Here is a 62,761-nt window from a genome sequence, read left to right as displayed (position 1 = left end):
TACAGCCGTTGCGTTGACAACCTTAAATTTAAATTCGACGAATTTAATTAAAATTTAATCGCGGGCATACTTTATTTAAAGTATTTTGAATAATTTATAAAGTGATTTTGGAAAATATGTTATTAAAATTACCTTTGTTACATGAATAATCTGCGTTTAAAACTTAGTGCTGTATTAAAAAGAATTTTTTCAAGAACTAAACACTGTCCTTGCCATTATCATAACTTCCACAGTTATACTTGAAATCTTGTTAAACTTTGTAAAATTGTTTTTCAATGTTAACAAAACGACCCATTTAAACAAAATTTGTATATATCATGTACTTAAAAAGTTATGGTCTTTTTAAAACTACCTTTTTTACGTAAATGATCTGCTATTAAACTTAGCGCTGTAACAAAAAGCATATATTTAAGAACTTAACACTTTGTTTCTAGGGTTCATAACTTCTATGTTTTTACTTGAAATGTTGTCAAACTTTGTAAAATTGTTTTTAAATGTTAACAAAACGACCCATTTAAACAAAATTTCTATATATCATGTACTTAAAAAGTTATGGTCTTTTTAAAATTACCTTTTTTACGTGAATGATCTGCTATTAAACTTAGCGCTGTAACAAAAAGCATATATTTAAGAACTTAACACTTTGTTTCTAGGGTTCATAACTTCTATGTTTTTACTTGAAATGTTGTCAAACTTTGTAAAATTGTTTTTAAATGTTAACAAAACGACCCATTTAAACAAAATTTGTATATATCATGTACTTAAAAAGTTATGGTCTTTTTAAAATTACCTTTTTTACGTGAATGATCTGCTATTAAACTTAGCGCTGTAACAAAAAGCATATATTTAAGAACTTAACACTTTGTTTCTAGGGTTCATAACTTCTATGTTTTTACTTGAAATGTTGTCAAACTTTGTAAAATCGTTGTTCAATGTTAACAAAACGACCCATTTAAACAAAATTTGTATATATCATGTACTTAAAAAGTTATGGTCTTTTTAAAATTACCTTTTTTACGTGAATGATCTGCTATTAAACTTAGCGCTGTAACAAAAAGCATATATTTAAGAACTTAACACTTTGTTTCTAGGGTTCATAACTTCTATGTTTTTACTTGAAATGTTGTCAAACTTTGTAAAATTGTTTTTCAATGTTAACAAAACGACCCATTTAAACAAAATTTGTATATATCATGTATTTTAAAAGTTATGGTCTTTTTAAAATTACCTTTTTTACGTGAATGATCTGCTATTAAACTTAGCGCTGTAACAAAAAGCATATATTTAAGAACTTAACACTTTGTTTCTAGGGTTCATAACTTCCACAGTTATACTTGAAATGTTGTCAAACTTTGTAAAATTGTTTTTAAATGTTAACAAAACGACCCATTTAAACAAAATTTGTATATATCATGTATTTTAAAAGTTATGGTCTTTTTAAAATTACCTTTTTTACGTGAATGATCTGCTATTAAACTTAGCGCTGTAACAAAAAGCATATATTTAAGAACTTAACACTTTGTTTCTAGGGTTCATAACTTCTATGTTTTTACTTGAAATGTTGTCAAACTTTGTAAAATCGTTGTTCAATGTTAACAAAACGACCCATTTAAACAAAATTTGTATATATCATGTACTTAAAAAGTTATGGTCTTTTTAAAATTACCTTTTTTACGTGAATGATCTGCTATTAAACTTAGCGCTGTAACAAAAAGCATATATTTAAGAACTTAACACTTTGTTTCTAGGGTTCATAACTTCTATGTTTTTACTTGAAATGTTGTCAAACTTTGTAAAATTGTTTTTAAATGTTAACAAAACGACCCATTTAAACAAAATTTGTATATATCATGTACTTAAAAAGTTATGGTCTTTTTAAAATTACCTTTTTTACGTGAATGATCTGCTATTAAACTTTGCGCTGTAACAAAAAGCATATACTTTTGAACTTAACACTTTGTTTCTAGGGTTCATAACTTCTATGTTTTTACTTGAAATCCTGTCAAACTTTGTAAAATCCTTTTTAAATGTTAACAACCTTTTTCACATGAATGATCTGCGTTTAAAACTTAGCTCTGTTTGCATAAATAGTAGTTTTAGAACTTTAATTTTTTGTATATCATGTAACTTTTTTGATTATTTTGAAAAACCTTTGTATTTTTATCTAGCTTTGCAAAGTCTTTCATTAATAAAATAATACTTTTATAGAACACTCTTTGAGAAGTTTTTTTTTTTCATTTAAAACACAAAACTAAAAACACAAAATTGCAAAAAACTCTTGTTCATCAATCAAATGTACATAGATTACTATACAAACTTTAAGTTATAATTTATGCTATTTAAACGAAATAAAAAACAGAAAAATGTTTAAAAATAGTACTTTCTTCTCGTTTTGTACATATTGCAAATCTTCTTTTTAGTCTTAGGTGGGTTCTTTCTTAAACCTAAGCATTCAAAATGAAACCAACGCGTACATTCTTTTCTTTCGCAGAAGATCTTAATGTAATTTCAATATTAAATAACCAAAGTATATTGTATACATTTATTTATAATACCAAAAAATAACTTATCGGTATGTTTACTGCAGTTTTAAAGTGTTGAACAAATAATCAAAACAATAAGGTTGATTATTAGCAAGCTTTTAAGCAAAATAAAATTACACATTTTGAATATCAAGTTAAGTTGAATAAACTTAGGGACCTCCTTTAAAAAACAACTTCTGTGTAAGCTAACTTTTTTAGCAAGAAAACAACAGCAGTAGATATTTGTTGAACCGCAGTAAACGTATCGTAAGGTTATTGATATTTTTTAATTAAATATTATTCTATGCTTTTCATAGACAACTTTTATACTTGTCAAAAAATTATCAATTTCTATATTTTAATAATAAAGCTTAACAAAAATTACCCAAGTGTCTGTTTTTGTACTTTTTAACTTTTTGCTTTCTGCGACAGTTTTTCTTCCACAATCAAAACAAACATTTCTGTCCTCTAGAGAGTTTGACGGTCCACCGCATAATAAAATATCAAAGGCGACTTCTTGTCTGTACTCTCTAGAGTTTTCGAAAACTTGCAATTGGCCAGCCTCTTCATTTTTCATAAGTTGCTGGGCGTACTAAGTATAATAATTGAAATCGTTTTAGTATATATAATACTTTTTTGTCACGTTTAATTTATGTAGAAGACTCACTTTCAATATAGCTAATTCAGAGTCATTAACTCTATCCTTAGGCAAGTATTCTTGATGAAACGTTTTTCTGATTATGTTTTTGATGCCAACTAAGTCTCCTATATACTTTCTTCTTTCCTCGTTTGGTTCTTCGTTAGCAAAAGGATTGAGAATGGTTAAAGACTTCAGGTTTTTGTTGACATACTGTAAAATTTTGCAAAACTATTAGCGTAAATAAAGTTTTTAATTTAAAATACAAATTATTAGCTGAAAAACAAAAGTTTCTTAATTTGAATAAGTGTCAAAATACTTACAATTATTCTTGGTATTCTGCTTCTTACAAGAATGATTATTTTTTTGGCCTTGAGCATTTGTTCTATTTGTTTTACATTTAGACTACTAAGTACAGTTTTCTTTTCAATTTGTTTTTCATGAACCACTATCACACATGTATCTAAAAAATTATTTTTTAAGGTTAATTTTAGATAAAATTTTTGTAGTTTGTTTAAGTTATTTCGAAATCATAGTTAACCTGGACTTTTATAGTTTTTCAAAAAATATTCTGTAACAATAGGTGATACTTTGTTTGGGTTCTTTATAGATAAAAAGTCGTAATGCCTAAGAATTGTGTCACAATTAACATTGCGCTAAGTTTAATAGCAGATCATTTACGTAAAATAGGTAGTTTTAAAAAGACCATAACTTTTTAAGTACATGATATATACAAATTTTGTTTAAATGGGTCGTTTTGTTAACATTGAACAACGATTTTACAAAGTTTGACAAGATTTCAAGTAAAAACATAGAAGTTATGAACCCTAGAAACAAAGTGTTAAGTTCTTAAATATATGCTTTTTGTTACAGCGCTAAGTTTAATAGCAGATCATTCATGTAAAAAAGGTAATTTTAAAAAGATCATAACTTTTTAAGTACATGATATATACAAATTTTGTTTAAATGGGTCGTTTTGTTAACATTTAAAAACAATTTTACAAAGTTTGACAACATTTCAAGTAAAAACATAGAAGTTATGAACCCTAGAAACAAAGTGTTAAGTTCTTAATGTATGCTTTTTGTTACAGCGCTAAGTTTAAAAGCAGATCATTCACGTAAAAAAGGTAATATTAAAAAGACCATAACTTTTTAAGTACATGATATATACAAATTTTGTTTAAATGGGTCGTTTTGTTAACATTTAAAAACAATTTTACAAAGTTTGACAACATTTCAAGTAAAAACATAGAAGTTATGAACCCTAGAAACAAAATGTTAAGTTCTTAAATATATGCTTTTTGTTACAGCGCTAAGTTTAATAGCAGATCATTCACGTAAAAAAGGTAATTTTAAAAAGACCATAACTTTTAAAATACATGATATATACAAATTTTGTTTAAATGGGTCGTTTTGTTAACATTTAAAAACAATTTTACAAAGTTTGACAACATTTCAAGTAAAAACATAGAAGTTATGAACCCTAGAAACAAAGTGTTAAGTTCTTAAATATATGCTTTTTGTTACAGCGCTAAGTTTAATAGCAGATCATTCACGTAAAAAAGGTAATTTTAAAAAGACCATAACTTTTAAAGTACATGACATATACAAATTTTGTTTAAATGGGTCGTTTTGTTAACATTTAAAAACAATTTTACAAAGTTTGACAACATTTCAAGTAAAAACATAGAAGTTATGAACCCTAGAAACAAAGTGTTAAGTTCTTAAATATATGCTTTTTGTTACAGCGCTAAGTTTAATAGCAGATCATTCACGTAAAAAAGGTAATATTAAAAAGACCATAACTTTTTAAGTACATGATATATATAAATTTTGTTTAAATGGGTCATTTTGTTAACATTTAAAAACAATTTTACAAAGTTTGACAACATTTCAAGTAAAAACATAGAAGTTATGAACCCTAGAAACAAAGTGTTAAGTTCTTAAATATATGCTTTTTGTTACAGCGCAAAGTTTAATAGCAGATCATTCACGTAAAAAAGGTAATTTTAAAAAGACCATAACTTTTTAAGTACATGATATATAGAAATTTTGTTTAAATGGGTCGTTTTGTTAACATTGAAAAACAATTTTACAAAGTTTGACAACATTTCAAGTATAACTGTGGAAGTTATGAACCCTAGAAACAAAGTGTTAAGTTCTTAAATATATGCTTTTTGTTACAGCGCTAAGTTTAATAGCAGATCATTCACGTAAAAAAGGTAATTTTAAAAAGACCATAACTTTTAAAATACATGATATATACAAATTTTGTTTAAATGGGTCGTTTTGTTAACATTTAAAAACAATTTTACAAAGTTTGACAACATTTCAAGTAAAAACATAGAAGTTATGAACCCTAGAAACAAAGTGTTAAGTTCTTAAATATATGCTTTTTGTTACAGCGCAAAGTTTAATAGCAGATCATTCACGTAAAAAAGGTAATTTTAAAAAGACCATAACTTTTTAAGTACATGATATATACAAATTTTGTTTAAATGGGTCGTTTTGTTAACATTGAACAACAATTTTACAAAGTTTGACAACATTTCAAGTATAACTGTGGAAGTTATGAACCCTAGAAACAAAATGTTAAGTTCTTAAATATATGCTTTTTGTTACAGCGCTAAGTTTAATAGCAGATCATTCACGTAAAAAAGGTAATTTTAAAAAGACCATAACTTTTAAAATACATGATATATACAAATTTTGTTTAAATGGGTCGTTTTGTTAACATTTAAAAACAATTTTACAAAGTTTGACAACATTTCAAGTAAAAACATAGAAGTTATGAACCCTAGAAACAAAGTGTTAAGTTCTTAAATATATGCTTTTTGTTACAGCGCTAAGTTTAATAGCAGATCATTCACGTAAAAAAGGTAATTTTAAAAAGACCATAACTTTTAAAATACATGATATATACAAATTTTGTTTAAATGGGTCGTTTTGTTAACATTTAAAAACAATTTTACAAAGTTTGACAACATTTCAAGTATAACTGTGGAAGTTATGAACCCTAGAAACAAAGTGTTAAGTTCTTAAATATATGCTTTTTGTTACAGCGCTAAGTTTAATAGCAGATCATTCACGTAAAAAAGGTAATTTTAAAAAGACCATAACTTTTAAAATACATGATATATACAAATTTTGTTTAAATGGGTCGTTTTGTTAACATTTAAAAACAATTTTACAAAGTTTGACAACATTTCAAGTAAAAACATAGAAGTTATGAACCCTAGAAACAAAGTGTTAAGTTCTTAAATATATGCTTTTTGTTACAGCGCTAAGTTTAATAGCAGATCATTCACGTAAAAAAGGTAATTTTAAAAAGACCATAACTTTTTAAGTACATGATATATACAAATTTTGTTTAAATGGGTCGTTTTGTTAACATTTAAAAACAATTTTACAAAGTTTGACAACATTTCAAGTAAAAACATAGAAGTTATGAACCCTAGAAACAAAGTGTTAAGTTCTTAAATATATGCTTTTTGTTACAGCGCTAAGTTTAAAAGCAGATCATTCACGTAAAAAAGGTTATATTAAAAAGACCATAACTTTTTAAGTACATGATATATACAAATTTTGTTTAAATGGGTCGTTTTGTTAACATTTAAAAACAATTTTACAAAGTTTGACAACATTTCAAGTAAAAACATAGAAGTTATGAACCCTAGAAACAAAGTGTTAAGTTCTTAAATATATGCTTTTTGTTACAGCGCAAAGTTTAATAGCAGATCATTCACGTAAAAAAGGTAATTTTAAAAAGACCATAACTTTTAAAGTACATGATATATACAAATTTTGTTTAAATGGGTCGTTTTGTTAACATTGAAAAACAATTTTACAAAGTTTGACAACATTTCAAGTAAAAACAAAGAAGTTATGAACCCTAGAAACAAAGTGTTAAGTTCTTAATGTATGCTTTTTGTTACAGCGCTAAGTTTAATAGCAGATCATTCACGTAAAAAAGGTAATTTTAAAAAGATCATAACTTTTTAAGTACATAATATATACAAATTTTGTTTAAATGGGTCGTTTTGTTAACATTTAAAAACAATTTTACAAAGTTTGACAACATTTCAAGTAAAAACATAGAAGTTATGAACCCTAGAAACAAAGTGTTAAGTTCTTAAATATATGCTTTTTGTTACAGCGCTAAGTTTAATAGCAGATCATTCACGTAAAAAAGGTAATTTTAAAAAGACCATAACTTTTTAAGTACATGATATATAGAAATTTTGTTTAAATGGGTCGTTTTGTTAACATTTAAAAACAATTTTACAAAGTTTGACAACATTTCAAGTAAAAACATAGAAGTTATGAACCCTAGAAACAAAGTGTTAAGTTCTTAAATATATGCTTTTTGTTACAGCGCTAAGTTTAATAGCAGATCATTTACGTAAAAAAGGTAGTTTTAAAAAGACCATAACTTTTCAAGTACATGATATATACAAATTTTGTTTAAATGGGTCGTTTTGTTAACATTGAAAAACAATTTTACAAAGTTTAACAAGATTTCAAGTATAACTGTGGAAGTTATGATAATGGCAAGGACAGTGTTTAGTTCTTGAAAAAATTCTTTTTAATACAGCACTAAGTTTTAAACGCAGATTATTCATGTAACAAAGGTAATTTTAATAACATATTTTCCAAAATCACTTTATAAATTATTCAAAATACTTTAAATAAAGTATGCCCGCGATTAAATTTTAATTAAATTCGTCGAATTTAAATTTAAGGTTGTCAACGCAACGGCTGTACTGATTAGATAATGTAATTTAAGTTTATGTAACAGTTATATATATATTTTTAAAAGTTTTAATGTTTACTTAAAATAGTTGTTAAGTTGTTTAGAAACTAAATTATGTGTTTAGTTATACAAGATATAAAGAGATTTAAAACCTTAACTTATAAAAGTTAGGTAATAAACGTTTATATCAAACAAAGGATAAAAGTATATGTAGCTTAATTTATAATAAATGGCGTATGGAAATTATTATTATTATTAAGTTTATTGTCCAACAAATTAAATTATATTATTTTTATTATTTTTACTTTGATATAACTAACCTAATAAATTTTAGAATTTTTTTTTTTTATTATCTTAAAATAGTAATTTGTATAAAGTTCTTACTTTTTAAACTCTACATGCAATAACAGTTTTATGCTCTAAAACATTTACTTTTACAGATATCGCGAAGTTTTAATGTTAGATTTTTCATGTATAAGAGATACTTTGTAAAATACTTTACTTTTTTTAATACTATTTTTAAATTCATCAATAGTGTATGACTCGATTGCCTCATATGCAAGGTTCTTAAAACAATTACTCGCGAAGTTTTAATAATAGAAATTTAATGTATAAAAGGTACTTCGTAAAATACTTTACTTTTTTTATTACTATTTTTAAAATCGTCAATAGTGATATGACTTTTCTCAAAGCTTTTTTTAGTTTAATAAATAATAACCATCAACAGTATTTTTTTTTAGTAAGGTTTAAAAACTTAAGTTTTTTTGTTTAGATTTTTTTTTAATTGTTATGATTTAATATTTTTAGTTCGAGTTTTAAATTAGTTAAAACTGAGTTTTTTTATTTATGTTTTTTGTTTTTATTTTTTCATCAGTTTGTAAGCCTTTTTATTGTTACTTTAGCTTTTTATTAATATTTTTGAATCTTAGCCAGAAAAAAATCTTAGCCAAGTTTTTACTTTAGATAACTTTTACTTTAGCCTACATTAGCCAGTTTTTACTTTAGCCAACATTAGCCGCGATGAAGTTATTCAAGCAGAACGTTTTCAGTCTTTTTTTGAATCTTAGCCAGAAAAAAATCTTAGCCAATTAAGATCTCAATGGCCATAAGGGGTCTAACATATTTTTAACAAAAAAATAACATCTCAGAGTTTCCACTTTACACAGAAAAACCTGGAATTTGACAATTTAGGCAAAAAAACATGGAGTTTGAGAAACTTTGAAAAAAACCTGGAATTTTGAACAAACATAACTAAAAAACCTGGGATTTTTAACAATTTTTATAAGTTATGTGAAAATTTTTTATTTGATACAAATAATTTACCATAAAGATAATTTTTTTTGTCATTAATATTTTTTTTAAATTTAAAAGCACATTTAAAGAAGCAATACAGTATCTTTTTAATGATTTCATACCATTAAAACAGTTTTTTACCTCAAACTTAACTTCAAACTAAAAATAGACCCAAAAATAAGTACTATTAAATACCTGGAGGAAATTTTGAAAACCTGGAAAAATTTGAAAAAAAGAGTGGCAACCCTGTCATTTGATATTATCTAAAATTTTAAACAAAGAAGTTTCAATAAGTATTGTGATTTTACTACAGTTCTATATATCAATTGAATAAAACAATAAGCAACAGAAAATTTTCGGGGTACAATTTCTCAGAATTTATTATTTTTGTTTAGAAATTCTTCTTTCTTTAATTTAAAAGGAATGTACTTGAAAATTTATGAATAATTTTTTTCATATTTCAAACAAATAAATTTATTGAAAAAAGAAAAAGAAAAAAGAAATTATTATGTAAATAATCAATGATCACAGTAAGAAAGTTTAAAAACACTTGATCAAAAAATCAAGGAGAAAATAAATTTTTAGTTACTTATTATATTTTTGCCTTTTCAGTTTATGTCCCCTTAAATAACCTATTGAACACTCCATTTTTGAGCGCTTATATCTCATTAGTTACATTAATGTTTTTTAAATGTAAAAAACAACTGGTATTTAAGTAATTATTGTAAAAAATAAGATACAATTTCACAGAAAAAGATTTATCCCCAATGGCTTTAAATGTTTTATTCACTATAATTATTCTATAATGTTATTTCAATTTTTTCTAAACCTAATTTTACACTAATTAAAGATATTTATATAAACTTTGAATTAAGATACTTTAATCTAATTTATGAGACTAAAATAATAATGTTAGATATCTAAAATTTATCATGATTTTTAGTTAATATTTTATAAATTAAATTGTTATTTAAGGACAAAGGGAGGTAAATGATTTTTTTGAATTTTAGTAGCTTACTTTACATAAATGACTAAGCTACCAGTTGTTTTTTACTATTAAAAAAATTCAAAGTAACTATTCAGATATAAGCAATCAAAGATAGAAAGTTAAAAAGGTTTTTAATAGGATGAGCAAACTATAAACACAAAAGTAGATTCACTAAAAATTAATCTCCTTCAGTTTTTAAGCAATTATCTTAAATCTTTTTCAGTCAAATCTTTAAAAAAAGGCAACTAGTAGAAAGCATAATTTTTAATTATCTTTAAAAAAAAGTTAATCATTTTATTAATTTAACCGCTTCAAACAAATTGTTCAATATTTTAAAATAAACTTTTTCTATAAGTTTCAAGTAAATTTGTTTAAAATTAAAGGAGATGGATTTTTAAATGATTTCTAAAAATTCTGAGAAAATTGGACCTGTTAATTTTTTCTCATAAGAATGTAGTGGTTTACTTTTTAAAAAACTGTTTATGTTTAAAAACAGGGTTACCAAAAAACCTGGAAACACCTGGAATTTGAAAAGTTAGGCTAAGAAACATAAAAAACCTAGAATACTGAACAAAAATCACTAAAAATACCTATAAAAAGCTGGAGTTTTAACAATTTTTACATTTTAAGTAGTAATATTTTAACTTGACACAAAAATTCTATCATATAGATAAAAGTTTTTAAAATGTAATCAACATTTTTTAATTAAAAAACACATTTAAAGTAGCTTTACAGTATCTTTTTAATGTTGTTATACTATTTAAACCAATTTCTTATCTTAAACTTGACTTTAAACTTAACATAAATTCAAAAATGTGTACTTTAAAAAACCAAGATAAAATTTGTCAAAATTATTTGACAACCCTATAATGAGAGGGAGGTGAATTTTAAGCTTTACGCAAAAATGGGGCGAAAGTATTAAGACTGCAAAAACTCTTCTACGTTAGATATTCCGGGATTTCTAATAAAAAAGAAGATTTAGAACTTCAGTAGATAATAAAGGATTTGTACTGAAAAGTAAGAAAATAAAAAACCTTGAGATCATAATTATAATTTGACAACATGTAACATACATTAGATACTCTTGGGTTATATTTTTATTTATTTATGGGGTTTGTAAAATGTGGGGACAATCATTTTAAGGGCACCAAGTCCAACATTGTATTTTTAATAAATATAAAATTGGTTTTTAATTTAAAGCTATTAAATTTTACTATAAATAATTTTTGTTCAGAAGGTAAAAATACTGATTAGTTTTTGAGGTATAGATAGTTTTGTAAAAAATTTCCTATAGAAATGTATAGACCCCAATTTGTTCATTGTCAGTTTTCTCAGAAATTTAAAAATTTACTATAAGTCTACCTTTTCTTTTATTTTTCGAGCTAGAAACTTGTCTCAAGAAACACTCCTCATATAGTTTAAAAGAATTTGAATGGTAAATGAAAAAAAAAGATAATAAAAACTAAAAATAGAAGGTTTATTTTTGATGAGTTTAATATTAAAATAAATCCTGAATTCAATTATTTTAAGAATTAGTAATGTATTTTCTGTGCAAGTTTGAAGAAGATTGGTTAAAAAATTACTGATTAGATATGTATTTAGTGATAAAACAATTTTTTGTTTTTAGTTTACCCCTACCATAAAGAACCTATTGAACACATTGACTTTAAATACTACTCAAAAAACTTATCTCAAAAGCTACTTAATTTTTTTTAAGCAATTACAAATATCTGATAGTTCAAGTAGAACCCTACAAAATAAGATCAACTTGTAAAAAACAAGGTTGACCCCTCCATGCCCTTAATTTTCTAAAAAGTGGTGGGTGATTGGTACTTTAAGAGACTTTGAACTAATTTTCTAATTTCTAAACTTTTTGATTGCAAAAGTTTAATTCAAAATTCCCACCCTTTTAGATATTGCTTTCCTTTTTTAGTTAAATTACTTTTTTATTTCCTTACTAAATATAAATGGTAATTAAAAAAAATATAAGCTAAAAATTTAAAAGCTTGTTTACAGAGACAACTTAAATAACTTTGAGTTGTCTGAGTAGTATTTCTGTAAATGATGTTCTATTAAAATAACGATTTAAGTTCATTTTTATAAATGTTCTATTTTCTCTATTATCTTGCAAATAATTTTTTTTTGTAATGGGTTTAATTAAATTAAAGTAAAATTAAAAATTTCATTATATTTTTATGTTTTATTAATTTTATTTATTTAAGGTATTCCTACTTCTCACTTCCTCAGTTTTAAATCTGTTGTTGTTTTCAATTAACAAAAAAATGTATACTTTGATGGATAAAATCAGAGTTTCCACTTCCCTATAAATCCCTAGAAATTTGCAATATTTGCAATAGGCTGTTGCAACAAGAGTATTTTACCATCACTTTTTTTGTATGACTTTATGAGTGGAAAAGTACTGATAAAACAAGAGAGTTATGTTTTTTTTTACACTCTCTTGCTTTGTTGAGATAAAATTTATGAAATGTGCTCAACATTTTTTCATGAAAATTGTTTAGTGATGTAACTTAGATGATAAAAGTGAAGTAATATTAACATATAAAATGATATTAAAATTTAAGAAGAGTATGGATAGTAGATCAAAATTGTTCTTCTCTTACAGTAATTGTCAAGCAATTTTTTTTGATAACTGCCCTATAAACTTGCTATATTTATGGATTTCCCTATAAATTCTTTTTGGAATTTTAGTTGGAACCTTGTAAAATTGAGAAAATAATTTAAAAAATGAAATAATTAAATTGAAATTGTTAATTGGTGAAGAAAATAATTAGTTAAAGATTTAAAATTGATTTTTTTACCAAAACCTGGATATTGTTTTAGAATTTCAGTAGAACCCTGTGAAAATTATGTGAAGTCAACTATAAAAAGACCCCATCTGATTAATGTCCAAATTTAAATTTGTAAGATTTTTCATAAGTAATTTTACTAGTTAGTTTGTGTAAAGTAATGTTTTTCAAAAAAATATTAAAACTAATGCATACTGAAATAATTGTATACTTGGGTAAAAGGTATGTAAAGTTAAGGGTAAAAGTTATTTTGGTTGTTTTTATTACCTAAAAAACTCAATTAGTTCAGATACAAACTTTCTGAGAGATTAATCCTTTATAAATATATTTGATTAATTTTTGATGAGTACTTCAGCTGAATAGCTATAATTTTTTAAGATTTGAAAGTTTTTTTGACTTTGCAGTTTTAGACAAAAAAATAATTTCCAAACTTAGAATAACAATTGATTTCTCAATTCGTTCAAGCTTTTTATTTTCATCTTATAAACACAGTTTTTTTTAAAACTTGGCTAACATACTATTACCATTTTTGTTAAAAGCTTGTCTTCCTTAAAGATTCAAAAATATGTTCAAGTTACTTTAACATTTGTAAAAGTATGCCATAACAAGGACAAATAGGGTCAACCTTGTTTTTACAAGTTTATCTTAATTTGTAGTGTTTTATGTAGCTTTGAAACACTTTTTATTATTAGAAAATTTAAGGTAGCATTTTTGAAATCTAATTAATCAAATTGGGCAAGTTCAATAGGCTACTTACAGAAGACAAAAACTAAAATTTAAATAAGACAATTTTATTTAAAATCAATCTTTTGTTTTTTTTTTGCCAAGGGGGTGAACCATTTTTTTTTGCAACTTGAACTTAATGTAAAACTTAAACTAAGCTACGAATTGCAAATTTTTAATTTACTAACTAATTTATACATATAACTAGTTAAAGTCTGAAATTACAATAGATTGTTTCATTGAGAAGAAAGCTTAAAATTCAAAAATAATTTCTATCTCTTCCTACATTATCAAGATAATTATTTCAAGTTTTCATGGAATTTTTTTTGCAATATTTAGAAAAAAAAAATTGTGAAGAACATTAAAATAATTATTTTTTTGTATTTTTGGTGATTTTTTTTTTTCAGTATTAAAAAAATTGACATTACAATTTTTATAATTATGTCAAATACATTTCTAACAAAAATTTGATATATTTATCTCAAAAACATGAATATATACTTTTAATGACTTCTATTTATTTATTGTTTTAGTTTTTTTCTCCCATAATTAACCTATTCTCAGATATTTAAAAATTTAATTTGATTATTAACACCTGTAATATGTAAATTTTAGCATAGATAAAACTTTATTAAATAAGATCAAGTTGTTTAATAATTTATTTACCCCTATGGTCTTAATTGATCTCTAAATTTTCACAGTAAATCCTTAACTAATATTTAAACTGTTTAAAGAAAGGATTGTTTTAGTTTAAAAAAAAACAAGTTTTTGTAACTACTATTTTGTTTGTGGGTTTTTTGTTTTTCATTAAAAAAACTATAACATTAAAAATATTTTAAAACATTTAAAAACTGTTTTTAAAAGTTCAAGGTTTTCAGATCAAAAAATTTAAAATAATTTTTATAAATATTTGAGAAATTTTAAAAATAAAAACAATCAGTTCTATTAGAACTTTTTACAACAATGATCATATCTTAAAAGTTAATTAATTTCTTAATTCCAAAAAAAAACTTATAGTTTTAGTTGTTAACTTGAGTTTTTCATGACAAAATGTTAGTTTTTGTTGATATAAATAATGATAATAATAAAATATATAATAAAATAAATAATTTGTTTATATAATGTATAAATAAATAAATGAACCTACCCCATGTGATTTTATATTAAAAAGACCTAATTCTGAGTTATTAAAGTTATTTTTAAATAGTTAGTTGTGTTATTAGCTGGTTGTAGCTTATATTTCAAAAATCTGTTATTAGCATTTGTAGAAAAATATTTAAGTACATATCTAAGATTATATATGTAAGTAAGAACTGCTACCAAGGTAGCAACAGTAACTTGATGTTTAAGCATAAAATAAAATAATCTGCTTTTTAGAGATTTACTTTCAACGCATAATAACCCATAATAAATCCAAAATATTTTAAAATTTATAATGCAAAAGTCTACTTGATCAAATTTTTTGCTAACTGAAAAATTTTCTATTTTCAGATTTTATTTAATTTATAAATCTCTACTATGTCTCGAAGAAGAGGTTAGTTTCAATTGTATTTTCCTAGATGTTGCTCAACTTGTTTCTAGTTATAAATTTAATGCCTAATAAGTTGTAAAAAAATATATTTTATTTATTTATTTTTTAACATCACTGTTACTCCTAAGCGGTACAACAATTCAAATTCTAACAATTAAAGTTTTGACAATTCAAGTTCTTTTAAAAAATTAAACTGAACAACAACTCACAAAAATATATATAATAATAATGATAATAATATATATTTTATTATTTTTACAGTTGTCAAAAGATTTAATATAGTACATCAATAAAGTAGCTACAACAACTAGTTTAGTTACAACAACTAAATTTACTTTTAATCTACCCAACAGGTCATTACTCACCCGACCACACGGTCAAAATCAAAAAAGAGCCTGAAATCAAGAAGGAAAAGTACTGGGACAGGGACGTGGACAGGAGGCAACACGCGCCCAGGAGAGACGATTTCGTAGTCAAGCAAGAGCGCAGGTCGCCCGGCAGGGGGCACAGGAGCAGGAGCCCTTGCAGGTCGCGGTACAGGCGAAGTCCGTCCGGTGAGAGGTACCGGAGGTCGGACGATAGGTACAGGAGGTCCCCTGTCGAAGAAAAGTACAGGCCGCCACAACAGGATTACAGCAGGAGGAACAGGCAGTCGAGGGGCGGTCCAGTGGTCAAGACTGAACCGGGTGTCCCTGGTATAAAAGTTTGTTTTTCTTATAATTGTTCTGATAAAACTTCAACCTTAAAAAGATATTAGAATTTAATGAATAAGTTATGAAATTTTGAAATTACATTTTTGTCGGGTTTAAGTAAATACTGTATAAATACTGTTTAACCATCAAAATTTATAGAAAGTGAAGGCAATTGAGATCAAGTCGTTCTTGTACTCTTGGTGCGGAATGAGAAAGATGAAACCAGTTTATGATGTGGAAGCGCATGGCGAACAACCAGACACCTATTTTTCTTGTGAGGTTAAAATTTTCATTAGATAACAAATAAGTTATTTTAAACAGGTGTCTCATTGAAGTGAAATGCCTAGTGCCATTTGTTAAAAAAAAGTAATATGAATTTTCAATCTTCTAAAATAACTATCAGTTTACTGGTTAAGTATTTTTCATAGCTATTATGAGTTGTAAGTTTCAATGATCTGATTTTATAAGTTTAATCTTTTTCGCTTACTTTATTATTTTTAAGATCATAACAAGTTTTAAAAAAAAAATCAAGAATTAGTTTTTTCTTAGATTATTTATAAAAAGTGCTCATTGAAAAACTATGAAACAGTAAATAAAATATCAATATTCTACTCTACAGAAGGTTTACTCTAATTATAATTTTAGTAGATATATTTTTTTTACATTTATGCTGTCTTGTGTTTACTCTTAACAAATTATTCAAAAATAAATTAGAAGCTCTAGACTCGAAATAGTTTTATTTACTAAAATCTTGCTTTAAAAAAACACTGCTTTAAATGTATATGCTGATAATGTTAAATATGCTCTCAAAAATGTCAACTGCATTTTGTGATTTTTTTTGAATAGAAAATATACTCAATACTTTTAATTACTTTGTAAGCAGAAAGTTAACCATAAACAATTTAGCGTTATTTCTTATATTTAAAATGTTATAAAGTATCAGTCTAAAATATTTATTATAATATTAACATCAATAAAATGTTGAGTTCCTATTCTTATAAGTCTTAACAAGTTATTTAATTACTTCTGTAAGTAAAATACAAAGCTGAAAAAGACTGCTATAAAATTTCAATTATAAGTTTATACAGATTTTTTTTACAAAACTGATAACATCTTAAACATATGTTCTAATTACTTGGTCAAAAAACAAATTATAATGGCTTTATAAACAACTTAAAACTTTGTTTTAACAATTCGTTCAAAACTCTCCGTTCGAACAGTTTCTAAAACTCAGCTTATATGTTATAAATGAACTTGTTGTTTTAACTATTCATTCACTTAAATTTGTCAAAAAGTTGCGGATAACGCCGGGCATCAGCATACCGTACGTGGCCGAGGACACGGCCTTGAGTAAGAAGGAGGCGCAGAGCAAGGCGGCGTGGAAGATGGCCGACTACATGATAAAAAACAAGCTGGTAGTCGAGCAGGAACTTCCGCCACGACCCGATGTATGTTTCGTTGTGTAAAATATATACAGTAAGATAAGTAAGTATAATAGTAGGATTATAGTATAAAACAGAGATTATTTCCAATTAGTAGCTAGTCAAAAGTAAGATTTTAAAGTCAATGTTATAAAAAAAAAATTTTAATTAAAAAAAAATGACTATCACATATCTTTCTAGATTTTTTAAATAAGCACTTACGAGGTCTTTGACAGAAACTTTTAACATTAAAAAATCTTGAAAGAATTAAACAAATATAATTTCTCCTCTAGAAGTTGACATCTTTTTAGTAGTTTTCGAAAAATCAAAACATATAATAAAATAGAATGTTAACTATGAGAATCATGATAACACACTTGTTTGTTTTATTCCTGATTTAACCATGTTTTAAAAACTTACTTGGGTTTTTAAAGTCTTTTTATAAACATTGTAAAAAGTTGATCTGAGGTAAGTTTGTTGTGCCTAAATTTAAAAAGTTTTTGCTTGGCTAACTATATGATAAAATATACAATAAAAAAAGACATTTGTCGCAAGAAGTTAAGTCGATTTAGTTTAACAATTATATAAGTTTACAACTAATAAAAAGTGTTTATGTTTCACAAAATACCTATTTGATTTGTTTTAATTTTAAAAATTCAAAAAAGTAAACAGTTTATCTGAAAATTCAGTTTTTGCAAAGTGGAGGATAAAAACTAACAAAAAAATAACTTACAGAGTGCTATTAAACAACTTCATTAAAATTAAAGAACATTAGTGATATTACAAAGCTGATAAATAAAGACCTTGAAAAAAAGAATCTTGGTACCAATAACTAAAATTTAGCTAAACAATTTCTTTTGTTAAAAAAACTTTTTTTGATGTATTGAAAAAATGCATACAATCATAAAAATACTTATTTATAATAGTTAGAAAAAAATTACTAGCTAGAATATATAAATATTTTTAATACAAAAACCACATCATAATGTCATGTATATGCCTTCAAGTAGTTGATTGTTTTAAAATATTTAAAAATATTATATCCAAATTTTTGTTTAGATATATAGTATATTAGTCACACACAAAGTTATTTCTCTGGTAGACCATAGTTTTTAAAAAGTCTATGTCATTTCAAGCTCAGTAATTTTTTATTAAAAAGAGAGTTAATTCTATTTAAATAAGAAAAACAATAACAAACGGTCTCAAATGAGGAGAAACATAGTGTTGCAATGAGCTTCTGGTTGGTATAATTTTCAGAGATTAAAAGTTTATATATAAAGTTGAATACTTTCAAATTTAAAATAAAGGGTGTGACTTTGTTGGTGAATATAGTTTGAAATATTTTTTTACAATAATAAGCTGATATTGTTTAGTAACAAAAATTATAAAAATTTAAAAATTCTTAAGTTTTATAAACCTTACTACAAAAAAACTGGTTGTCAAAAGATCATTGAGCATAATTGTACTAAACCAAAAAAAAAAGTTTACCATAAATATTTTAGAAAATGTTTTATTAGTTTAAGTTTTTTGAAGCTATTTTTGTTTGAATTAGTTTTTGAATGGATATTTGTTTCTTTGTTATAGAAGTTTTTAGTTTATGTATTGTAGTTTTACCTGATTAAAGTTGTAGATAATAGTTTCAGGTAAAGTAATTAAAAGTAAAAATAAAAAATCTGACTTGTGTTGTTTTATTTATTTTAAGTTTGTAGCGTGTTGGTTTTGATGAGATAAAAATTTTATTTTGTTAAAGTTTATTTAGTTTCGAAAATGCCTCAAAGAGTGGTGTATATAAATAGTTTAAATAAGTTAGATTTTCAACCCCTAACTTATAAAAAAAATATTGTAAAAAATATAGTTCTATCGACGGAACAACTAATATTGAATTTAAACGTTTACAACAGTATCCTGAATATTTCTAAAGATTTAAAATTATCAAATTCCGTCTTTAAATGAAAGTGATTTTTATGAAACAATCACTTACCATTTTTTCTAATGCATGAATATTGTTTTAATTAGTAAAAAATCTATTACTTATAGTTAATTAAATGAATGCAGAAAATGTGACAGACGTTTTTTTAAAACTGATAAACACCCCGACTATTGCAAAAATAAAACAGACATTTTTTAATGCATACGAAAATTCTGAGGAATATAGTCGAATGTCGCTCCATAGCAAAATTTATTCTTACTTCGTATTTTAAGAGAAACATCTTTATACAGCGTAGAATCTTTAAGCAGAGTTGCGATATTAATTAAATTTTTATAACTTGTTTTCGTTAATCAGGTAAAAAAACATTTTGATTAATGATTAAAATAACTAGAACTTTTATAGAAACAAATGGAAATTGAGATTTAATATTAGTTTCCATTAAATTAATTTCTACTCAATTTTTTCTAATCATAACTAGTTTAATCCAAACAATTATTATTCAAATAAATTTCATATGAATTGTTACCAATTAGATTTATTAAGCCTTAAATCAGTTTTATCCAATCATAACTGTTTTAACTAAAATTTTCCAGTCTCATTTTTATAATCCCATGGCAAAAATATAATATTTGGTCGCCTAATTTTTTAGATAAATTCCTATTTATTTTATTCGCTACCTGATTATTTTTTTTTTCCTAATAGCCGAAATCGCCTACCTTAGGACACCCTGGTCTAAACTGACAACAGTTAAATTTTTTTTTTATAAAATGTTTCAATAATATTTTTAAAGTAAAATACTTTTTACATATTACGACTTTTTTCTTATATTTTAAACATCATTTTTTGAAATCTAAGTTTATTTTATATTTGAAAATATATTGCTTGAAAATATTCTCGTGCAGTATTTATTAAATGTTTATCATATGAGCTGAGTAAACAAGATACAGGGTTGCAAAAAAATCTGGAATTCCTGAATTTGACAATTTAGCCCAAAATTACTTGGAAAACTCATGAATTTTGAACAAAATTACTAAAAACCTGGAATTTTTCGCAACTTTTACAGGTAAATTACAAAATTTTGATTTGACACAAAAAATGTTTCATATGGATGATTTTTTTTTGTTACCATTGTTATCATATTTTTTTTTGCTATCATTTGTTATCGTTATCATTTTTATTAAAAAAAACGTATTTAAAGTAGCTTTACAGTATCTTTTCGATGTTGTTATACTATTTAAGATTAAATTTTATACTAACTTAGTTTTATACTAATTGAGACTTAGTTTTATACTAAAAATAGACCTAAAAACTTGTACTTTCAAAAACCCGGAAGAATTTAAGAAAAGCTGTAAATATTTTTAAAACCGTTGCAACCCTGAAGATACTTGGAATATAATGTATGGTATCTGACAGCCATAAATAATATATTTAAAATCCAATAAATGTAAAATAACAAGTCCTAAGTTTTAAGCATGTAATAATAAATTACAACTATATATTACATTGATATTTAATTTTGAACATAAATTGAACATAAATTAACTTTACAGCGGTTCATATGAGTCTCAGCAAGATATGATTTAAATGGTTTCGAAATATTTGATATAATAATTGATCTCATAGAAATTGAAAAACAATATTTTTGATGAAAATTAATTGGACATAAATTTAACCCCTTGAATAATAAATATATCTAACTGCTGTAAATTTTGAAGAATCCCTTAAAATATTAGATTAAATAGTTCATTAAATAAGAATGCAAACAGTTTAGCCAACCTACTCAGTGTTTATTTTTACATGTAAAATTTATTTATATGTATTTACATTACTTAATATGTGAACTTATTTTCTATGTATTTACATATTTTTACATGGATTTTTATCATGTAAAAGCAGGGTGTAAATAACAGGGCTGAATGTCATAAAATATCAAGTATAAAACATCTGATTTAGTTATTTTTTGACAGAGTTACAAATTAAACCTTTTTTTTGAACTATTCGGATAGAGAATGCTGATTAAAATATTTTGGGAAATTAGTGTTCTAGAAATGATAGTATTTGCGAATAAATATTTGAATTTAGTTTTCATGATTAAGTAAATATTTTATGAATTAACTATTAATTATTTCTATACTATGCTTTCTAATACGTTTAAAGTTGTTTCCAATAGTACCTAACGAAAGAGCAATAAAGTATACTTAAGAAGTTAATGAATTAAAATGAGTTTATGTTTTTTATATTAACCATTTATCTACCGCATTTCAGTCATATTGCTCATTAAAAAACTTCTTTCTACGCATATTTAACCAGTATTTATATCGGCCATCATCAACAAAGTTGAGAAGTTTTATGCCATCGATGTTAAACATTGAACTTCACCGCAAGATCTACAACAACAGCATCCGAGACAATCCTACGACCGGTTTCGTCCTTATTAGGACTCATCACGCAGGAATGTTTTTGTAGATCTTGCGGTGAAGTTCATTGTTTATTATACACATATTTAAGTGATGACTTTTTGTAAACTAGTTTAGAAAAATGTATTTTTGTAATCAAAAAAAAAACTTGAAATTAATTTCAGAACTTGAACAAGCCGCTGACACTTGAAGATTTGGGTCTCGGACAAAACAAAGTGATCAAGTCAACCGAAGAATCTGCAGAGGAGGTTAGTTTTATTTAATATTTAAAAAAAGGTGCGTAAAAGTTGTTCTATAGCTGTTTTTCAAAACAATGTGTTGTTTGGTTTCGACTATTTCTTCATTACAATGAGAATAATGTAATTAGTTTTTTTTCTTTAGTAAGAATTAAAGGGGTAAATTTCGGATAAACTGATAAAAATTTCAAAATAAGTTTGAAAGTTCATTTTGTCTTGAATATTATAATTACTTTTTAAAATAGATAAATGTTTTATTTTTAAATTTAGAACTTGGTTCTTTCATAAAAAAAACTATTGATTTATTGTTATGTTAAAAACCAAAAAGAGAAAAGTACAAGTTAAATTATTACGAGATTATGTAGTTTGTAAGCAAAATAAGTAATATTTTAAATAGAAGTAATTTTCACCTAAATATGGTTATCGTGTACTCCATTGTAACTGAAAGAATAAATGTTAAATATCCTTATAACTTTTTTTTTATTTTAAGAGTATGCCTTGAAATAACAGAAAAATATTTAACATTAATACTTTTAGAAAAATCATTAAATTTTTTCCATTCAATTTGTTTTAAAATGAAGAGCATTGAGGTTTAGTTTAAAAGAAATAACAGTTAAACAAAATATGTTTCTACTCTTAATTTTAAGAAAATAAAACTTTGAGCTAATGTTTTTAACGTTGTACAATTTTTTTATAATATATAAGGTATTTTCAGGGTAGCGAATTGTTATTCATACCCTTTTTAACTCTTGAAATGTTTAAATACACCTTCAGAATAAAATTGCAAAATTAGCTCTAATTGTTACCAATTAAAAAAAGTTATCGTTACCAATGTAACAAATATTATCATTTTGAAACTTAAAAGTCTTGATTAATAACAGATTCACAATTTCGGCGGTTGGATTCCGCAGAACTCGAGGCAACGGCTGAACCAGTTTTGCCAGCGGGAGCACACCAACGTGAATTACGAGTATTTCAACAGTGGCGAGGAACACGCCAGATCCTTCATTTGCAAGATCGACCTTGAAGTTTATTCCGTGCAGAGAGGTTAGACATCTTGTAGTTTACATATATTTGGTACTCTTAAATATATTTATTTTAAAATACAACAAGTAAATAGTAAAAGATAATAACTTATACTGTATTATAACTGAGTAATACCAGTTTTTATTTTTCTTCAATTGAAAAATTGATCTCGAAGTTTATTCGGTGCAAAGAGGTTGTCAGAAAGCCATTAAGTTTTAAATAAATAACTATTTTTATAACTAAGTGATGCTAGAGCTTTTTTTATTACCAAGAACTAAATGTATTTTTTTAAATAACAACACAAATTTACTAGGGTCTGATATCGTTAAAAATATTTTATTTGATATATACATTAAATCTGAAAGTTACAATAAGAATACACATGAAATAAAGTACAACTTACAAGTTGAGTTCATACAAAAATAATGCTTAGCTCACTTAACACCACCCTGAGGCGGTTATTAAAATTGAAAAATAAGTACAATACTTCAACAAGTACACATTTTCACTCAAAATCTTCTTTTTTCTTGTTTAAGTAACAAACAAGAACTTGAAATATTTAAATCACTGCACAGAGTTCCACTCGACGTTATAATATAAAGTTATAACAAGAACGTACATGTGATAAAGTACAACTTACAAGTTGAGTTCATACAAAAATAATGCTTAGCTATTTTAATGCCACCTTTAGATGTAACATAGCATTCAAGTAGCATAGCATGTACATTTATGTTCACTCGAAAGTCTTTTTTTTTTTTGTTTAAATAATGAGAACTTATAAATTTCTACACAGAGTTCCACTCAACACAGCGGGGATCGAGCAAGAAGCAGGCGACGGCATTAGCAGCGATGCAGATGGTGAGAATATTGTACAAGGCCGGAATGATAGAGTACTTCGGCGAAGACGTCGTCAGTTGCGAAGACAGGTTTGAAATTAATCTGTGTTTTATTAAACTTCAAAACCTGTTGTATTTACTATCACAGTCAATAAAATAGTTGAGAAAATATCCAAATGAAAAACTTATGTTATGTTAACAAATTTTTATTAAAAAGCTTTATAAACCTGCAAACTTTACGCCTTAGTCAATAAAATAGTTAAAACAGTAACCAGTAAATACAATGTTTTGTACACAGTAAACAGAATGTACGACTGAGCAATTTAAAGTAAATACATTTTTCTTACTAACCCTAAATTGAAGACCTAAACTTTTCATTTTAGTTGGTAAATATTGTTAAAAGCACACAATTTATCAGAGTGCGCGACTTATAGATTTTTGCTCTATAAAGTCAAATTCAAATCTATTAAATTTTAAGTTTACTCAACTAGTTTATACAACTAAAAATGTTTGAAATAACAGAATGTACGATTGGGCGAATCCGAGCTGTAATCCAATAACTATTGATTGCACTAAAGATGATGTTAAACCGGAGTTGTTACTACCAGAAGATATTAACAACAAAAGAAAATTCAATGTTTGAATTAATTATTGTTTTTTTTTAAGGTTCTGTAAACGTCCAACTGTTTTTACAAATCAACATTGGCTCTTACATGAAGGCTTAAAGTATAATCTACCAGAAAGTTATAAGTTGATAAAATCTAGAATTTAATTTTATTTTCAGGAGGAAGTCGAAGAAATAATATGCAAAAAGAAAAAAGTTGAAATTTTATCAGTTGGTACAGTTTGCTATATAATTTGTATATAATCATTTTTCTTACAAATATAATTATTCTAAAATTCGTTGTTGCAAACTTTCACCAATTTTTCAAAACTTAACTAAAAAAACAAAAAACAGAAAGACGAGAAGAACTCGGTGAAGATAGCGAACGGGTACATGCGTAAGAAGTACGGGAAGCTGCAGCAGACGCCGACGGAGGAAGACTCGTTCAAAGCGGTCGTGCACAGGTTGACCCACGCTTTAAAGCAGGCCAACCAGGAGCTGAAGGAGGACGACGCCACGTTAGAATTATATTGTTAAAAAGTTTTTATAAAATAATTAAAGTTTGAAGAATGATGACGCAAAGTTAGAATGATTGAAATTGTCTTCTTTGTTAAAAAGTTTTTATAAAATAATTAAAGTTTGAATGACGACGCCATGTTAGAATTAATGTTTTGTTTGTTGAAAAGTTTTTATAAAATAATTAAAGTTTGAATGACGGCGCCACGTTAGATAATATTGAAATACATGTTGTTTCATTAAAAATCTTTTTGTGCAAAAAAATAATAAAAATCGGTGAAAAAATACGCTACGTCGGTTGCTGTATAAAGAGATTTAATACTGATATAATATTGTCTACTTTATTTGAAAATATTACATCAACTAAAGTTATTTAAACCTATTTTTGAATTTTTTTTGCATTTCTGAAGCATATCTAACAGTGAGGTAAATAAACTTCACAATATTCTATAACATGAAATTTTCAGGAAATTAATGGAAATAGCTAATATTTAATACATGTAAATAGAAATTTCAGAAATTACAAAGCTATTTAAAAAATTTCAGGAAATTGATGGGGTTCAAGTTTGTGGGGAGCTACGGATGCGGATGGGTGATGAAAGGAGAAAACGAGTTGGAAATGAGCCTCATCACATTCGCATTGCCCAAACTCACCTTGTACGAGGCGATCACCAATGTTCTCAAGAAGAACTTCAAGGTTTGAGTATAAATAAGTTTTGAATTATTATAAGGAGTTTGTTGTTTTTACTCTCGTAGAAGATAACATAATTAAGGATTCAAAAATGCTTCTGAATTAAAGAGTTTGTTTTGGTTGTGTTGATCAGTTTTTACTTCATATTTATTATTTTTTTCAAATAGGTTTTTAAATAGATACTAAAACACAGTACAACATGTAGGACACACATAGTAAATAAATAATATAGCTTTAAATTGTGGTTATTAACTGTAAAGTATTAACTATTTTATTTTCATTGGCTTTCATGTGCTACTTATGTGTGTTTATTTCACTTGGGACACTTGTAGAATATTTTTAAACCTTACTAAATATCATAATTATGTACAAATAACAGAATCTGGCACCAGTGTTCACTTGTAAGCCGAACGAGGCGTGCATTCAAATAACTTTCAACAAAGACGAGTCCAAAGACGAGAACGGGATGCAGAACAAGTTGCAAGTGAAAGTTTCAATTCACATCACCTCCAAAGAAGTTGAGAAAGTCAATGGTACGTTTGCTAATTTAAAATTTTAAAATTAAATTTAAGTTTTTCGTTTAGTTGTTGTGTAACAACTGCATTCTTGAACTAAAATTCATATGAAAGTTTTTAAACAAATTTTGAAATTTTTAACTTTTTTTTACAACATTTTGAGTTTTTTTATAAATTTATTAAGTTAATATTAAATCGAAAACTGCAGCTGTGAGATAGAAATACTAAATTAAACCAATAATCAGCTTTTATAATAAACTTCAAACGCACAAAAAGATAACACATCTGCGCTTTCTGATGTGAGTAATTTTATTGTAACTTTTTTTTACAATCAGTTTATTAAGTTGATAACTCGCTGTGTTTAAAGCTTTAAAAATTTAATTTTTTCAAATTGTAAAAAGTGCTTGCTAAAAACCAAAACTATAGATAATGACAAAAAACTAGTTAAAGACACATGTACAAAGTAACTGATGTGTACATTACAACTGAAAGTATAAGTTTTAAAACTTATTAAAAACACATTTTGTTATAAATTTAATATTGCTTTCTTTTCCACAAGTATTTCTCAAGCAAACCTACATAGGTTTACCCTTACTGAGTTTTTGATTATCCATCGCGTTTTACCACATTAACGTTTTTGTGATAAGTCTGCACTAGTTAAGTAATATTTTAAGAATTTTAACGTAAATTAAAGTCTATAACTGAACCTTTTTATGTTAAATAGTAAAAGCTGATGTAGTTTTTATTATAGAATGCTGGGAAGGTCGCATACAGCTCGACATTGAGTCAAAATTTTTTAATAATAGCATGCTATTTTATAAATAAAAATTTGTCAAAGTAACATGAGGTTATTATAACTTATTTTGTGAAAACTCGGTCGGTTAAAAAACGGTAAGTTTTTAAAAAAGGTAAAAAAGGTGCTACTAATCTTAGATTCCTTTAAAAATAACATATAAAAGGGTTTGCTATTAATGAAAATAGCAATAATTTAAACATCATATTAGTTTTTATAACGTTACTTGCTTTTTAAAAGTGTAATTGGTATCGCAGGGGTTAAAATTTAACGCTTAAAAATGTGTTTAAACAAATTTCAATATCTAATTTCCTCTACTTTCCTGCACTAAATAAGTAGTTCGACTAATTACTGTAGTTCTAAAGTGCTTCTAATTTCTTTAATGAACTTAAGAAGTAATTAGAGAAAAACTAATTATACTAGTTAACATTTATTATTTGTTTAAATGTAAAACTTTTTATAGCTGTTTAGTATTGACTTTTTTATCATGACAACTATTACTAACTACTTCAGTATTCAAAAAATAATACATTTTATATAATGTTTCAAATAATGTATGTTTCAAAGATTGATTAACTAATCAATCTGATTAAAATTAATACACTAATAATAATATTCAAATTTATAATTGAATTAATCTATTGAAATAATGCACTATTGCAATGAGGCCAATCACAAAAATACAGAGGTTAAAAAAGTATCAAGCATCCATTTGTAAATTAAGTTGAATGTTATTATACTAAAATGCTATAAATGACTAAAAAATATATGTTGTAGTCAATGTAATAAAGCAAAAAGTAAACTGCAGTCATTAAAGTCACACCCACTCAAATTAATTAAACTTTGTTGTAAAATTAAAAGTATTCGGTTATCATACTTAAAATAAGTAAAACAAGTTATTGAACCAATCAGTCAGAGCAACACTTAAACGACTTGAAGTAATCATTTAAAACTTAAGTAATCATGTGACATGACTACTTTTAAGAAAAAAAACACTTTAAGTTACTTTATCGCGTTTTTATCTTTTTTGATGGTTTATTTAACTTAATTGACATCCAAAATATGTACTTTTTTTTTGCTTACATTGCTATGAAAATGTTCCTTTGATGTTTGCAGAAATAAAATCTAATCTGTCAAGTAGTCGTGTGTAAATATTAAATTAAAATTTACAAGTTTTTTGAAGGTTTTTATTTATTTTGTACTCAACGAACTCATTATTTGCAACATTGTAAAGTTTTAACGAATTAACATTTAGTTTTGTGAAATTTGTTTAGTAACATTTGTAGTTTTGAGTCTTTTTTTTTTCCAGCTTGAATAGCAGAGGGAGCTAAAAAAGTAAAACTTACGTACTTAAAAAAAGGTATCTTTTTGTAATAAAGTTTAGTTTTATACATTTCTATACTTTATATGTATGTATACCGTTATGTATTACTGAAACAGTTATTAATAACTATTTAATCTTTGCTCGCTCATAAATTCTTTTTATATTTGCTTTGAACATTGAGCACTAAATAAACTTGTTTCGTTTTCCCTTTTAAAACCAAACGTTACCATTTTTAAAATTCAAGTTAGCCATCACATCTTAACTTTTATTTTGAATTTTTTTGTTTACACCTTGGCTTCAAGTACTCTTTTTAACCACTAGTAACTTCAAAGTTCTAATACAAACAGATGATAGCGTAGAAGTTGGTGATATTCTCCCGTTGAAACAAATGAAAAATGCCATGATGCTTTTCAAACGTAGGAAGTATATTGATGTTAGAATTTTACTGCAATTTTTATATCTACACACTAATACTAATAAGTTTGCGATTAATTAGTTTTTTACATTATCAAAGCTAGTTATTACTCTTTTATACGTCTAAGTTTTTTTTCGAAACTTAATAATACTTAATAAAAATTTCTACTTAATTTATTTACTACAACAAAGTAAAAAATGAAGATTAAAGTTTAAAAATTATTTAGTTTTAGTTTTTACTACATTAAACAAATTAAAAAAACAGAAAAAGAAGTGGAATGAAATATATAACTTTGAGAAGATAATTTATATTATCAAAGACATTGCTAAAAGAACTAGCAGATTTCGGTTCTTTCAAAACGAATGGGTTAGTTATTTACTAGCAATAATGGATTAACTTTGTTTTGAAAATAGTTAAGTTCTTTCATAAAGTTCATAATAAAAAACTTTAGGAATTTTCTATTTAATTATCAAAAACATGTTATTCTTTTAGTTGTTTCTGAAAAAAACTTGGTTCAAATAAGTAGTATTGTTTGGAAAGTATATAGTATTAGGTATACAAATTATGCTTATTATTTTAGTAATGAACTAGTATATGTAGTTTTAAAACTTGTAAAACCAGGTGCTTGGAATTGTGCTTTCTCAAATTCTTCAATTGAAAAATGTTCCTTTGGCAACCGGACTCAAATTGGTTTTCAAAAAAATTTCTGAAGGGCTGTTTTTAGATAGTTAGTTTTTAAAAACTTTGTAAAGGTCTCTTAGTTAAAATAATTTATTTATTATATTAAATTAAAGTATTTATTTATATTTCACAAAAACACACTTTTAGCTCGAACAGCTGTTTAAGCGTTTAAATTTTTCAGCAATGTGTTCTACTTTATAACTATCGTTTTTTTAGTTTCTTATTAACTCTTTATTGAATTATTCTTTACCAAACAAAAATAATAATTCAAGATTTTTTTTTTCAGATAGCGTTGGTGAAAATTTGAGAAAAGATTTGTTTGATTCTGAAGGTATTAACATTTTTGTAACTAAACTCTTACTTACTTTTACAGCTTTACTTAGATTAAGTTACGTTTTATGAAAATGAATGTTAAAAATAATCAATATACAATGCACATTAAAAATATTTGAACTTCTGTTTATTTTTAATTAATTTATAATTAGAAATAAACATCTACAGAAAAACTGGTTAAGTTCTTGTTTGAGTTTATATAATTCTTTTAAAAGAGTAAAAAATACTTAAATGTGATTATTTTATATGTACTCGTATTAAAACATTATTCTAGTGAAAAAACAGGTTCCGAATTATAAAACTAAGCTAACTTATAATTGTACTCAAACTATATATGGTAATTTTTTCTTAAAGTCAGACTAAATATAAAGTCTATTTACTATATACAAACGGTTTTGGAATACTACAGTATTTAAATATTAGAAAAAATGTTCAGGGTTGAAAATAGTGTTTTTCAAAAATTTTAACTTAATCTAGTTTTTTATGAATTCCATTGTAGATTAGTCTTATTTGTTTTTTAATTAATTTTGTTGATAATTTGTTTTTGTAATAAATTTTTTAAATTACAAGTTAACACATAAACATGTTATTAGTAGTCTCACGAACAACTAAATATTCTGCCTGACACAATAACTCGTTTATTTATATAGATGGGAAAGGCATACAAGACCCGCTTGATAAGGAGTGTGACCTTCTGAAAACGTTAACGAGCAGTCAAAGAAACGAAATCACAGTTGCTGCCAAAGTTTGTTTTGTTTGTAAGATAGCATGTAGTTTATTATAAAAAGTGTTAAATCATTTATATTTAAAACTTCTTAAACTATTTTATTCCTTTTTTATCAACTTGTAATTGCGAAATTAACAAACATTAATTTATTTTATTATATCTTATGAACTTGAAAATTTTACCACAAAGAGTTCAGATTTAATATTTCTCAAGGGAAACTTTGATCTACTTTTCAGTTTATTCTATAATATTTATCTTACTGTTAAGAACTTGACACCACAATTTATTATTTTCAAAGGAGAATTTCGACCTGCTGCTGTCGCAACCGTGGCACGTACTTGGAATGGAGGAAGACGAAGTGAAGGTGGCAATGAGGAAGGAGGTTTTGTAAACAATATGCAAGTTTTCAATCATGGAAAATTACTTCATGCAATTTGCTTCTGCAAGTTTAATTAAGTTTTTCGTCTTAAAAGTTACAATTTCTACTGTTTAGTTTGTTAAAATAATGTTTAGTTTTTGTATCACAATGTTGAAAGATACATTTGATGAAATAACCAGAGTTCATAATTTTAGTTTTTTTTCTGATAACTTTTAGTTAGAAGCAATTATTTTTTGGCAGAATTGTTAGTTGAGTTTTCCACTGTCTAGCATTGATACATTTATGTTAAATTACATAAAGTAAACTTTTATATTACATTCCTTTAAATTAGTTCTACCTTCCAAGAATAAATTTTATGGTGTTTGCATTGCATTTTAATATATATTGTAGTATTTTTATGATGTTAATTTTTTTTTAAATTTATCTAGTTAATTAAGCTAATAAAATAAAGACAAACTGAAATTCTAATTAATTAATAACCACTATCTGCTAAATACCATCGAAACCGAAGATTACATATGAAAAATAACTGAGAGAGTTACATATTTGACAAAAATAAAGTATTTATGCTGTAAGTTATATTTTAAAATAGAACTATCCATTGACTCCAAATACATTTAAATAATCAAGTTTATAACTTTTCAATTAGTAGAATTAAGTAACGTTGTTCTTCATTGGTTAACAGTTATTTAATATTAAAAAAGGTATTTAGTATACCTCGAATCGCTTAATTGTTTTAATTAGAAATATTACACGTTACAAATTTACATGAAATAGAGAAAATCAGTTTTTGAACAAAAGTTATTACGAAAGGTATGAACTATAAAGTAGAACAAGCTTTTAAATTTTTTATCAGGTCTAATGATTATAAAGTATATAGTTAAACCTTAACAAAACTTTTTTATCACTTACATTTTGGTAAGCTTTCTTCCTTGAAAAGAATACATTACTTAGACCTGATAAAATTGTTTATTAAAACTACCTTTAAAAAGTTATTCGAAAAATTTGTCTTTATTTAACAGTTTCTGTTCCTTAAAATAAAATATTGACTTTTATCTTCAAAAGGTAGTTACTGGTTGTAATATTAGAATGTTGTAAGAATTGTTAAATTTTTACAAACCTGCTACCATAAGTTACAAATATAAATGTTTAGAAAAATAATTTAAAGATATTAAATAAGAGAACTGATCACGACGGTTGAACATGTTTTTGTAATTAGATTAGTATTAAGATAGTTGTAGATCTGGCTCAAACAATGTTTATGAATAAAAACTGATGAAATTATTTAAAATCGAACACATGGTGAAACAGCTGAACAAAAAACTGGTATGACTAAACTACAGTAGTTTTTTGGTTTGAGAACTTTTTATGGCAGATGTCTTAAGTCTGAACATGAAGCCGTGTAAGATTGAAAAACTTACAACTGGTGAGTAATACAGCAAGCTATAATTTAAAATTTGCTGTATTAAATATGAGTAATACGTTTAAAAATACGCTGATGAAATATCAAAAGAATTGTTATATTAGCACAATGAGCTCAACCAAGAAACATATTAATGTTTAATATATTGTTGGGCTACAGTTTCCTTAAATTGTCAACAAGGGCACTATTTAACTTCTGTATAAATAGTTTGACTGCATTTTTCAAAATAATTTTATTTTTAAATGGCTTATAAACCTTCAATAGTTATTATTACAGTTTCTTCAACTTGTAACAAAAAAATATTGTAATTTTTAAAGTTTTTAGCTGCGAGTTTTTAATATATATTTCTTTCTAAATTACAATTTATTTAGTGGTAGCTATAAATTTAATATTAAAGTATTTACCTTCATTATTAGTTATTTATTTAAGTATTTTTCTGATAAACTCGTTGGTTTTAATTATTTTGTTACAAATTCTCATTAACAACTAATTAGTTATTTTTTATAAATTGTGAAATTTTATGTAAAATTTTCCACGAAGACATTTATGCACGAGTGACAGTTTCGCAAGAGTGATGTATTTGAAATTAAAATAAAATGAAAAAATTCATTTAAATACATCTTTTGAAAGAAAATATTGATAATCAAAAGCTGTATTACAATTCAATATAACCAATTAAAAAATCAGTAACTTATCAACATAAAACTAAATTTAGATAAAAACAACTAAACTTATTGACATAAAAATAAAACTAGTTTTAGCTAAAAGCAACATGAAAATTACTCTAAATAGAATAAAAACACGTGTATTAAATTCTATTAGAAAAAGTATTACGTACGACTCATAAAGCAAACTGTTTTATTTTTGTTGTTTTTAGACTAACTTTCATATTTTAATTTTCTGTTAATTTTTTTATACCACCATGTCCCATACTGAGTTATACGCTGTTAAAGCAGCACATTTTTTGAAAAAAGATTCTGATAACATAAACTTTTAAAAAAGTTCAACTGCTGATAATAAAATGTTACAACTTCTTTCTTTTTGTAAAATAAATAGAAACTTTTACACCATGCTGTAAACGAGAACCGCTCAGTTCCAACCTGCGATCATTTTCCACCGAGGATCAAATTCGAGAACCGCTTAAATGATTGTAACCTATTATTTAATTTTCTTTTTAATACTCAACAAATATGAATCATTTCAAAGATAACACTTGCTTACTTGTAAAACAAAAACTGAAAAGCACACTAGAACACAAAAAATAACTTCTAAGTTGTGCAGCAGATTGAGCTAGTAAAGCATAAACTTATTATAAAAAAAAAAGTATAACATACTTACACACGAATTGTGGAAGAAATTATGAGAAAAATAGTATTTTGTTTAAATTATTGCTTGAAACTGCATTTACACACGATACAAGACAAACAGTTGTAAACTAAAGTAAAACGACAAAATACTTTTAATTAATTTTGTCTGAACACTACTTATATGTTAAAAACTAATATGTACTAATAGTTTCAAGTAAAGCTTAAATAAGTTGTAAAAGTGCATTTTCGTAACAAACCCAGCCTGGTTAGGGTTGTTACCTTCAGGTAATAGCTTTGCTGTTTTTAGCAATACGTTTTGAGTTTTTATTTCTAAAACTGTCTGAATCACTCATAACAACTTTTATTACAAATTACTAGTAGCTATTACTGCCAAAATTACATACCAAAATTCTAACAATCTGCGATCAAGTATTTTATTATACCAAAAGCAATATATAACATACAGTAACTCAACTTATAACAACTGATAACACAAATTAAAGCAAACATTAATACTATTTAGTGCCAAATTACATATTAGTGTTGTAAAAATTAAAATCAAAAATAACAAAGGACAACTTGTTATACATTAACATACGAACATAAGCAATTTTTTAAAGCTATAATGATAGGTTAAAAAGTTGAAAAATAAAGCGTAATTAAATTACTATAAATTTAAGCTAGCTAAACCAAATTAAAACTATTAAACCGTTTTTTTATTTATCAAAATAAACATTTTCAAGAAGAAAGTTTTAAATTAGAAAAGTCTTTTAAATATTTTCGATATTTTTGCAATAAAATTTGAAAGTTTATAATTTTACATCATTGTCCAAAACTCTAGTTAGTGTTATGGTGCGTCTATAAACTTTATTTTGTATTTTCGTTTTTAAAATATGTCAAAGTAGTTTAAAAATTGATTTTTTTAAAAAATTTTATAATGATACAAACAGTCAAACTTATATGTATATATATATTTTTTTATAACTTCTTTATACTTATTTTTCTTTTTTACTCATAAAAAAGCTTAGTTAGCAATAAATTTCTCTAAAATTTAATTTTAGGTTAAGTTTGTTTAAATTTTGATAGTTTTATGCTAAATTTATTAAAACTTTTGTTCATCATAAAATCAATACAGTTTTAGGTTTATTTGTTTTTTGTATTAAATTCAACTTAATTTGTTTCAAACATATTTTTATTGAAGTTTCGCAAACTTAACCATGTGCAAAATTGTCACCTGTGAAGACCTTTGAGGTTAACTTGGGAATAGATCGGATGTAAATTGATTATGTGGGGTTGATCGGGTGGGAGTTGTGAGTCTAGATACCGAAAATAGGACCGAATAAGCCCATATTGTAGTAATTACTGCTTTATTTAAGTAAACATTTCTTTAGTACTACTTTGTTTTGATGTTCAAGAAACTTTATAAATTGTCCTCGATAAATTTTTGTTGTTTTCAAAAAGTTTAAATAGTTAAATCATTACTTGAAATTATCAACAAAAAAAATAATGATAGTATTTAAGGATTTTGTATTTTGAAAACGTTTTTGGTGTATATTCATTTCTTTTAATTGATTGCTTCATTACTAGCGATTTAAATATTTAGATAATAAAAAAATATGTGGAATAGCTCGTAAGAGATTTTTTAAGCATGTGGTGTACGACACGATAATAAAAAGGTTTTTTCGTGCACCAGGTCCTTAGACGAAACTTTTTGAGCGCTTTTTTATCGTTCAATAAACAAAATATATATTCAAGCAAATTTTTGTGTTCATATTTTCATTACTTAAAACTATTGGCAATTAACAACCGTTAAACATTTGATAGTATACAATTTTCAGTAAAGAACACTTCGAAGACACTAACATGTTTTTTTTATAGTATTATTCTTGTGTGTAATTTTGCTTTTCATATTAATTTTGGTTTAAAATAGTATTTTTATTAATGTAGTTATTTTAAATAACTGCGCCCCGTGGAAGACTTTTTATACGCTTGGTAGCAGCTTAACCTTGTATAATTGAATCGTTCCTTATAAAAGCTGCCGACTTGTTTGCTCGTAGCTGATATAAATATATTGTAGGTGTCAAATATGCACTAATGGACACTCAAGTTAAGACAATAGTTCAAACTCAGAAAATTCAAATTGGTTTTTTAAATTGAAAGGGCGACAACTCAAAAATAAAATATATTGAAAAATTTTTTTAATGTGTATGTAAGTCTAACGTAGGTCTAATTAATATCTACAGCCTATTTTTTCGTTTAGCAAAATTTTAAAAATCTTTTTAGATATGGAAATAATAAGTTTATTAAGTATAGTAATTTTTAGTAATTTTTAAAGTCCTCATTTAACAGTTTATGCTTTCAGTTTATTTAAAACATTATGATTTTACTAATAAGACCTACAACCGCTTTTTTGAATACTTTTTTAATATTTACCAACTTTTAAAATATTGCCGATAAAACATTTGCTTAAGAATTCAAACTGTCGGAACTTGAACTGTACGAATTTGATTTGTCATGTAACCACCCTAACCCTTACCTTGAGTTAGTATTTTTTTCTTATTTTATTTTTTTTTTTTTTTGTTTTTTGTTAGTACTAATTTATTTAGTCTATTTATAAATTTCTACTATCACTGTTACACTCTAACCTTGGTTGGCTTTTATTAATTATATATGTTTTTAACTTAATCTACTTTTTTAATCTCATACAAAAGTGTCCTTACGTGCAAAAATGTCTTTGTGCATATTTGACCTTTTTACTTCAAAAACAACTTTGTATTAAAACAAGACAAGATAGTCTAACAAAAATTAGTTGTAAGTAATCCTAACTCTGACTAGTTTTTGAAATTCAAAATTTATAATAAAAATTTAGTAGTGAACACAATTCTAAAATTGTAAGGTTTTATACTAAACAATAAAACGCAAAACTTTACTGTTAATTTCAACTCTTTATAACACATAAACTAGCTTAATAATTCACAGTAACTTCTACATTGTAGACCAAGTGTAAAAACAATTTTGTTGTAAAAGTTTGGAACGTTCTTATGAAATATTATAATTTTACTATACAGTATTAATAACTTTTAATTTAAGAACTTAAAAATAAACAGATAAAACAAGGAAATTTTATTGTTTTACAGTAATATTTTATCTTACTTATATAAAAATTTTAAAAGTAGGCTCACGGTTTCGAAAATCAATATTGTGTTTAGGAGGCGAAAATTGTTAAACAATTTTTATTGTATTGTGTTAGCTTGAATAACTTGATATTTTTGCTTTAAAAAGTTTATTAACTTTATTACTTTGCCTGAATAAAAAGTTTAATTAAAAAACTTTATGAAATAACATTTTTTTAAAAAGATATACTTTTATTTAAAATAATAAACTAATTGAAAAGTTTTTTTTTGTAACAAAATAATTGCAATCAATAGCATTTAATATTTATTTTCATTAAAAACTAATTTTAAAAATAAATATACAAAAAGAACCTATTTAGATTTTTAAAACATAAGGCTTAAGAGATGAAAGCACAACTATTTTTATTCAAAGATTTCCATTATAAATAAATATTTTACTCTATCAAATAGCATCATTTGTAGTTTAAATTATATTCGAATTAAACCTAGCTTTAAAAACTCAAATTAAAAATATAAATATGATATCCATCTGTTAGACAAATCAATCGAGCTACATGTATTTCATGTATGGTGATTAAGCAAAATGTTTTATAGTTGTTTTAATTCCTTTCATATAATTTAAGTTATTATTCTGAAGTATATAGTTTAAATTTCTTTATAGTTAATTACGATCCAAAAACATATTTAAAAAACTAAAGGTTATTTAAAACAATTTTCAGTCTTGAAAAAAAAAATTACAGCAATGCATTGTGGACGCAATAAGTATACATTTAATTTTGTTAACAGCGATATATAACTAAGCGATATTTAAAATATGAAAAAATAGATTAAGTTTTTAAAGTTCGCTTATTTCTAGATAAAAGTAAACGTAATAAACAATACTAATTGTAGAATAAACTACTAGATTAAACAAAAAATCAATATTTCTAAAGTTTAAAAACAACTTATGTTTCCTTAGACTTTACTTAATAATTAGTATAAAGTAATTTTTTCAAATAACTATATAAAGAAATAAACATCATAGTAAAATTGCTCATTTATTAATCATTGAAACACGTGGCAATGGATTTACTTGAAGAATAAAGAACATATTCAATTGTTTTTATTTGTTAGTAGTTGTTAATATTTTATTAAACTTTAGATATCTTAACAAAAAGTTAGATATAAAACTGTAGCAAATCATAAAATAAATAAAACTAATTTTGAAAAGCTAGATGTTAAAAGTATATGTTTTAGTCTAAATAAGTGCTTTTGTTTTTCGTTTAGAGATAAAATAAAAAAAACGTAGCAAAATACATTTAAATTTAAGAGTATAAGAAATGAAAAACACATTTATATACAATATAAAGACATAAAAATGTAATTTCATTGTTTTAAAATCAAGCATGTGTGATTTGTAAAAAGTGTTTTGTTTAGTCAGGATTTTCAAAAAAATTTTAAATGACTAAGAAAAATTCTGAAATTAAGCATAACATATAAAAAAGCTAAAAATTTTTAAAGTTGTGCATAAGAAAAAAGGAGAGTGAAAGATTATAAAGAGTGAAAGACGAGTATTTTGTAAGTTGCAACTTTCCCGCTTAAACTTGTTTGAAAGCATTTGTAAATTTTTTTAGCTTTAGTTTTTAGAAATAAATATTTTTAATTTAAATGTAGCTTAAACTTAACAGACTTTATTAAAAATTAGTTGTTTACTTTCTAAAAAGGCTAAGTCTGCCTAGTATGGCTATGGTCTGTTTAAAAAATATCTTTATTGAGAAAAAAATATTTAAAAAAATTAAGTAACTAAGTATTAATAAAATAACTTTTAGAATTTAAAAAGTTAAATGTTGCATAACTTATCGCTTTATAACGAAACAAAGTCAAATAACGATTTTGAAAAAATCTTTTGCTCGCAGAAATAACACAAAATATTTAACATCAAAATCAAAACTGTGTTTTTTACAAATTTAACATATTATGAACGACAACAAGAATATAATCTATTACATAATGTTAATATGAAGGTGGCTCTTAAAAGAGCCTGTTCATATAGAACAATTTAAGCACGTTCACCACGGATGCGACGGGCAAGTTGGATGTCTTTGGGCATGATGGTTACCCTCTTTGAGTGGATGGCACATAAGTTGGTGTCTTCGAAAAGTCCTACCAAGTAAGCTTCAGCAGCTTCTTGAAGTGCCATGACTGCACTGCTTTGGAAACGCAAGTCAGTCTTGAAATCTTGAGCGATTTCACGCACAAGACGTTGGAATGGCAGCTTGCGGATCAAAAGCTCAGTGGACTTCTGGTAACGACGGATCTCACGAAGAGCAACGGTACCTGGGCGGTAACGATGAGGCTTCTTGACACCTCCAGTTGCTGGTGCACTTTTGCGTGCAGCCTTGGTGGCAAGTTGCTTTCGGGGGGCTTTTCCTCCAGTTGATTTGCGGGCGGTTTGCTTGGTGCGGGCCATGTTGAAATGATAAAAGCGGTAGGAAAATTAATCAATTTATACACGTTTTCACGATTACGAACTTAGGCGAAGTGAATTTTAACACTAGAGGCAGCAACGCACGTTGAAGTATTCGAAATGTTATACTAAACAAGTTTGTTTAAATTTCAAAACGCTGTAGCTAAAAAAGTTTGAGTAATAATTTCATTATTGTTTTGTTAAATTGAGAAAAATGGAAACTTTAAGTTATTTCATCACGATAATTAATTCAAGTTAATTTTGTTTGAAAACTATAGCTTTTTATTAAATGTTATTTCAGTTATGTTACGGAAAAATAAAAACTAAATTAATCAATTTTTGTTATATTAAACAAAGTTATTATCTTAAGCTTTCCAAAAAAATAAACACTTGTAGTTTTTTAAACAGATTTTATGTACTTGAGTTAACTGAAATAGTGGCTCACGTAGTAGTTATTTTATGGAGTTTAAAAGTTTGGGTGGCTCTTAAAAGAGCCGAGGTGAATGATGTAATTAACCTCCGAATCCGTACAGAGTACGTCCTTGTCGCTTCAATGCGTATACGACATCCAGAGCGGTGACAGTCTTACGCTTGGCATGCTCGGTGTAAGTGACTGCATCACGAACAACGTTTTCCAAGAACACTTTCAGCACACCACGAGTTTCTTCGTAGATCAAGCCTGAAATACGCTTGACACCGCCTCGACGAGCCAATCGGCGAATGGCGGGCTTGGTGATACCCTGGATGTTATCACGAAGGACTTTGCGATGACGTTTGGCGCCTCCTTTTCCCAAACCTTTTCCTCCTTTACCACGACCGGACATGTTGATGAATGAATGAAATAATAGCTTTAATGAATGTATTTATACTCAGAAACGATAGTTACGAACCGCGTAGAAACATAGATAAGCCATCTAGTGTTTAACTTATTTAAGACTTTGAAGTAATTTATGAGTAAACATTTCATAGATTTAATATTTTTCGCTACAGATTTGAATAGATGTTTTTCTATTTCGCGGAAAATTTTGACAGCTTTCATTCTATTTAAGTAATTACTTCCCAAAATTTAAAGTTAATTGTTATCAACTAGTTTTTATAAAAAATTTGCGATAAAAGTTCATCATTTCTTAATAAATATAATGGCTAGTATTAATTTTTTATATAAAAAAATATATATAGTTCAAAATTTGTTGTGAAGCTCTAATCAAAAGTTGAAATTTAGTTTTAGTGGAGTATTGAAGTAAGTAAAGGTTAAAATACTGCTTAAGTATTGTAAATAAATGTACTTAAGGTTCAACTTTGATTGTATACTATATTCAAGTTGAGTATACAGTAACCTCTCGCTTATTTACGCACATTGTGTCCACAGAAAAACTGCGAAAAGATACGAGAGGTATAAAATATACTTACTATTACAGCTGTTTTTTGATATTGCTTCTAGTTAAAAGCAGACTGGGGACTTTCTCACTTTTTAAAAATTTGTTTAATTTATTTATAAATATGAAAACAAAAGATAAAACTATACATATATTGAAAAAAAGGATTTAAATTTATATAAAATAATAATACTTTCAGAAATTTTTTTACTAATTTTAATAATAATAAGTAGATTTTATCTTTATTTAAATGTGATTTATTTGATACTAAACATTTATATTCTTTTCTACTTAGCAAATTCAATTGATAGTTAAGCATTTGTGTTAAATTTAAACTCTATATTTATCAAGTATCACTACTACTTTTCGCTAGGAAGTTTCATAAGATTTCTTTTTAAATGTTTGTTCATATATAGGGCAAGAATGCTGTATCATTGGTTTGTGTTTTAAACTTTCATTATTTCATTATACTTTCATTATTTAACACAGTCATATTTCTTTCAGACATTTAATTTAAACTCTTATTGTTAACAAAATTTCTGATATACTGAGGTATAACTAAATGTTTATCAATTAGTCAAGGAACATAAGTTTATAAAGTCTAAAGATATAGTGAAGTGTGTTAGCATTTAAAAACACGTTTTACATTAAAAATATAAAATAGACCTAAATTATGCAATATTAAAAAAAATTTTTTGAACTTTTTAGAGCTCGAAAATTCGTAACTAAACGAGAGTGCGTAACGTGACGAGAGGTTACTGTAAGTTAAATTCTCACTTATTTAATGCACTTAAGTAATATTTCGTAATCGGTTATGTTTCTAGAGTGGCCCTTAAAAGGACCTGGGGATTTTGACTAATTTTAGCTTTCTTTGCGGTCTTCTTTGGCAGAAGAACAGATTGGATGTTTGGCAACACACCTCCTTGAGCGATGGTGACTCCTCCCAACAGTTTGTTCAACTCTTCGTCGTTGCGGATGGCAAGTTGAAGGTGACGGGGAATGATACGAGACTTCTTGTTGTCACGAGCAGCATTTCCAGCCAACTCGAGCACTTCAGCGCTCAAGTATTCCAACACTGCAGCCAAGTAGACTGGTGCTCCGGCACCAACACGCTCGCTGTAGTTACCGTTTCTCAGCAGACGGTGAATACGACCAACCGGAAACTGAAGTCCAGCGCGTGATGAACGGCTCTTTGGCTTGGATTTTGACTTTGCTCCCTTTCCACGTCCTGACATGATGCTACTATGAATAATAACATTTTATCAAATGTGTTTATATATATTAGTAGTTACGAACCTCGGCTAATGTAATTGCTTTAACGCCCACAAGTGGTCAAAACTGTGCTTTGTTAACTTTTAAAAATTTTACTTCTAGAAGTTTTAATTACATGCTTGAATAAAATAAAGCACAACTAATTACAAAAAAATAAAATCTTTAATTAGTTATAGTACATTTTTTATTACTCTTATACTTTAAGGAATTTAACCATAAACACGATGTTTACAAAACTACCTATTAAGTTTAGTTATAGCTGAATTTATGAATTGAAAATTTGGGTGGCTCTTAAAAGAGCCTGGTTTTGAGAAAACCATTTATTTAGAACTAGTGTACTTGGTGACTGCTTTGGTACCTTCAGAGACAGCGTGTTTAGCCAACTCACCGGGCAACAACAGACGAACAGCAGTTTGAATTTCGCGACTGCTGATAGTTGAACGCTTGTTGTAGTGAGCCAAACGCGAAGCTTCAGCGGCAATTCGCTCGAAGATGTCGTTGACGAAAGAGTTCATGATGCTCATGGCCTTGCTGGAAATTCCAGTATCGGGATGTACTTGCTTGAGCACTTTGTACACGTAGATGCTGAAGCTTTCCTTGCGACGAGCCTTGCGCTTCTTCTTACCGTCAGCTGGGACGTTCTTTACTGCCTTCTTGCTACCTTTGGATGCTGCCATTGTAATTGAATAATTTTTGAACGAAAGTTAATTATATATCGCATCGTTACGAACCTCGTCTAATGAATAATTTTAACGCCCACTGACGTATTTTTTGAGTTCTCTCATTTTCTTTTTTCTTTTTGTTGCGTTTTTCAGCAATGCCTTATCTCGTTTTAAAACTTTTAAAAATATTTTAAAGCAGAAGGAGAAATGAAATCTACTTACTAAACTGGACGTTTTGATAAAAATAAGTTTTTAAATCCAAAACTTATCGAGTAATAATAAATCAAAATTAAACTATAATGACTTTTTAAACTATTTGAAATATTCAACATATTAGCTTTCAAAACATTTTGTTAAAAATTCTATCATTTGTTATATTTATAAATTTATTATATTATGAGCTATATTAATCAATCAAGGATTGAACTAGATTTATAAAATGATTTTATTTCTTCCTTTTAAAACTTCTCTAGTTTTGTTGTTAGTTGGTTTGGTTAACAATTTTATAAAAGAGTGAAACAAACACTATTTTTATCACTTTAGTATACATTTAAGTTAGTTAGAATTTAAAAATGTTTTTGTAAATCTATAAACTTAATTGAAAAAAAATTATACTAAATATTTTTCAGTTTTAAAACTTTTTCTTGATAAACTAAATGTTAACAAAACATAAACATTCAAAACGAGATATTTATTAAAACAACACACTTTATCTATCAACTTTCTAAAAAAGAAATCTGAATTAGTAATTCATTTCTTATTTTTATCGTAAATACCGGTTCAAAAACAACTTAAAGTAGATTTAGTTTTTTTATAAATTCTATTCTAAAAGGAACCTTATGTAAAAGTCATTCACTTAAAAATAAGAGGTATGTTTATATAAATTAATAAACTTCGAATTTTAATTTGAAAAATAAATAAAAATATTTTTACAAAAAAGATTAAAAACGAAAAGTCTATAGAGTTCAAACAAAACATAATTCAAGTGTAAGTACTAAAATACAATTAGTTTTTACTAACTAAAATATCAAAAAGCGCCAAAGTAAAGCAGATAGTTGTGCAGTGTAACTTACTTCTAAATACGCAGCAAAATTTTGAACATCTTAAACTCACTTTTCTGTCTTCTATTATCTTACTAATGTATAAACACGTACGAGGAAAAAGATAATTCAGCGAATTACTATTTGTTTGATTTTTAGTAGAATATTAAATGTTCCACCAAAAAATGACATTTTTGTAATTTTGATAAGATTACAATTTTTGTTCGTACAAACCCTATTAAAATATTAGCTGAAAATAATTCAAAACGATTTTTATTTATTTATTTGGTTTACAATACAGAAAATACTATCAATTCTTTTAAAAAATTTAATAATTTTTCACTACTTTTCCTCAAAAATATATATAAAGTAAAGACAACTGAAAAAATAAACTGTCTTTAACTTAAAATAATAAAAATCTGAAAATTAATAAGTGATTGACGAGAGTAATACAAGTTAGTAATATGTTTCTGAATTGGTAATAATTTCGCTTTTCCATTTAATGCTACTTCCGTATTTAATTTAGGTTGTTCTTCCTCAAACAATATTGATTCCAGGCTATAGAGTTCGCTTTGGTTACATTGTTTCAAAGCTAAATAAATTTGAACTGTGTTGGAGTTGACATAGTGTGCAGTTAAAAAGATGTTTAATATTGCGCTGTTTTATAATTGTTCCGCAGTGGTCTGTAGTTCGTCGAATTACAAAACTCCGAATTATTACTTTACTTTCTTTAACCTTCCTATAATAGTACATTTGGTAATATAATTTTTATTAGATATGCTTAAAGTTTTAGTAGTTGTAAAAAGTTTTTAAAATTGCTGCGTAAATCATAAAGAAAAATAATAAATTATTTGAAATTTGTAAAGCTAGTTTGCACAGAGTAGTTTTTAGTTTACTATTTTGAATTTGTGCTAACTAGAGATTATTTAAAAAAATAATGCGAGCACGTTATTTTTTTGAATGGAATGCGGCCCGCGAAAGAAAATTTTGTGGCCCGCGAGCATGTAAATGTGGCCCGCTGAGCAAAAATATATTTCAAGTTAAACTTTTTTCGGTAATTCGACTTAATTTGATTAGTTTGGTTTTATAACTCTGTATAACATTTAAAAATAAGTAGAAGAAATTACTGCTTTTATTTAAAATGTGAAAAAGACAGATTAGCATTCTAACAGGAAATTTTTCTGAGTTTCATAATAACTTCTTTTTTACAACAGCAAGTAATTATCTGAAAAAAGAGTGTAAAGAGTGCTTGTATTTACTAAATTAATTATATAATACCTATTTATTAAATAAACTAAATGCAAATGTTTTCCATTTTGTACAAAATTAATGCACAATAATTAATTAAATTGTCATTTCTTTATAGCTTAGATATTTTTTTTCAATATTTTTTAAACCTAAGTTTCTTTTATAGATTTTTTATTTGTAAATGTTATATTTTAGTGTAAAAACATTTAAAATAACATATTAATAAGAAATAAGGTCTATTTAGTTTTTTTTTACACATTTTAATTTTTTAGAAGTTTTCTAACACCTAAATTAATTTATATGCACACCAGCTTAAAAAGATGCTCAACTTTAAACCACTTTTTATTTAATACTTTAGTTAGTTTAAGTTTAGTTTATGCATAATTTTCTAACATTGTTGTTTCTGCATGTTATATCTAAATTTGTACAAACACATTTAAAACAGTATATATGACATAAATTAATATAGTTTTTGTTAGGTATACATTTTCATTTTTCAAACATTGTTTTTGTCAAACTAAGTTAAGTTTTATGCCTTGCATACCAATACACACATTTGCTCTTTTTTGGAGCTACCTATTTAATATAAACTAGATTTCGGGATGGTAAATTTATCAAGTTTGTACATTGTTAATCAAAATAGTTTAAATTCAAGCAAATAAACAACTAAACATTGACATACACTCAGACTATCACTATTTGAAGACTTCAAATCTCAGGCCAACTAAGTCATTTTATAAGTTTTTGGCTAGAATTTTTTTTGTATACAAAAATATCAGGAATGTTTTTGTTGACTCAGGCTGGCTTTTTTGCTTGAAAGAGTGTCAAATTAAACTTATGATGTAAGTTTTTTCTCAACCAACAGTGTTAGTTGGAATTATAATATATGTTAAATTTTAAGTCTTGCAGCTGATATAATTCAAAATATTTTTTATATTATTGTGTACATTTAAGTGTGAACAATCAGTGTTGCAAAAAACTTGAATCCCGAAAAAGCTTTGAACTTGAAAATTTATGCTTATCTGGAAAAAAAAACTTGAATTTGAGAATTTTTGAAAAAACCTGGAATTTCAAACAATTTTAAAAGTAAAGTGATGAAATTTCGATTTGACACAAAAAATTTAGCAAATAAACTTTTCTTTATTAAAAAATATATTAAAATAGCCTAACAGTGTTTTTTTATATTGATATGTTTCTTAAGACACATTTTAAACTTTAATTAAGCTTTACACTAAAAATAAAAGAAGGAATTGTACTTCTAAAAACTTTGTTTTGGTGCATTGCACCTTTACTTGTAAAATTTCACCGATTGTTGTGCTTCGTGTTGGAACTAAACCAAGAAATGCACTAAAATGTCAATATTAGTAAAAACATCTCTAATAAAAATTCTCAGATGAGCAATAGTTTTTCTATCAGTGCTCTCATGTTAACATATTGATTAAAGTCCTAATTTGATTTATGCTAATTTATAACCTTAATGCATTTCCTCAATACGACTTTTTGTTGTCATTGAAGAAATAAATAAAATATTTTCATTACTGCCAACATAAATTCTTAAAAAAATATTCAATTATAAACGGTTTCTCTTTTTAAATAATAAATTTTGCTACTTTATAACTTGCCTTATCAATTTTTTCTGATAACTCTGTAGTTACTGAAGATAATCATGTGCTTTGTTGGAACTGACTTTGGTGATTTGTTTTTTTATCGTTTCTGGCAATAAGTCCTAACTAACGTTTTTTTGTTTTTGTAGCTCGTCTTATATTTTACAATTAATATTTTTAAAGCAATATTCTTATTGCAGATAAAGAATTGATATAATGCTTAATAACAAATAAGTGTTTCTGTTTCGCTAATGACCCAATAAAGTTTTATACTTTTGTTAAAATTGTTTAAGAAACTTAATTGTCCATTCCAGCTGACTTATATTTTTTTGGCATGTAACTTATTTAGTGTTAATAACTTTCGTTATTTCTTTATGTTGTGAACTTTGTTTTAACTAGGTTGCTACACAACCAGGCTATTTTTTAAACTTGAAAACTCAGGTGTGTGTGAAACTTTTATTTCAAACACTTTAATACTGTGACTATAAAGAAAGGTTTACTTCATACCACATACTTTCTTTAATTAGAAGTTTAATATCAATAGTTAGAATAACTCTCAGTAAAGCAGGTTGAAGCAAATACTCTTCTATCTGCAAAAATTAATTGTATATCAATTATAGACTCTCTTCTCATAGGGTCACTACAGTAACAAGTCTTCTACATATTAATAAAAAATAATGACAGGATAAACCTGTTATAAAGCGGTATTTTTAAGTTCGATTTAAAGAAATCTTTCAATTCCCAGAATAGTTTTTATGACTGTAGTGTAGTTTACTAATTGTAGTTTTTTCTTGTTTTCTTACACTTTGTGTACTTTTTGATGATGATGATATTTTTACTAGGTATTTAAGCTTGGTTAAAACTTTTTTAACTTTTAATAAACTTAAGCTAGTTTGATACAACTAAGACATTTTTGCTTTTTAAGTGGCAACCATGTACTTTTGTACAAAATGGAAAACATTTGCATTTAGTTTATTTAATAAATAGGTATTATATAATTAATTTAGTAAATACAAGCACTCTTTACACTCTTTTTTCAGATAATTACTTGCTGTTGTAAAAAAGAAGTTATTATGAAACTCAGAAAAATTTCCTGTTAGAATGCTAATCTGTCTTTTTCACATTTTAAATAAAAGCAGTAATTTCTTCTACTTATTTTTAAATGTTATACAGAGTTATAAAACCAAACTAATCAAATTAAGTCGAATTACCGAAAAAAGTTTAACTTGAAATATATTTTTGCTCAGCGGGCCACATTTACATGCTCGCGGGCCACAAAATTTTCTTTCGCGGGCCGCATTCCATTCAAAAAAATAACGTGCTCGCATTATTTTTTTAAATAATCTCTAGTTAGCACATATTCAAAATAGTAAACTAAAAACTACTCTGTGCAAACTAGCTTTACAAATTTCAAATAATTTATTATTTTTCTTTATGATTTACGCAGCAATTTTAAAAACTTTTTACAACTACTAAAACTTTAAGCATATCTAATAAAAATTATATTACCAAATGTACTATTATAGGAAGGTTAAAGAAAGTAAAGTAATAATTCGGAGTTTTGTAATTCGACGAACTACAGACCACTGCGGAACAATTATAAAACAGCGCAATATTAAACATCTTTTTAACTGCACACTATGTCAACTCCAACACAGTTCAAATTTATTTAGCTTTGAAACAATGTAACCAAAGCGAACTCTATAGCCTGGAATCAATATTGTTTGAGGAAGAACAACCTAAATTAAATACGGAAGTAGCATTAAATGGAAAAGCGAAATTATTACCAATTCAGAAACATATTACTAACTTGTATTACTCTCGTCAATCACTTATTAATTTTCAGATTTTTATTATTTTAAGTTAAAGACAGTTTATTTTTTCAGTTGTCTTTACTTTATATATATTTTTGAGGAAAAGTAGTGAAAAATTATTAAATTTTTTAAAAGAATTGATAGTATTTTCTGTATTGTAAACCAAATAAATAAATAAAAATCGTTTTGAATTATTTTCAGCTAATATTTTAATAGGGTTTGTACGAACAAAAATTGTAATCTTATCAAAATTACAAAAATGTCATTTTTTGGTGGAACATTTAATATTCTACTAAAAATCAAACAAATAGTAATTCGCTGAATTATCTTTTTCCTCGTACGTGTTTATACATTAGTAAGATAATAGAAGACAGAAAAGTGAGTTTAAGATGTTCAAAATTTTGCTGCGTATTTAGAAGTAAGTTACACTGCACAACTATCTGCTTTACTTTGGCGCTTTTTGATATTTTAGTTAGTAAAAACTAATTGTATTTTAGTACTTACACTTGAATTATGTTTTGTTTGAACTCTATAGACTTTTCGTTTTTAATCTTTTTTGTAAAAATATTTTTATTTATTTTTCAAATTAAAATTCGAAGTTTATTAATTTATATAAACATACCTCTTATTTTTAAGTGAATGACTTTTACATAAGGTTCCTTTTAGAATAGAATTTATAAAAAAACTAAATCTACTTTAAGTTGTTTTTGAACCGGTATTTACGATAAAAATAAGAAATGAATTACTAATTCAGATTTCTTTTTTAGAAAGTTGATAGATAAAGTGTGTTGTTTTAATAAATATCTCGTTTTGAATGTTTATGTTTTGTTAACATTTAGTTTATCAAGAAAAAGTTTTAAAACTGAAAAATATTTAGTATAATTTTTTTTCAATTAAGTTTATAGATTTACAAAAACATTTTTAAATTCTAACTAACTTAAATGTATACTAAAGTGATAAAAATAGTGTTTGTTTCACTCTTTTATAAAATTGTTAACCAAACCAACTAACAACAAAACTAGAGAAGTTTTAAAAGGAAGAAATAAAATCATTTTATAAATCTAGTTCAATCCTTGATTGATTAATATAGCTCATAATATAATAAATTTATAAATATAACAAATGATAGAATTTTTAACAAAATGTTTTGAAAGCTAATATGTTGAATATTTCAAATAGTTTAAAAAGTCATTATAGTTTAATTTTGATTTATTATTACTCGATAAGTTTTGGATTTAAAAACTTATTTTTATCAAAACGTCCAGTTTAGTAAGTAGATTTCATTTCTCCTTCTGCTTTAAAATATTTTTAAAAGTTTTAAAACGAGATAAGGCATTGCTGAAAAACGCAACAAAAAGAAAAAAGAAAATGAGAGAACTCAAAAAATACGTCAGTGGGCGTTAAAATTATTCATTAGACGAGGTTCGTAACGATGCGATATATAATTAACTTTCGTTCAAAAATTATTCAATTACAATGGCAGCATCCAAAGGTAGCAAGAAGGCAGTAAAGAACGTCCCAGCTGACGGTAAGAAGAAGCGCAAGGCTCGTCGCAAGGAAAGCTTCAGCATCTACGTGTACAAAGTGCTCAAGCAAGTACATCCCGATACTGGAATTTCCAGCAAGGCCATGAGCATCATGAACTCTTTCGTCAACGACATCTTCGAGCGAATTGCCGCTGAAGCTTCGCGTTTGGCTCACTACAACAAGCGTTCAACTATCAGCAGTCGCGAAATTCAAACTGCTGTTCGTCTGTTGTTGCCCGGTGAGTTGGCTAAACACGCTGTCTCTGAAGGTACCAAAGCAGTCACCAAGTACACTAGTTCTAAATAAATGGTTTTCTCAAAACCAGGCTCTTTTAAGAGCCACCCAAATTTTCAATTCATAAATTCAGCTATAACTAAACTTAATAGGTAGTTTTGTAAACATCGTGTTTATGGTTAAATTCCTTAAAGTATAAGAGTAATAAAAAATGTACTATAACTAATTAAAGATTTTATTTTTTTGTAATTAGTTGTGCTTTATTTTATTCAAGCATGTAATTAAAACTTCTAGAAGTAAAATTTTTAAAAGTTAACAAAGCACAGTTTTGACCACTTGTGGGCGTTAAAGCAATTACATTAGCCGAGGTTCGTAACTACTAATATATATAAACACATTTGATAAAATGTTATTATTCATAGTAGCATCATGTCAGGACGTGGAAAGGGAGCAAAGTCAAAATCCAAGCCAAAGAGCCGTTCATCACGCGCTGGACTTCAGTTTCCGGTTGGTCGTATTCACCGTCTGCTGAGAAACGGTAACTACAGCGAGCGTGTTGGTGCCGGAGCACCAGTCTACTTGGCTGCAGTGTTGGAATACTTGAGCGCTGAAGTGCTCGAGTTGGCTGGAAATGCTGCTCGTGACAACAAGAAGTCTCGTATCATTCCCCGTCACCTTCAACTTGCCATCCGCAACGACGAAGAGTTGAACAAACTGTTGGGAGGAGTCACCATCGCTCAAGGAGGTGTGTTGCCAAACATCCAATCTGTTCTTCTGCCAAAGAAGACCGCAAAGAAAGCTAAAATTAGTCAAAATCCCCAGGTCCTTTTAAGGGCCACTCTAGAAACATAACCGATTACGAAATATTACTTAAGTGCATTAAATAAGTGAGAATTTAACTTACAGTAACCTCTCGTCACGTTACGCACTCTCGTTTAGTTACGAATTTTCGAGCTCTAAAAAGTTCAAAAAATTTTTTTTAATATTGCATAATTTAGGTCTATTTTATATTTTTAATGTAAAACGTGTTTTTAAATGCTAACACACTTCACTATATCTTTAGACTTTATAAACTTATGTTCCTTGACTAATTGATAAACATTTAGTTATACCTCAGTATATCAGAAATTTTGTTAACAATAAGAGTTTAAATTAAATGTCTGAAAGAAATATGACTGTGTTAAATAATGAAAGTATAATGAAATAATGAAAGTTTAAAACACAAACCAATGATACAGCATTCTTGCCCTATATATGAACAAACATTTAAAAAGAAATCTTATGAAACTTCCTAGCGAAAAGTAGTAGTGATACTTGATAAATATAGAGTTTAAATTTAACACAAATGCTTAACTATCAATTGAATTTGCTAAGTAGAAAAGAATATAAATGTTTAGTATCAAATAAATCACATTTAAATAAAGATAAAATCTACTTATTATTATTAAAATTAGTAAAAAAATTTCTGAAAGTATTATTATTTTATATAAATTTAAATCCTTTTTTTCAATATATGTATAGTTTTATCTTTTGTTTTCATATTTATAAATAAATTAAACAAATTTTTAAAAAGTGAGAAAGTCCCCAGTCTGCTTTTAACTAGAAGCAATATCAAAAAACAGCTGTAATAGTAAGTATATTTTATACCTCTCGTATCTTTTCGCAGTTTTTCTGTGGACACAATGTGCGTAAATAAGCGAGAGGTTACTGTATACTCAACTTGAATATAGTATACAATCAAAGTTGAACCTTAAGTACATTTATTTACAATACTTAAGCAGTATTTTAACCTTTACTTACTTCAATACTCCACTAAAACTAAATTTCAACTTTTGATTAGAGCTTCACAACAAATTTTGAACTATATATATTTTTTTATATAAAAAATTAATACTAGCCATTATATTTATTAAGAAATGATGAACTTTTATCGCAAATTTTTTATAAAAACTAGTTGATAACAATTAACTTTAAATTTTGGGAAGTAATTACTTAAATAGAATGAAAGCTGTCAAAATTTTCCGCGAAATAGAAAAACATCTATTCAAATCTGTAGCGAAAAATATTAAATCTATGAAATGTTTACTCATAAATTACTTCAAAGTCTTAAATAAGTTAAACACTAGATGGCTTATCTATGTTTCTACGCGGTTCGTAACTATCGTTTCTGAGTATAAATACATTCATTAAAGCTATTATTTCATTCATTCATCAACATGTCCGGTCGTGGTAAAGGAGGAAAAGGTTTGGGAAAAGGAGGCGCCAAACGTCATCGCAAAGTCCTTCGTGATAACATCCAGGGTATCACCAAGCCCGCCATTCGCCGATTGGCTCGTCGAGGCGGTGTCAAGCGTATTTCAGGCTTGATCTACGAAGAAACTCGTGGTGTGCTGAAAGTGTTCTTGGAAAACGTTGTTCGTGATGCAGTCACTTACACCGAGCATGCCAAGCGTAAGACTGTCACCGCTCTGGATGTCGTATACGCATTGAAGCGACAAGGACGTACTCTGTACGGATTCGGAGGTTAATTACATCATTCACCTCGGCTCTTTTAAGAGCCACCCAAACTTTTAAACTCCATAAAATAACTACTACGTGAGCCACTATTTCAGTTAACTCAAGTACATAAAATCTGTTTAAAAAACTACAAGTGTTTATTTTTTTGGAAAGCTTAAGATAATAACTTTGTTTAATATAACAAAAATTGATTAATTTAGTTTTTATTTTTCCGTAACATAACTGAAATAACATTTAATAAAAAGCTATAGTTTTCAAACAAAATTAACTTGAATTAATTATCGTGATGAAATAACTTAAAGTTTCCATTTTTCTCAATTTAACAAAACAATAATGAAATTATTACTCAAACTTTTTTAGCTACAGCGTTTTGAAATTTAAACAAACTTGTTTAGTATAACATTTCGAATACTTCAACGTGCGTTGCTGCCTCTAGTGTTAAAATTCACTTCGCCTAAGTTCGTAATCGTGAAAACGTGTATAAATTGATTAATTTTCCTACCGCTTTTATTATTTCAACATGGCCCGCACCAAGCAAACCGCCCGCAAATCAACTGGAGGAAAAGCCCCCCGAAAGCAACTTGCCACCAAGGCTGCACGCAAAAGTGCACCAGCAACTGGAGGTGTCAAGAAGCCTCATCGTTACCGCCCAGGTACCGTTGCTCTTCGTGAGATCCGTCGTTACCAGAAGTCCACTGAGCTTTTGATCCGCAAGCTGCCATTCCAACGTCTTGTGCGTGAAATCGCTCAAGATTTCAAGACTGACTTGCGTTTCCAAAGCAGTGCAGTCATGGCACTTCAAGAAGCTGCTGAAGCTTACTTGGTAGGACTTTTCGAAGACACCAACTTATGTGCCATCCACTCAAAGAGGGTAACCATCATGCCCAAAGACATCCAACTTGCCCGTCGCATCCGTGGTGAACGTGCTTAAATTGTTCTATATGAACAGGCTCTTTTAAGAGCCACCTTCATATTAACATTATGTAATAGATTATATTCTTGTTGTCGTTCATAATATGTTAAATTTGTAAAAAACACAGTTTTGATTTTGATGTTAAATATTTTGTGTTATTTCTGCGAGCAAAAGATTTTTTCAAAATCGTTATTTGACTTTGTTTCGTTATAAAGCGATAAGTTATGCAACGTTTAACTATTTAAATTCTAAAAGTTATTTTATTAATACTTAGTTACTTAATTTTTTTAAATATTTTTTTCTCAATAAAGATATTTTTTAAACAGACCATAGCCATACTAGGCAGACTTAGCCTTTTTAGAAAGTAAACAACTAATTTTTAATAAAGTGTGTTAAGTTTAAGCTACATTTAAATTAAAAATATTTATTTCTAAAAACTAAAGCTAAAAAAATTTACAAATGCTTTCAAACAAGTTTAAGCGGGAAAGTTGCAACTTACAAAATACTCGTCTTTCACTCTTTATAATCTTTCACTCTCCTTTTTTCTTATGCACAACTTTAAAAATTTTTAGCTTTTTTATATGTTATGCTTAATTTCAGAATTTTTCTTAGTCATTTAAAATTTTTTTGAAAATCCTGACTAAACAAAACACTTTTTACAAATCACACATGCTTGATTTTAAAACAATGAAATTACATTTTTATGTCTTTATATTGTATATAAATGTGTTTTTCATTTCTTATACTCTTAAATTTAAATGTATTTTGCTACGTTTTTTTTATTTTATCTCTAAACGAAAAACAAAAGCACTTATTTAGACTAAAACATATACTTTTAACATCTAGCTTTTCAAAATTAGTTTTATTTATTTTATGATTTGCTACAGTTTTATATCTAACTTTTTGTTAAGATATCTAAAGTTTAATAAAATATTAACAACTACTAACAAATTAAAACAATTGAATATGTTCTTTATTCTTCAAGTAAATCCATTGCCACGTGTTTCAATGATTAATAAATGAGCAATTTTACTATGATGTTTATTTCTTTATATAGTTATTTGAAAAAATTACTTTATACTAATTATTAAGTAAAGTCTAAGGAAACATAAGTTGTTTTTAAACTTTAGAAATATTGATTTTTTGTTTAATCTAGTAGTTTATTCTACAATTAGTATTGTTTATTACGTTTACTTTTATATAGAAATAAGCGAACTTTAAAAACTTAGTCTATTTTTTCATATTTTAAATATCGCTTAGTTATATATTGCTGTTAACAAAATTAAATGTATACTTATTGCGTCCACAATGCATTGCTGTAATTTTTTTTTTTCAAGACTGAAAATTGTTTTAAATAACCTTTAGTTTTTTAAATATGTTTTTGGATCGTAATTAACTATATAGAAATTTAAACTATATACTTCAGAATAATAACTTAAATTATATGAAAGGAATTAAAACAACTATAAAACATTTTGTTTAATCACCATACATGAAATACATGTAGCTCGATTGATTTGTCTAACTTTTCTCGAAAAAAAATTTTTGCTTTAAGCTGAAAAAATTGTGAAAATTAAAAAATAAAAATTAACATTCTTTTTTAGTATTTTTTATTTCTCTTTAAAAAAAATCAAATGAATCATTAACTTTATGTTTTAATTCAATTTTAAACTAAAAATTATGTTAAACATTATTAAATTCATATTTTTAAAAACGTTTACAAAAAACTGAGCTAAAAAAACTTGTTCAGAAAACACCTTTACAAAATTGTGTTTTTTTTTGCTTTTTAAAAAATGAAATAACGTACAAATTACTAAATAAAAATTATTTATAAAGTTAATGTATCAGCCGTTTGAATTTTGTTAAGAAAAATAAAAATTGATTTAAAGCCTGAAAATTAAAAATCTTATTGTTAATCAAGTTTGAATAGTTAAGAAATCATAAAAACTCAATAACTAAAAAATAAGAAAAAAACAGATTGTTATCATATTCATATATTTAGTTCAATTTTTAAAAGTTTTAACCTAGGTAATATTCGAATATAATTTAAACTATAACTGATGCTATTTGACAGAGAAAAATATGTATTTATAGTGAAAATCTTTGAATAAGAAATAGTTGTGCTTCCATTTTTTAAGCCTTATTTTTTGAAAGTCTAAAATAAGTTCTTTTTGTAAATTTGCTTTTAAATGATGTACAAAAAGATTTATGGTTTATAATGTACTTTAAATGATTTTAAAAATTTCACTTTTTAAATTAGGTTTTAATGAAAATTAAGTATTAAATGCTACTGATTGAAATTGTTTTGTTTCAAAAAAAAAAAACTATTTAATCAGTTTATCTTTTCAAATAAAAGTATATCTTTTGTTAAAAATATATTTTTAATTAAGTTTTTTATTAAACCTTCTATTCAGGCAAAATAATATAGTTAAATAACTTTTTAAAGCAAAAATATCAAGTAATTCAGGCTAACACAAAACAACAAAAAATGTTTAAGAATTTTTGTCACCTTAATATTGATTTTCGAAACTGTAAGCCTACTTTTAAAATTTTTAATTAAATAAGATAAAATATTACACATTTTTTCTTGTCTTAAATATTTATTATTAAGTATTTAAATTAAAAATTATTGATACTGTATAATAAAATTATAATATTTTATCAGAACGTTCCAAACTTTTACAACAAAATTGTTTTTACAGTTGGTCTACAATGTAGAAGTTACTGTGAATTATTAAGCTAGTTTATGTGTTTAAACGGTAAAGTTTTGCGTTTTATTGTTTATCATAAAATCTTACAATTTCGGAATTTTGTTCACTACTATATTTTGATTAAACTTTTGAATTTTAATTTAAAAAACTAGTCGGAGTTCGAATTACTTACAACTAATTTATTATTATAATATCTTGTCTTGTTTTAATACAAAGTTGTTTTTATAGTAAAAAAGGGACGAGTCAAATATGCACAAAGACATTTTTGCACGAAGGGACACTTTTATATGAGAGTAAGAAAATTGATTAAGTTAAAAATAATTGCAATTAATAAAAAACAAACCAAGGGTAGAGGGTAACAGTGATAGTAAAAAGTTATAAATAGACTAAATAAATCAATATTAAGAAAAAGACAAAATAAAAAAATAAGAAAAAAATTACCCACCCAAGGTAAGGCTGACAAATCAAATTCGTACAGTTCAAGCTCTGACAATTCAAATTTTTAAACAAATGTTTTATTGGCAGTATCTCAAAAGTTAGTAAATATTTAAAAAGTATTTAAAAAGCGGTTGTAGGTCTTATTAATAAAATGATGATGTTTTAACACAAACTAAAAGCAAAAACTATTAAATGAGTACTTTAAAATTTACTAAAAGTTACTATACTTAAAATTTTATAATACCCATATCTAAAAAGATATTTAAAATTTTGCTTAACGAAAAAATGGGCTGTGGGTATTAATTATACCTACATACGTATTATATTTGTTTACAATGTATTTTATTTTTAAGTTGTCGCCCTTTCAATTTAAAAAACCAATTTGAATTTTCTGAATTTGAACTGTTGTCTTAATTTGAATGTCCCTTAGTGCATATTTTACACCTACAATCAGAATAAATCATATTTATGAATAAAAGCTAAAAGCAAAACTGAGAAAATCTACAAATGATTGTAAACAAGTTTAGGCGGGAAATTTCCAAATTACAAAATGCTCATCTTTTACTCTTTTTTTATATCACTCTTCTTTTTTGATACATAATTTTCAAAACTTCTTCCTTTGTCATATGTTATGCTAATTTAAAATTTTTTCCTAGTCATTGAAAGTTTTTGACTAAACAACGAATTAATAAAGCACACATACTTGATATTAAAACAATTAGATAATATAAAAAAGTTTTCTTAATTTCTTTTTTGCAAAATTTTAAAAAGATTTTGCTATGTTTTGTGTATTTTATCTCTAAACGAAAAACAAAAATTCTTATTTAGATTAAAACACACTTTTTAAACATTTAATTTTTCCAAAACAATTTTCACTACCTTCTGATTTATTACAGTTTTATATCTAACTTTTAATTCTTTATTACGATAAATAAAGTAACAACTAGTATGAACAACTGATTATGTTGTTAATTCTTCAAGTAGAAATTTATATCTATTGCTATTTGTTTCAATATTTAATAGTTTAGCAATTGTACTATGAAGTATTTTTTCTATATTTGTTTGAAAAATTAAACTAGATATTTTAAAATTAAGTCAAAAGAAACATTAGATGTTAAAAAACTTTAGAAACATCAATTCGTTTTTTGAACTAATAGTTTGTTTTACAATAAGTATTGTTTATTACCTTTATTTTTATAATGAATTTCGTTTTATCGAACCATAATACCTCAGTCTATTTTGTCATATTTTAAATATCGCTTAATGTGTAACTAAAAAATTTATAAGTTGAAAATGCATTGCTGTAAAACGATTTTCATCAAAACTTACAAATATTTCAAATAACTGTTAGTTTGTTGAAGACTATTTTGGATCGTAAATAACTAAAAAGAAAATTAAACTAATCATTCAAGCAAAATGATTAATAACTCTTCAAAGGAATTTATACAATTAAAATATTTTGTTTATTAACCTTAAATGAAATGCATGCCAGTAACTCAATTGATTTTATCTAATATTTATTAGAGCGTAATACAGTAACCTCTCCCATCTTTACGCACTCGTGATGTTACGCACTCTCGTTTAGTTACGCATTTTAGAATTCTAAAAAATTCAAAAACTACAATTTTTTTTTTATTGCACAAATTTGGTTTATTGTATATTTTTAATTTAAATATGTTTTTAAATGCTAACTCACCTCTCTTTATATTTAGACTTTGTAATTTTATGTTCCTTGACTAATTGATAAACATTTAGTTATACCTGAGTATACCAGATTAAAGCACCTAATGCATATTTTTGTAAAAAGCTATAGAAATACATTTTAATATAACACCACACCATTTCTTAATTGTAAACAAATGCTTAATATTAAATTGAATTTGCTAAATAGATTGAATATAAATATTAGTACCAAATAAGTCACGTACAATTTAAGATAAAGATAAAATCTACTTTTTATTAAAATTAGTAAAGTTTTTACAATTATTATTATCTTTTATAGATTTAAATTTATATTTTAATATATGTATAGTTTTATCTTTTATTTTTATATTCATAAATAATGTAAATAAATTGTTAAAAATGGGAAAGTCCCCAGTCTGCTTTTAACTAGAAGCAATATCAAAAAACATCCATTATAGTAAGTATATTTGGTACCTCTCGTATCTTTACGATCTCTCATATCTTTACGCACTTTTTCTGTGGAAACAATGTGCGTAAATAAGCGAGAGGTTACTGTAATAAATTATTGTGCTATACGCTAAAAAAAAGTAAAACTATATAAATAAGAAACGGTTAATTCAGTTTTAGTTTGTTTTTCTTAGTTATTTCTAAAAGAAAACTTTAAATGATAAAGTTCAAATAATAATTTAAAAGTCTATGTTTTAACTGATTTTAAAGTAAAAGTTTAAAAAAACATTATTTAATTCAAACTTTTAGTTTAACCCACAGAAATAGTAAAAATTTTTATTTTTTGTATAAAAAGTTTTTTTAAGATTCACAAAAAGTAAGACAAAAAAAATTTATACAGAATAACCAAGGGCTTTAATTTTTTTTAAATGAAATAACGTACAATTTAGTAATAAAAAAATATTTTTTTAGTTAATGTATCAGCTATTCGTATTTTATTATGAAAATGAATAAAAGCTTTCGTTTTAAAAAATATTAAACTTGTTCTAACGTATCTTTTAAACTCAGTGGTTCAAAATTTTGAATCTAGCATTGGTGTATTTTGTTTAAAAAAGTAAAAATATTTGTTCACATATAATCGTTTATATGACTCAGTTCCGTTACAAAGCATTAACATTATGTTACGCTAAATAGTTTATTAGCCACTGAAAATATTGTTACATTGGTTTTTTTTAGTAAACTTTATTTTATACAAAAACAGTTTATTTCCATGAAAAAATACTCAATTTAAAAAATAAAAATTCCAAAAACTTGCTGTAAGGTTTATTAATTTTTGTCTGATTACGTAAAATTTAACTAAAATTTGAGAAAGTTGCAACTTTAAGCAGAAAATATTAATTTCACGAAATGTTGTTTTTCTACTCTCTATTATCCCCTATATTTTTCTTGTAGCTTTTAAGCAAAGCGCACAAAACTTTTTGCTTTTTCGTCTATTTAATTCTAAAGTATTTTTGTAATTAAACTTAATATCATGTTTTATAGAAAAAACATAAAACTACTTTTAAAACGTATAAAAATTGTTTTTTGATTTTTTAGTTTATATTAATTGTATACAGTTTTTTTCTTATTTCATATCATACTACTAAAACATTAACTTGAAATAATAAAAAAATATTTACTTATATATTAAATACTGCTGAACTTAAACTTATTGACGTATATTTTAAACAACAAGCATTACTAGCATTTGAATTATATCATAACAATATCACCTGTTAGTAAAAACAACAGGTGACGTGTATTTATTTTAATAAATAAAGGTTTATAAACAAGCTTAGTATATTAGATTTAATTTTTTAATATTGTATAGAAAAAATTAGCTTTGCTATAAGCTCAAAATGCAATAAAAAATACCGCTATCAAAGTAAAAAACATTCAAAAAAGTATCTAATTAATAAATTTAAAGTTATGAATAAAACAACATTTTGTTGTTTATTGCTTTTGGCTACTTATTCAGACATTGATATTTGATTATTACTTTTTAGTTAATTTGTTTAAACATAACTTAATTTAAAAATTTGAAAAAAGTAATATATTTCTATTTAAACTTTTATAGTAGAAACATATTCTATAATTTGTAATTTTTACTATTTTGTACTAATTTACTATCTTTGTTTATATTTTTTATTTGACTCAGTTTTGGTTCAATTTAAAAGCTTATTGTCTTTTGTATAGACGTTTTGTATTGACAAAGAATAGTTTGTAATTAAACATATGTTTTTAAATTAGTCAATGATGCAAATTATCTAAGTTTGTACACATTTTTAATAACTGCTGACTAAGGGAAGCTTGAATTTCTTAAACTTAACAAAAAAATGATCTTGGCATAAAGATATGAAGTCTGTTAAAAGATTTTCGTACAACTAAAAATATTTTGTTTATTTTTTTAAAAAGAATGTCTCTCTGTTTGTTTGTTTGTTTGTTTGTTTGTTTAATTTTTATTAGTTCTCCTTAACAATTCGATACTACTAAAACTAAAATTTGATAAGCTTAAAAATATAGAAATGAAAATTAACCTTAACAAATTTTCAAACTATTTTTTAAGAAGTATGTAACTTTTATTTTAAGTCTTTAAACAGTCGTTTAATGTAACTTTTGAAAAACAAAATCTCTAGAATTAGTTTTTTCTACCGAATGCTTTTCTGTATTAAATAACTTCGTAAAACTAATCTTTTTTTAATCCTTCACAAATAAAAATTTACAGACAATATTTGAAGCATTATAAGATTTAAGAAAAAGCTTTTTCATTAAAAATATAGCTGTAAGACTTAAATCATCATGTACAAGAGATTAATAAACTTATGAATATACATTTAACATATCAGTTGTTTATTATCAGTTGTAAAAGTTAATCAAAAATTTGTTAATTATAAAAAATATTTAGATATTTATATTATAACAGATCTCTTTGCTTACTGAAAAAAATTAGATTTTTTAGAATCTTTTTGAACGGTCAAAACAACTACAATACCAATTGTTTGCTCTTTTTAATTATTATTAAAACCTATTGTGTTTTTCCTATCAATAGCAATTATGTAAACGTCTGACTATAGATTTAAATAAATAATTTGTTAACCACTACGAAACAATTTTTTAAGCCTTAATAGTTTGATTTGTTTCCTACGAGGCCTTTAGACTTGTTTTTCAAATCAACCAAGTTTTGTACTTATTCAAACCATAATCGATCTGCTTTAAAAGTGATTTTATTTTTCCAAATTCGTATAGAAACTAACACATTTACGTACTAAGCTTTAATTGATTTTTAATATATTTAAAAGTAGTTAAAAAAATTTTTTTTTTTGATTTTTTAAATTATATTAATTGTATACAGTTTTTTCTTATTTCATATCATACTACTAAAACATTAACTTGAAATAATAAAAAAATATTTACTTATATATTAAATACTGCTGAACTTAAACTTATTGACGTATATTTTAAACAACAAGCATTACTAGCATTTGAATTATATCATAACAATATCACCTGTTAGTAAAAACAACAGGTGACGTGTATTTATTTTAATAAATAAAGGTGTATAAACAAGCTTAGTATATTAGATTTAATTTTTTAATATTGTATAGAAAAAATTAGCTTTGCTATAAGCTCAAAATGCAATAAAAAATACCGCTATCAAAGTAAAAAACATTCAAAAAAGTATCTAATTAGTAAATTTAAAGATATGAATAAAACAACATTTTGTGGTTGATTTCTTTTGAATACTTTTTTAGACATTGACATATGATTATTACTTTTTAATTATTTTGTTTAAACAAAACTTAATTTAAAATTTTGAAAAAGTAATATATTTCTATTTAAACTTCTATAGTAGAAATATATTCTATAACTTGTAATTTTTACTATTTACCATCTTTACTAATTTACTATCTTTGTTTATATTTTTTTGACTCAGTTTTGGTTCAATTTAAAAGCTTATTGTCTTTTGTATAGACGTTTTGTATTGACAAAGAATAGTTTGTAATTAAACATATGTTTTTAAATTAGTCAATGATGCAAATTATCTAAGTTTGTACACATTTTTAATAACTGCTGACTAAGGGAAGCTTGAATTTCTTAAACTTAACAAAAAAATGATCTTGGCATAAAGATATGAAGTCTGTTAAAAGATTTTCGTACAACTAAAAATATTTTGTTTATTTTTTTAAAAAGAATGTCTGTAGCTCTGTTTATTTGTTTAAATTATATTAGTGCTCCATAAAAATTCGATATTACTAAAACTAAAATTTGATTAGCTAAAAAATTTAAAAATCAAAACTAACCTTAATAATTTTTCAAATTATCTTTTAAGAAGAGTGTAACTTTTATTTTAAGTCTAAAAAGGGACGTTTTATTTTAAATTTTGAATAACTAAATTTTAAACTCAATTATTAAACTTTATCGATAAAAATAGCAATTAATTTTTTGAGCTTGTCTAGAATTAGTTTATTTTACCGAATGCTTGTCTGTATTAAATAACTTCGTAAAACTAATCTGTTTTTAAATCTTCATAAATAAAAAATTACAGATAATATTTAGAGCATAATAAGATTTAAGAAAAAGCTTTTTCATTAAAAATATACCTATAAGACTTAAATCATCATGTACAAGAGACTTAT

At 25.6% G+C, this 62,761-nt stretch overlaps 9 protein-coding genes across 9 annotated transcripts; 5 read left to right on the top strand and 4 right to left on the bottom strand.

The window, feature by feature from the left end:
- Positions 1–15,212: 15,212 nt before the first annotated feature.
- Positions 15,213–31,054, top strand: LOC145842444 (uncharacterized). Its single transcript, XM_082949893.1, has 18 exons — positions 15,213–15,257; positions 15,608–15,957; positions 16,106–16,225; positions 17,242–17,394; positions 21,879–21,962; positions 22,832–22,997; positions 23,770–23,902; positions 24,335–24,449; positions 24,597–24,647; positions 24,771–24,934; positions 25,479–25,629; positions 26,003–26,156; positions 28,603–28,688; positions 28,935–29,036; positions 29,292–29,397; positions 29,638–29,682; positions 30,335–30,429; positions 30,710–31,054. Exons 1-18 carry the CDS (start codon positions 15,242–15,244, stop codon positions 30,800–30,802), a joined length of 2,184 nt encoding a protein of 727 aa, XP_082806019.1. The 5' UTR covers positions 15,213–15,241; the 3' UTR covers positions 30,803–31,054.
- Positions 31,055–38,692: 7,638 nt separating this feature from the next.
- Positions 38,693–39,103, bottom strand: LOC145842578 (histone H3-like). The gene has a single exon (XM_082950044.1). The coding sequence runs from the start codon at positions 39,101–39,103 to the stop codon at positions 38,693–38,695; it is 411 nt and encodes a 136-aa protein (XP_082806170.1).
- A 509-nt stretch (positions 39,104–39,612) lies between these two features.
- LOC145843388 (histone H4) lies at positions 39,613–39,924 on the bottom strand. Its single transcript, XM_082950860.1, has one exon. The coding sequence runs from the start codon at positions 39,922–39,924 to the stop codon at positions 39,613–39,615; it is 312 nt and encodes a 103-aa protein (XP_082806986.1).
- Positions 39,925–41,288: 1,364 nt separating this feature from the next.
- Positions 41,289–41,711, bottom strand: LOC145842380 (histone H2A-like). The gene has a single exon (XM_082949806.1). The coding sequence runs from the start codon at positions 41,709–41,711 to the stop codon at positions 41,289–41,291; it is 423 nt and encodes a 140-aa protein (XP_082805932.1).
- Positions 41,712–42,068: 357 nt separating this feature from the next.
- Positions 42,069–42,425, bottom strand: LOC145843431 (histone H2B 7). Its single transcript, XM_082950910.1, has one exon. It carries the CDS (start codon positions 42,423–42,425, stop codon positions 42,069–42,071), a length of 357 nt encoding a protein of 118 aa, XP_082807036.1.
- Positions 42,426–49,592: 7,167 nt separating this feature from the next.
- On the top strand, positions 49,593–49,949 carry LOC145841920 (histone H2B 7). Its single transcript, XM_082949222.1, has one exon. It carries the CDS (start codon positions 49,593–49,595, stop codon positions 49,947–49,949), a length of 357 nt encoding a protein of 118 aa, XP_082805348.1.
- Positions 49,950–50,306: 357 nt separating this feature from the next.
- LOC145842378 (histone H2A-like) lies at positions 50,307–50,729 on the top strand. Its single transcript, XM_082949805.1, has one exon. It carries the CDS (start codon positions 50,307–50,309, stop codon positions 50,727–50,729), a length of 423 nt encoding a protein of 140 aa, XP_082805931.1.
- A 1,364-nt stretch (positions 50,730–52,093) lies between these two features.
- LOC145841921 (histone H4) lies at positions 52,094–52,405 on the top strand. Its single transcript, XM_082949223.1, has one exon. The coding sequence runs from the start codon at positions 52,094–52,096 to the stop codon at positions 52,403–52,405; it is 312 nt and encodes a 103-aa protein (XP_082805349.1).
- A 509-nt stretch (positions 52,406–52,914) lies between these two features.
- Positions 52,915–53,325, top strand: LOC145841919 (histone H3-like). Its single transcript, XM_082949221.1, has one exon. It carries the CDS (start codon positions 52,915–52,917, stop codon positions 53,323–53,325), a length of 411 nt encoding a protein of 136 aa, XP_082805347.1.
- The last annotated feature ends 9,436 nt before the right edge of the window (positions 53,326–62,761 follow it).

This window comes from Thalia democratica, chromosome 8 (assembly GCF_965202585.1).
Source record: "Thalia democratica chromosome 8, ktThaDemo2.hap1.1, whole genome shotgun sequence".
NCBI lineage: Eukaryota > Metazoa > Chordata > Thaliacea > Salpida > Salpidae > Thalia > Thalia democratica.
The sequence above is the reverse complement of the archived record's forward strand: the minus strand, read 5'-3'. Positions and strand labels throughout refer to the sequence as shown.

What these genes read in the sequence shown, in the direction of transcription:
- LOC145841919 (XM_082949221.1), top strand. Translation starts at nt 52,915, where the DNA reads ATGGCCCGCACCAAGCAAACCGCCCGCAAATCAACTGGAGGAAAAGCC.
- LOC145843431 (XM_082950910.1), bottom strand. Translation starts at nt 42,425, where the DNA reads ATGGCAGCATCCAAAGGTAGCAAGAAGGCAGTAAAGAACGTCCCAGCT.
- LOC145841920 (XM_082949222.1), top strand. Translation starts at nt 49,593, where the DNA reads ATGGCAGCATCCAAAGGTAGCAAGAAGGCAGTAAAGAACGTCCCAGCT.
- LOC145842444 (XM_082949893.1), top strand. An exon ending in CCGAAGAATCTGCAGAGGAG is followed by an intron (nt 21,963 to 22,831) that starts GTTAGTTTTATT and finishes GATTAATAACAG; the next exon opens with ATTCACAATTTCGGCGGTTG. An exon ending in TGAAGGGCTGTTTTTAGATA is followed by an intron (nt 29,398 to 29,637) that starts GTTAGTTTTTAA and finishes TTTTTTTTTCAG; the next exon opens with ATAGCGTTGGTGAAAATTTG.
- LOC145842578 (XM_082950044.1), bottom strand. Translation starts at nt 39,103, where the DNA reads ATGGCCCGCACCAAGCAAACCGCCCGCAAATCAACTGGAGGAAAAGCC.
- LOC145842380 (XM_082949806.1), bottom strand. Translation starts at nt 41,711, where the DNA reads ATGTCAGGACGTGGAAAGGGAGCAAAGTCAAAATCCAAGCCAAAGAGC.
- LOC145843388 (XM_082950860.1), bottom strand. Translation starts at nt 39,924, where the DNA reads ATGTCCGGTCGTGGTAAAGGAGGAAAAGGTTTGGGAAAAGGAGGCGCC.
- LOC145842378 (XM_082949805.1), top strand. Translation starts at nt 50,307, where the DNA reads ATGTCAGGACGTGGAAAGGGAGCAAAGTCAAAATCCAAGCCAAAGAGC.
- LOC145841921 (XM_082949223.1), top strand. Translation starts at nt 52,094, where the DNA reads ATGTCCGGTCGTGGTAAAGGAGGAAAAGGTTTGGGAAAAGGAGGCGCC.